Genomic DNA, 55,771 nt, shown 5'->3' on the forward strand with positions numbered 1-55,771 from the left:
TCTTATCGTAGAATCACCCATAAATATGTATATAAAATTATTATATTCATTTATGTAAGTAACTTTATATCAGATATTTATATATTTCTTTTTAGATAGAGATATAATTTTGTTTTTATTTTCACATCGCTATATATCCCCCCATTGAAACTAGAAACAATCGCGTCAACTGCAATCCTGACAGCGCCAGTCCTCAATATATAGCCTCGGTGGCGCAGTAGGCAGCGCGTAAGTCTCATAATCTTAAGGTCGTGAGTTCGAGCCTCACCCGGGGCAGTCAATTTTTTGTTGATTGCAATATTTTTTATTATGATATATTAATTTTTTTACTTACATGTTATTAAATTTTTCTTATTTTTTAATACTATTTATTATTATTTATATATATTATATACTATTCTAATATTATTTATATATATTATATCTTGACATGCTTATTATAATATTATTTTTCCTTATAACTAATATTCTAATGTTAATAATACTAATTTTTTAATATACTAAATTAAAATACTAAAATTTTAATTAAAAAAAAATTATGAAGCGTACATAAAATAGTAAAATTAATTTTGTTGTTTTCTTTTAAAGTATAAATTGGAACAACAACAACAGTGTTCCATTCAAAACTTAAACACACACAAGTTAATCAAAATGCATACAGGTAGCATATCATTTTTTTCAAATACTAACAACTCACTTTTACAAATATCATAACGTTGGCTTCTGATACCAAAAAACAAGAAAGACAAAAAAATATGCAAAACAAATTTTAATCTCAATTTTAGCATTTACTACATCCACGCGCTGCATAAATGCATACATACATATTTACATATGAACATCAATAACGGTACGCTCGTTTCCGGCTAAACGAAAGCTGTTTCAACAAGCTTAGAGATTTGCTTTGATTTGTTATACTACACTCTACTTTTTTGTTTCAAAATATTGAACTTTTCTAAGCATTTTTTTCTTTTGCGCAAACATACACTCGATTTTCATGTGTATGTATGTATGTTTGTGGAAATTTGAACTATGAAATGAATATTTTCGGAAACTATTTTTAACTGCAAACATACAGACATTATTATTTGCATTTGTATCATATTTCCGGCTGATGTAGTTAGTGAACTAAAATCACTTTCAATAAAAATACCGCAGGACAAACTGCATGCAAACACACACATACTTATATATATAGATAGATATATATGCATACTTTCATTCGCATGCCATGACACGTAAAAGATAAAGTCAACATACAATTCATATTTGCTTATTGACTGGCCGGATGTGAGTTAGGGCGGCATGTGTGGGTGTATGAGAAGAGTGTGTGCATGTAGTTGACAACTCTTCCATTTTTAATATAAATAAAGTCAACGTTATACGCTCATTGGTGGCAAGCGAGACACATACGTGCATCACTGCCCAAAATACACGCAATTACATGCTGGCACATACATACATACAGTATTTTTTATATACATACATATATATATGTATATGTGCACTCCAATTTTACACAGTCAAAGCGCACTTCCTGCCTGTCTGCGCAATGCAGATTGAATTTTAATTGAACTTCCCGGATAATCTCAGCTCAGGCGTTGGATCAAAAGCGCACACAAACAGACACATATTGAAATATACAGACATACAGACACATATATATATATATATATATATATTCAATCGCATATAAAGCAAATACCTCTGCAAAACGTGCAATTACAACAAAAATATACAAAAAGTGGCTGATGAAGAAAAAAAAAATTGATTGCACTTGCACCGGCTGTGCAACCGTTCTAAAATACTCGCTTAACAAATATACATACATACATACCCACATCCATACATAAGCGCTCACATTAGCGCACATAAGCTGGCGCTGTACGTGTGCTGCATAGTCGAGTGCATAAATTTGTTCAACTGCCAAACACACACATACACACAGGCACTTGTGCTGGCGGCTGCCAGCTTGAAATTACAGTTGAGTTCGAAGTGCATAGATTTCGCCATAAACGAGCGTCTATTGAAGTGTGTAGTTGAGCGGATTGCCGAGTGCTGCATGTCAGGCGCATACACACATACCCGGCCAGGCAGTGCGTTGGCGTTTTTGAAGTTCATTGCAGTGCAGTCAAAGTACATTTGAATTTCCAATAAGTTCAGTTAGTATCCATTATTTTTTATTAAGAATATATAGTAGTGAGTTCAAAGATATATGTAAATTCCAAATGTTCGATTAAATGTATTTACACAAACCGCGGTATGTTATTCTGTGGGTCTCAAGCAATCCAAGAAGAAATATTTCTCATATTGAACGAACATTTTCAACATTCCTTTTTTGTCTGAAATGTCAGAAACTTACATATTGTTGTTGTTGTTATAGCGGAAATTTATTTCTGAGGACTACAGACCCTAAGTCTCGTCGCAAAAGGCTTCCGAATAATAGGAGTACATCCCGATTCTTCCTTTCTTCTGTTGCTCGTAGGTTTCATTCTCGCTGCTACTAACAGAAGTCTTATTTTCTATTCAAATTACAGAATTTATATAAATCTGGGTGTTGAAGAATAAGGTAACGATTGAGGGAACAGGCCGCTCTCATCCAAACGGAAAAATAATTGAGCACTTTCTTCTATGATAAGAGAGATCCCCGTTAAAATTTTCATAGCCAGTAGCTCTTTAGACACGTTGAACACAACTAATAGCTCCGTCAAAATCGAGAAGTACCTTCGATGCCAACGAGCTTTTAGACAAGGTGATTTCCTCTCATGCATCTTCTCCAATATATTGCTGAAAAAGGTGATATGCGTCACTAATATGAACCGCAGTGGATAATGCTATTGGGATATGAGGATGACATTGACATCATATGCCTTATCAACAGAGCCGTCAGCACAGCTTTTTCCAGCCTAGGAAGAGAAGCGAAAGATGTTGGTGTTGTAGTGCACAAAGGCACGACAAAGTAGTTAGAAGCCACATACAAAGATTCCTCGCGCCTTTGGAACTACGTCACCGTTGGCAGCTATACATTTGAAAAAGTTAAGAAATTTTTTCTAATCTAAACTTGGAAATCAAACGCAGAATAACTCTTAGTGGAGGTGCTACATTGGGATCGGTAGGCAATTAAGTAGCAGATCCCTCTCTCGATTACGTCCTATTATACGGCGCAGAAATTTGTACGATGACAACCCCAGATGAGAAGATACTTGGAGCTTTCGAGAAACTGTTCTATACAAGATTTTTGGAGCTGTACTCGTGAGCGAGGAGTACCGAAGAAGATGAAAACATTGACTATATGAGAACTACAGCAACATGGATATAGTTAAGCGCATAGCAACCCAACGAATGTGCTGGTTAGGCCATGTTGTCCCTATGGAAGAGAATGCTCCAGTGAAAAGTTCCTTCAATTCGGGATTCATGGGTGGACAACGGAAGCAAGGACTGCCATGTATACAATATCAGGACCAGGTACATAGAGATCTGTCTGCACTGGGAATGTACAACTGGCGTGACTTCATAAAGCATAGATACAACTGTCGAAGTTTTGTGTTCTCGTCCTAGACCGACCCACGATTGCAGTACCAAAGAAGAAGTATTTCTTTAGTAGTTTTTTAAATATAGAACAAAGTCAAGGCGAGAGAATAAGGATGATCTAAAATTCAAAAAATTGATGTTTCTTATAGACTGAGGGTCACATAAGTTTCGAGGTAATAATAAATACTGCGTGTTAAATCAGTACTACTCTGGTAGGTTTGTCAACTTACAAAGAATACCACATCCTTTAAAATTATCGAAGTGTAAAGAAGCCTTAACTATATATATATAAAAGTAACTTAACTCACTAAGTAGTGCAATACCATTAAATATTATCGATTTACTCGTATATATATATATATATATATATATATATATATTTAAATACATACTTACAGGCAATCGAATTGCGTATGCATTGAGGCACTTTCTTTTCAACTAATATCCTTTTGAATTTCCATTTCCGGCGCACTTAGTTGGCGCGACTGCTTTGATAAATGCACAGACATCCGTATAACATCTATACTTATCCTAAGGAATATATATACGGGGCATATGCTTGAGTGCCTCCGCCAGGTGGAACTCATCGTAGCATCAGTCACCTTGTCTGCAAATGCTTTTGCATTCCAATTGCATTTCTCACTCAAGCACTAAGCGAAGTGTACTCATCCTTTGGAGTTTCAACAGACCATATGCCGTCTTTTTTTTATTCACATAAAATTATTTTATTAGATTATCGTATGGTTGAATATATGTATCTGCTATTCATAGGCTGAGAAGAGTGATATTCGGTGAAGAGTTATAAAATTTATATTGAATTTGAAGATCAGTTATATCATTATTAAATTTGATTTAAAAAATAGAGAGATAATTAGAATTAAGTAATATTTTATTTATGCGGTTAAGTCTTCGTATGTTAGGTTAGGTTAACTCTAGTGGTTGTCTGTCGAGACACCTAGGCCTTTAGGAAGCCAATCGTGCACCACCGGGACTGGAATTGCCTTACACTAATATGTCCTCTTTGACTAGAAAATGTTATATAACTCGAGAGATTTTATCTAAAAAAAAATCTTCCAAAAATATAAATCTTCCATAGGGTCCAAGAAAAAATTTTGATCGAGTTTCCAAGCTAAAGTTTCCTTAGCTAAAATGTGTGCCAGTTTTTAAGACAACTGCTATTTTCAGTATGAGAATGACGATAGTTTGGTCTCCGATATCGAAATCTCGATATTTTTAAAGAACAAAACGAGAGAACCTCTCAACCTTATACAATAAATTCTGATTACACTCGACTCGAATTTTAAAAATTAATAACAATACACTGAGTTAATTCTTATAGTCCATGAAACCCTGATGTCCTTTACAGTCGATACAAGACTTTCAGTTCTTGATCGATGACGCCCGGAACTCACAAACTCAAACGGGCTCCTTTCTATCCTCCAAATTTTAATTTTATGAATCTTTTTCGCCGTATGAATGCTTTTTCAGAATTTCTTCTGAATATCAAAAACGTGGACTGAAATTATTTCTTCGAATGTGAGCGAGCTCGGACTATATATACGACATATTTCACAATTAACCTCAATAATCGTCAGTATATTTGGTGCAGAATATCTATCACAGCTAATTAAATATGGCTGCAGTGGTTTAAGCGAAACAGTATTGCCACCATGCTATAAATTAATAATATAATAAACTTTCCAACTACCCATATTTTAATATATGTACACACATTTATATATGAATGAGCACAAAATTTACAGCTAAATAAATACATAAATTTAATATCCCACACGAAATCACCCATAAATCTTATTTAATTTCAGTAAATTTCCATTTTTTACTTCCAACATAATTCATATTAATTGCTGCCAATTAAAACTTCACTTCGTATAATTATTCAAACTGCTTGCGTATTCTCTTTTCTTATGCGGCATAGTTTCGGCATAAATTCACTGCATGGAAATGGTGAATGGCATAAAGAATTTCGTACCATAAATCAATAATAAATGATACATTTTACTTACACATTTAGTAATTCGCTTAGAGAATTAGTGAAGACTATTGAATGTAGATTTTACACAAATTCTGCGAGCAACAAATTGTAATTAAATAAAAGGAAGAGATTATGCAATTAAATATGGTAATACTAGTAATGAAATCAAGAAAAAGCTATGTGAGAAAAGAAGAAGAAGAATGAACTTTGACTAATGTAAATAAACGACTTTGCAGAATTCTTAAGGAACAAATATTAAATAGTTTAAAGTTTTTTAGAAACAAATGGGAGAGGATGATATGACATTATATTTGGAAATAGAAACGACGGTTCTTTTGCAAATCACCTTTACATACTTAACTTAACTGAGCTTAACCTAACTTAACTTAACTTGACTTAACTTGACTTAACTTAACTTAACTTTACTTAACTTAACTTAACTTAACTTAACGTAAAAATAATATAATTTTTAGAATTGGAAACTCATCGTTCTTATCTAACCTATTTTTTTCGAAGCTACTTAACGTATTCAACTTAACCTTACTTGGCTTTACTTAGCTTAACTTAACATAACTTAACTTAACATAACATAACTTAACTTGACATAACTTAACTTAACGTAAAAATAATATAATTTTTAGAATTGGTGACTTGTCGTTCTTATCCTATTTTTTTCGTAGCTACTTAACATATTAAACTTAACCTTACTGGACTTAACGTAACATAACATAACTTAAAATAACATAACTTAGCATTAAATAAAAATTGCAAGTTCAAAATTAATTTGACGCTACTTAACTTAAATCAAATTAAATTTGGTCTTAAAGTCTAAAATAATTCAACCTTTTCGGACTTAACCTGACCTAACCTCACTTACTTAATTCAACATAACCCTACATTACCTAACCTAATTTTATCATTCAGCACTTTTAATTTCATTTTACTTCGCTACTTATTTTTAATTAAACTATTTCATCAGCAATTGATTTGCTTTCTTATTGATGAAATACTCGTAGCTGTATTGAATTCCTGCTGCCGACATGTGTTCCGACGGAAACCACTCACTCAGCTTACGCCTTTTGCACTAATTCAATTACGAATGCCATGGAAAATATAATTTTCTAATCCTCATTGGCTTGGCAGTAAACTGTCCATTAACTTAGTTCACAAGCAAACCAGCAGGCAAACAATCTCCGCTCTCCCACCCCTCTATCATTTATCAAAAGTCTGCTTATGCTGGTTGTGACCCAACTGACTGCTGGGTCAACACAACTCAACACTATCCACTAATTTAGTTGTATTTGTATTCGAAAAAGAGAAATACGCTTGGAAAAAGACAACAACAACACCAAAAACACAAACAAAAGCTTTTTACACTTCCGTTAATGGTGGCCATTACTAGTATTGTTACAATTCAGCATACTCTAACAACAACAACTAGTATGGTTAACAACACCCTACACACCATAGCACGAAGCAATTACACTCCCTAACGGTAATCCAATTGTGGCCTCTCATGCGGTTGCGGCGGTAGTAAAGTAAACTATTAGTATTCAATTGCATTATAAGTTGGTATATAGCCCTAGCCGCAGCAATAGCAACTAAAACAACAAAAGTAGTTAGTTTCATTCTACATAGGATATACCTAGATATATACTCACCGGATATATAGATAAACTAACTGAAATGAAAGCAACACTAACAATGAGCAAACATTTAAATTGTCTGCCCGCAAAAGTTTCAAACGGAAATAATTGTAACTCTAACCGCCACCTACTCGTTGCTCATTTCTCTCCGAATACCGCGTGCTCACCAAGCCAACAATTTCATTTCCATTTGTAAAGCAGGGCAATAGTAGTCGTAGCTATAGAATTTAAGAGAGATAAATACTAGCACACAAAATGGGCGGTTCCATAGGTCATAAATAAGATTCTAGCCCTTTTGCCAACGCTTTAAAGTAGCTAATTTAGTGCTTAATTTTCAAATTTAACCAAATGGTTAGGTTAGCGCTTATTCAATAGGCACCGATATATTTCTTGCAACACTCTGGCTTACCTATGTTTCTTTACACGTCGACACAGCAGTCGTGAACTGCTATTTTGGCCTTCTCTATTTATATTGATAAGCCAAAACCTATGAGGAGGTCTTTCCACCAACCCGTATAAATTACAGAGTTCCAAAACGGAAATAGCCATATTACTATATCCCGGAATCAGTTGCGTTTAAGAACTAGAACTGAAGCGTCTTATAATTTTTAAAGTCTGGGAGGTTTAATATAATTTGCCGAGGGTATTCGTCATTAGAAAAACATGTTTTTCCATAATTATAGTCATATAAATCTACAACAAAGATCGAAATGGGCTCATCTTGCATAACCACGCTAGGCTGGAACAACCGGATTCGAACGCATAAGAATAAATTGTTCTATCATTACTCCTTGGATGATCTCCATAAAATAATTCGTCGAAATATGTGGATTAAAGCTCTAAACAACTTTACAATTTAGAGTTTAGAGGGACCTGTATGCACTTCAAAGAGGATAGCTAAATAAATTTGGTTTCTTCCATTATTTTTTTTTTATCCAAACCTATTCATGAGTAGATGGAATTGAACTTTTTTAGGTCCATTTTCATGATATATTAAAGTATTTAGAATTTCTCATATTTAGAATCGGTAAATGACTGATACGTTCCCAGAACATTTCATTCCCCGAAACTATTTAGAGAATACTTAATGATGTTCCAAGTAAAGTATTTGTAATAAAGAGTATATTAGTTACGTTTCATTTCATGTATAAATCTACTATAGAAAAAGTCCAAAACATTATCCAGATTCATCATTAGAACTGTAAAACAAATAGTTTGTACCTAACTCTCTGACACCCACTTTTTGAGCAAACAATTGCATTTAGGTTCCATAAATACTATCAAATCGATTTTCAACTGACAAAAACTATTAAAACTCCACTGAAATTTAAATAAATGCGCAAATACAGGGGCGTAACCAACTATTTCCGTTTACATTAGTTACCTCAGCCACCTGAACGCTATTCAGTAGCCCAATCGAATTTCACTCGTTGCAAGCACTTCATTTGTGAGTGTATATTGCAGTGGTACTTCCCAGGAAGTGCGATGGATATCTAAATAGCTTTTGCTTTAGTGTTTTTTATTCCATGCAAGAGAGAAGCTACTTCAACAATGAAACAATTGGAATGTGGGCTAACTTTGATTGGAGTTGAGTAGCTGTATAGAAATGGAATATAGGTATATATGTTTGTTGTATGTTAATATGTTTAATATATAAAACACTTTAAGATAATCTACTGCTAATCGTTCACTTAAACTTCCTTTTATATAATTTATAGCAGTAAAGGCAATGTAGTAGCTAATGTGTCTTGCGGCACAACTTGCTATAAATATGAAGCAATACCGTTTCGAGTATAGTAGTTTTTGACAGAAAGAGAGCTAACTTATATTATTTACCGAATAAAATAAAGGTAGATAAATATAAGTGAGTGTGAAGAGTATTTTTAATACAACTTTGCTTCCGCCGTTTTCCAATAGATGTCTCTAGGGTCAAGCACTGGTCGATTAAATCGATCTTGGACATTTGTGTCAACATTAACCCAACAAAATATTTGTAGAGATCTGTTTGCATCCAAAACTTATTCTCAACTGAAAATGTCACTTTTGGAACCGAACTCTCGACATTAGCGGGAAATTTTGCTTTTCTTTTTTAATTCCAACAAAAGTGCGGCTGAGGCTAATCGACATTTGTAACATCGACATTTGTAACCGTTTTTATTCAAAACTTAAATTTACAAAGTTGTAAACCTAATAGTTAAAATGATTCTCATATGGCTCCATTACACGCTCGTAGCTGGTTTAAGACTTGTAGAATTTTACAACAGAATTCATCAATTTTGTAAAATGATCATAAAGGTCAAAACCTCTCGTGAAGAAACAGCTCACTAAGTATATTGCAAAGGTTAAATACGGCTCCTCCGAAGTATGGTGTTTGGTGTAAAGTTTGATAGACTTTATGTATATTGGTTTTGTCAGAGGAGGCATTGAATTTGATTTCTTGAAATAGATCATCACTCACAGCATTGGGATTATCGATCGACGAATTGTACGTTTCGAGAGATAAAATAACGATATATTTTGAGGCGGCAACTAAGGGGTTAGGGGTAGTCAGAGACACGAAAATATGAGAATTTTCAGTAATTTTTTGCCATTAAATCGTGTTATTTTACAAAAGCAATAATATGGCATAATTACATAATGTTTTGATTTGAAGTCACGAAAATTTGAAAAAAATTATAATTTCCAAAGCTATAGCTGTTTGTTCTGTTGACCAGGTTCCAAAAAAAGATACTTGCGGTGAGAATCATAAGTTCTTGGGATTCATCTAAAATCAATCGGATGAAAAAAATTAGTTTTATAAATAGATAATCCTGGGCCTTATCGAAGCTTTTTTTTCGAAAATCAACAAAATGGCGGCCTCAGGAAATTGTTTTCTAGATTTTCGAGAAAAAATCAACAGTTAATTGGTCTTAAAAATTTTTGAAAAAAATAAAATAAAAAGCTTCGATCAGGCCCAGGATTGTTAAGTATTTTAAAAGCTGTATGAATTTCATTAAAATCTACTGAACGGTTTTCGAGTTAGAGTTGTCACCAGTTCAAAAAAGATAGTTTTGAGAAAAACACATTTAAAGTTTCACCGGAGGATTATGGAGTGCGCGAGCGATTTTTGTTATTTGTCGAATAACTCGAAAAGTAATTATCGGATAAATTTCAAATTTTCACAAAATATTTTTAAGATGTTACACTCAACGAAAATGCAAAAACGAAAACTTTATTTTTGGAAAATCCTGACTACCCCTAACCCCTTAAGCCCTCTGTAACTTTATTATCATAATGCGCATGGAAAAGCTCAAGTAAACTTTCATATAACTGGAATTTTTCAATTTTCCAAAAGTCCAACTGATTTTTTTATGTTTTTGTTATGTGCACAGTATAGAATGGGGACTATTTTAAAGACGACAACATTAATGTAGATGAATGAACAAATATTTTTCCAAAAAAACTAAAATTCCCGAAATTTTTTGAACATTTAATCATCTCCAAAATTACAAATCCTGTCAACCTGATTAACAATCAAATATAAATTAATAATAGAATAGAGTCACCCAAAGCACTTAAGTGATCATAGAGACAGCTTAAGTAGAGAAGTGTTTTGTGAGTAATAGCGTAGACAGGCGGCAGAGTTAACACCGATTAAGTGCGCTTTTACTCAGTTCCAAATTTGTAGGTGACAGGCGGTATCAAAGCGAGTTATAAACTCCCATAAACAGCTGATTGGCAATAATAATAAGATAGGGAGTGCTTTTATATTTTATGAAAGATTCCTTCCTTCCTTCCTAACTTAAAAAAAATATGCTTTCTTTGTAGATATTGTTATTGTTTATTTTTAAATTTTTTTCTTTTGAACGGTAAAGCTGTTATCTAATTTCTTATTGCCAAAACATGCAATTATCTTCCAATTACATAACATAACTAACAAACGTAATGTGTTGGAATTCAATTAACCTATTTTGCTGTGGCACCGCAATTTACTGCATTAATTTGATTTGTTTGCCACAACTATTTTGGCCACGTCCACGTAACACCTACAAACAGGACAACATACATATACAACTACAAAAACAAAATGTATAAATAAATAAATAGAGAGTGGCAACGGGCCACCCTTAACAACTAAACAAAATGCCAAATATACCGTTGGACAACCCGTATATATCTATATATTTCCACATATTTGTATATGTATGTATGTATGTGGAGCGAAATGACGGGCGCGTAGGCGGGCAAATAGACAGACATCTGTGCAGACAGTTAAATTGGTTGAACGTTTCTCTTTCACTTTGTGGCATGCCACAATTATTTCCGAATGAGTCTGTCTAAATTTCAGTTTGTCTGCATATTTTGCATGGGCAACCTACTAGGTAGTACTAGGTATGGTCAATACCTTTACACTGGCATACATATGTATATATAGAGTCGGGTGTGTGTCTATGTTTTACTTGCCACGCTTTAATAGAGCGATCACTGTGTCAAATGCTGCACGTTTGTTTTGTTTGTTTTGGCATTAGTGTGCGCTTCACACGCCGTTTTGTGTGCTTAGATTTTAATTGAAAAAGTTTGCACATCCTCGGCGCGCATACCACACCCCACCTCCTACGCGCTGCACTAAATAAAGTTGCCATCCACACTCTCATACACCTACACATTCTGGCTTTTCAATTATAAATTTCTATTAATTTATTTTTAGCGAGTTAGAGTATATATGCGTACTACTCATTTAGATACTCGCTGCAATTAATTACGCTTATTGCTGTTGTAGTTGTTGCTGCTATTTATACAGAGTTTTGTTTCTAATTTTAGTTTCCATTATATGGTTTTGATTTTTTTGCTTGCCAAACTTTTTACTAATTTGTCAGTTAGTCGAAAGCTTGGTGACTCATTTCGCATATTTTCGATGTGGAAAAGCATTTAGCTGTCTGCGTATATTTATTTTAAATATCCCCGCCATATCTATTTTAAACTACGCTTTTTCCTATTTATTGCTTCTATTCATTTCGCATTTATTTCGCGCTGCGTGCGTGTTAGTCGGTTAACCGTTATAGCTGAAACCGCAAAATAATAAAAACTATTGCACCACAAATGGAAAATTTACTCCGTCTAATAGTTACCAATAACCGATATTTGTGGCGAATATGTAGTTAAGTGAAAATACAACACTAATCAAACGTACTCGCTGATGATTTTTAATGAAACGGTATTAATGTTAAATTATATTTTTGCGGTTTTCATTTAATTTGTGTACGGAAAAATATTACTGTGTTCAAAAAAATAATAACTTAGTAGTCGAAATGCAAATATTTTATGGCGAAAATTAATTTATATTTATTAATTACAGTCTACGAGGTCCAAATGTTCAAAAAATAACGGTAATTTTAATTTTTTGATAAAAATATTTGTTCATTCGTCTACATTAATGTTGTCGCCTTTAAAATAGTCCTCATTCGATTTTCTGCACTTGCGCTTCTTCCGATCGTCGAAACACTTTTCAAACTCGAATTTTGGATTGACTTTTTGTCTGTCACCAATGTCTCGACGATTCTTTAATATTCTCTTTATTTTTGGAAATAGCAAAAAATCTCGCGGAGTCCTTTCTGGCCAATGTGAAGATTGTGGCATCGTTACGCTTGTTTTTGGACAAATTTTCACGAACAAGCAACGAAGTGTGAGCTTTTAATAAACGAAAATCACCATTCTCATAAAAATAGTCTAACCTTAACGACTGCTACAGTCAAAATAAGCAATGAATAGAGCTGAAAATTTTATCGCAGTTCAGCGGCAGGTAATAAATGCCAAACATAATAAAAAAAAGTTCGGATAATAGGATTTTCCAACCCAGTGAAATTTTAAATTTTATTATACAATTCCCGTTATTTTTTGAACACACCATTTAAGTCTATACAATGTTGATCTATAAGTACTTTCAGTAAAATATTTTCAACTATAAATTGGAGTATTTAAGTTAAAATTACCAACTCTCCAAGCTATAGTTTAGGACTTAAACCAACATATTTAAAGCTTGCCTTCTGCCCTGTATTTACCAACAGGTAACAAACTTTCCGAACTATATTAATCGAACCCATGATTAGCGCTCGAGCGCTGGATATACAGGCAGCGCGTGAGCTCGCCAGAGCTAATTGTTGTCCAGCAAGGTCTTTTTGGGTCGGAGTGGAGCGTAATAGATTCCTCGAACTGCACTCTACCAGCAAGGTGTGTTGAATAAATGCTGTCATATAAGTACACATACGCTGAAACTATGGCTCTGGCTAGACGCTAGTTGCCAAAGATGAAGAGAGGAAGGACAGGTGGAATTATCACTTCCTTCTAGAAGATTAGACTCCCTTTGTGCAACAACGTCCTGGATACTGTAGCAGACTAAACTCCTACCTATCCAGACTAGACCCAGACATTCTCAATAATATGTCCTGCATGCAAAAGTCCCCGCATGACACTATCCACCTCATTGTATGCCCCCTTAAACCTACTCATCTAACACCCCTTTGCCTTTGGTCCGACCCTATCGAAACAGCTCGTTTCCTTGGTCTCTCGTTTGATGAATTCGATCCTCCGGCAGACCTGAGTAACCGTTACAACAACAACAAACATGACATCACTTCCTTCCACAATGCACACCAGAGACTAAATATAAAACTCCTCGGTGGGAACACTTTCCGTATACCTTACTTGCTGGAATTAACATTAGCCGTGTTAAGAATTATGTGAAAGATTCCAAACTGTTTATACAATCGTTAGGGTCCTTTCAGTAGAAGTGTTTCTGGAATCACAAAGCAACAACATTGACAGCTATCTAAGTGAGATTCTCTGCGTGTGCTAAGATCTATCTCCGATCTGACCTTTCTCGTCATACTACGAACACCGTCTCTCTGTAGTCATCGGCAAATGCCGATGCATTTTATTAAGGCTTATCTTAAAGCTGATAACTGTAGGTAACTAAAACTATATCAGTCCTATCTGCAGCTAAGATTGATCTATAAATATTTGCAACTCAAGCTCAAAAAATCCTGAAAATATGGTTTCAAAATGTAGTTCACATTCAATATGAATAACAAGCTTAAGCTCCAACTTCACCTAACGAAGTTACTGATTTATACGCAATCTTTGAGAGACTCTTATACATATGTATAACTAATAAAATATGAATATCGATATTTGATCAATGTTTATTTGTAACGCTTTGATATGAGTAATATATAAATGTAGCAGGGTTGCCAACAAATATTGAAGAAATAGAATTTTAATGAGTATTTTTAAACGAAGGTATAGGCTGAAATCAAAGAAAAGTATATACTAAAAAACAGTATAATAGGAATAAATTTTGTTTCAATAACAAGGCTCGGATAGTAGACGGAAATTTTGATATTTATCAATCTGCTGACGCAGCAGAGATCAGCTGATTTGCGCACTACAACACCCATTTGAGTAATTTATATGAAGCTGTGAGTTGCAGAGCTAGTTAAAAACTAGAAACAAATAGTATATAAATACAACTTGACTACCCTACTACAATTTAACCATAACCAATTACATTAATATGAAAAATTATTAACATTTCAAGTTGTGCTAGAAATTAATTCACAGTTGACATGAATATCTAACAAAATAAAAGTCTCCCACACAAATGAAACCCGCATTACAAGTTTGGCTTAAATCACATTCCCTGCTACTACTTTGCCTAAATATTTGCACAGCAAAATGGGAGAATGCTTATGATTATGTCTGTGATACCCACGGCTGCAGTTATCTGGTGAAATTGGAAGAAATTGTGGATAAGATTCCACATCAATGTAAGTTTTGAATATTATAAAAAAGAAATAATTTATCTAAAATTATATTTTCCTTCTTGGTACCTATATGCGTTGGCAGTATTTTTCGAATGGGAATGGTATGGCTATTATTCCGTATATATGGACGATGATTCGAACAATTTTCAATATGGTCATGAGATATGTGTGGATGTGAACGGTTGCAATGGCACATTAATTTGCGCTCAAGTTAATGAAATGACCATATTGAAGAATAATAAACAGGTGGATCTGATTGTTGCGGGACGTGTGGTTGTAAATAATGTGACCATTTATGCAGATGATAAAATGACATTTCGATTTTCAGGCGTTAAGAAATCTATCATAATGCCAATGAATATGAGGGATTTTTTGGTTGAGTTAGGTTACTGAATATGTGTGTATAAATGAAAATGGAAAAATTTGTGAAAATATAATTATTTTTTACAGCAAAAATACTGAAACGGCAATACGCACTCTTCAATATCAACTGTTTCTTAAAAACACTCAATACTATCTGCAGTTTATTTTTATAAATGTCGTCATATTTGGTTATTTTTAACTACTTGACTCATAGACTACCGTCTTGACCGATAGACGGCAAACAGCTTAATAAACTTAAAACACAACAATTGTTAAAGCACCAGATCATTACCAAAAATTAACTCAAAGAACAACATAGAAACTGAACTAAGAGCTCATACATTTACGGCTTTGAAATATCTCGCACAAAATGTACAACGAAATGCGTGTCAATATCAGTCCTCGATAGTATAGTGGTCAGTATCCCCGCCTGTCACGCGGGAGACCGGGGTTCAATTCCCCGTCGGGGAGTCAATGTAAAGTTATTAAATTTTTTTAAATCTATTTTACTTTAATATCTATTTTCTTGATACTTAAATATTAAAAAAGTGCATGGAAATAAAAAACTTTTTCCCCCAACTGCACTCACTTATCTCTTGAATTATAGATAACATGTTTACAAATATATAAAAAAAGTTCACTACATGTTGTAATACTCCCCGACGGGGAATTGAACCCCGGTCTCCCGCGTGACAGGCGGGGATACTGACCACTATACTATCGAGGACTGATATTGAAGTGGGAATGAAATAGAAAAATATATTTTTACGTATTGGATTGATTTTAAAATTATTGAAATATGCGTTATCTTTTTCTTAAGGTTTAATTGCTGGCTGTATAGGTTATACTACGAGATAACATTTATATTTTTGATCGAAATGTTATATTATTGGACTCTACAGCTAATTCATACATTACTATAAATATATTCAGAGTTATATTACCAATACAGCTACTGCCTTTTTTTAAAATTCATATTGAATACTGTAGCCTGTTGCACCTTGAATTGAGGTCGCGAAGAAGTCATAGTGTTTTTATATGCAAGAGTTTTTGAAAATGTTGGTAAAACTTAGAAATGTGTAGGATGCTTCAAAATTCTTTAAAAAAAAAATTAAAATTTTGAAAATTGTTATTAAGACTTCTCTCTTAACTAGGGGATATTAAAAAATAAGTCACGTACTACTCGGATCTTCCGAAAAATCTATGAAGCCTTTGTAGAACTAAGATAATGAAACTTTCATGTACTTCTTATCATATACTTATTGTAGAATTGAATCCTAATAGTATAATATAGAAGACATAGAATTATGCATGTATGTATGTGATTGGCGTTCAACCGTTTAGCCGGTTATAGCCGAATCGATGAGAGCGCGCCACTCCTCTCTTTCCTTCGCAGTTCGGCGCCAGTTGGAGATTTCAAGTGTAACCAGGTCGCTCTCCACCTGATCCCTCCAACGGAGTGGAGGCCTTCCCCTTCCTCGGCTTTCTCCGGCGGGTACTGCATCGAACACTTTCAGAGCTGGAGTGTTTTCGTCCATTCGGACAACATGACCTAGCCAGCGTAGCCGCTGTCTTTTTATTCGCTGAACTATGTCAATGTCGTCGTATAACTCGTACAGCTCATCGTTCCATCGTCTGCGGTATTCGCCGTTGCCAATGTTCTGAGGACCAAAAATCTTGCGCAAAATTTTCCTCTCGAAAACTCCTAGTCGCGTCTCATCTGATGTTGACATCGTCCAAGCTTCTGCAGCATAAAGCAGGACGGGAATGATAAGCGACTTGTAGAGTTTGATTTTGGTTCGTCGAGAGAGAACTTTGCTGTTCAATTGCTTCCGATGATATCAATATCATCGGCGTACGCCAGGAGCTGTACACTCTTGTAGAAGATTGTACCTTCTCTATTTAGCTCTGCAGCTCTTATAATTTTTTTCAGCATCAAGTTAAAGAAGTCGCACGATAGTGAGTCACCTTGTCTGAAACCTCATTTGGTATCGAACGGCTCGGAGAGGTCCTTCCCAATCATGACGGAGCTTTTGGCGTTGCTCAACGTCAACTTACACCGCCGTATTAGTTTTGCCGGGATACCAAATTCAGATCAAAACTGTTTCTTCACAAGGTCAACGACTTTAAATCCATCGATATTGCAGTTAATTTCACATTTTATTTTACTATATTTGGCGGTAGAGCTTTCTCTATTAATAGTTATGAGGAATTAGAAAATGAGCTAAATATAGCTTAAACTAATTAATAATGCAAGTATGAAGGAAAGTCAAAATAAATATTTACAAAAACTTTGAAATTTGCTTAAAGCTCTGTAAATTAACAAAACACTAAACTAAGATTATTTAGAAGTTAGCTACAGTTATATAAATATTGATTTAACCAAAGATACTAGAATTCCTATTTACAATGCGTTTATTTGGCAAAGCTTTTAAGAAAATTACAAAGCATGCATATCGGTGATTTCCGGCTTCGGAGCTTTATATTTTCCCCACACAAATATTTAGTAAGTGTGCGCACAATTAGCACAATTTTTTCTAATTCTGTGTATATACAAAATGTAAAAGTACACATCAAGTGACACAATTGACACGTTGACAACAGGTGTCGTGTGATAGATGAAAGCTTCGCTAGCGACAAGTGTTGAGACAAGCACGAATTCATGTTTATGAGTGTGTTAAACGGAAAATGTAGGCTAAATAAATCTTCGAAACTACAGCAACACACATTCTATTTGTATAAGCTCCTGCCACTCTTTCGGCTTCACAAGTTTTACCCACATACGTAAGCGTGACAACGAGAAGCTTGTTAAAATAACTCGATAAATGTTTGGCAACTTTGTTGCTACTGTTAATAGTTTATTCAACGTATAATAGTTATACTTTATTGTTTTTGTTGTTGTCCGTTGACTGGCGTGAAATCGTGCGTAACGTTGCCACAAAGTACGCACGCGCCTTAGAATTTAGTTTAAAGGTATTGCTAACTAATTGAGTTATCATGCTCCATTGCAAAGCATAGATTTAGTAGCGATACTCAAAAGAATAATTTAATGGAGAAAGTGCACGCATTTTGGGAAAAATATTTTGTTTACAACAAAGTATAATATAGATTACAATCAATCACGTGATTTGATGAGAGAAATTTGTGTTTCTGCTTTAGATTATATAAGATCAAGTTATTATAAAAAGATTTATATGATTTAGACATTTAGACATTAAACATGCGAAAAGGTCTTTGGAGATCATTAGCCTTTAGGAAATATCGAGCTTTTGTTAAAGAGCTTTTGAGCTTTGAGAACACTAGTCAAAAAGATCGAGAATCAATAATTAACTTTTAGATATCGCCACGGTTGCTTAGTTCATAACACAACACCGAATGATATTTACGTTACTCTCTGAGGCTTTTTAGGGAGATGCTATGTATATGTTCTTCAGAGCTTTCGATATTCCTAACAGCTGCTTCCGTATTTAATTTATCTTAGAAAATGGTAGTTAGAAATGTCACATAATATTTTTATACTCTCGCAACAAAGTTGCTAAGAGAGTATTATAGTTTTGTTCACATAACAGTTGTTTGTAACACCCAAAACTAAAGGAGTTAGATATAGGGTATACCAAAGTGATCACGGGCGACGAGGCGAGTCAAAATCCGAATGTCTGTCTGTCCGTCCGTCCGTCCGTCTGCGCAAGCTGTAACTTGAGTAAAAATTAAGATATATTGATGAAACTTGGCACACTAGTTTCTTGGCACCATAGGAAGGTTGCTTTCGAAGATGGTCAAAATCGGACCACTGCCACGCCCACAAAATGACGAAGGGGCATATTCGTATGTAATTTTTTTGGGGAAGTGGGCGTGGCCCCGCCCCCAAGTAGGCTTTTTGTACATATCTCGCAAACCAATAAAGCTATATAAACCAAACTTTCTACAGTCGTTTCTTTTAGCCACTTCTTAATACAGTCCAAAAATTAAAAAAATCGGATAATAACCACGCCCATCTCCCATACAAAGGTTAGGTTGAAAATTACTAAAAGTGAATTAACTCACTAACGAAATACGTCAGAAACACTAAATTTTACAGAATAAATACCAGAAAGAAGCTGCACTCAGATTTTTTTACAAAATTGAAAATGGGCGTGGCATCGCCGACTTATGGGTCAAAAGCCATATCTCTGGAACTACTCGACAGATTTCAATGAAACTTGGTATCTAATATTTTGACACCCTGATGACACGTGTGGAAAATGGATGAAATCGGTTCACAACTACGACAACTTCCCAGATAACTAAATTTTGAATTCCATCGGATTCCTTCACATTATAAGATATACATAAGGAACCAATGAAGATAGCGAAATGAAAGTTTACACAAATACTGTATATGATCCGTGGCATCCGTCGAAATCGGACTATAACTTTTCAATCCCCCGGATATAGATTATGAAGAACTCAGTGCTTTATGGTAATTCTTCACCGAAAATATCGGTAAATCTCTCAGAAATCTTAATTTAATTCAGAGGAAATCTTTTTCTTCTAATAGTGTGTCTGTGTATCAGAAATGGTTAAAATCGGTTCATAACTTCCCCTGGCTCCCATATACGCAATAATAGGTTTTTAAAAATTCGATAGTGAAATCGGTTCAGGAATTAACTCAGCCCTCATATACTATATATGATGATTTTCGTTATTCTATTGGACTTTATGCTGACTATATGGGTCAAATTGTTATCTTAATAAAAATATAGCATAAATTGCGAGAGTATAAAATGTTCGGTTGCACCCGAACTTAGCCTTTCCTTACTTGTTTTTATTATATCAGTACAAGATCCTCAACGGTTTAGTTATTTAACAAGAAGAAATCTCTGTGATATCTGGAGGATAAATTATACTTCCGTAGCTCTGATGACTTTCCAAGTTTGGAAATAAAAATAAGTCACACGGAGACTAATTCGATTAAATTTGTCCAGTTTTTCTATCAATTTTCTGATTGACACTCACACATTATAATCAGTAATAATGAAATAAAATCACCAATTATAATTTATAATTTTATCACATCAATTCGGCACTCTATTTAGTTTAAAATTAATTTTATTTTATTTTTGCAAAAAGGTCAATTGCGAACACCACTTGTCTGCAATAATTGCAGAAGAGGTCAATACTCTAACATTGCGCTTTTGCACTTAAAATATTTACAAAATGTATAATTAAATGATTGGTAAAGTGCACTTAAAGTTTTAATTATAATTGCAAATGTGGATGTTAGACATGTAATTGCATTTTTAAATAAGCTGAATTGTGAATATTTACACTCACATATTATACTCAACTGATGGTCAGTTATGAAGTGCGAAATAATTGCTCACAAAACAAACAAAACTAATCTAAAATTAACATTTATTGTATGTATAAATAACTATTATATAGCGGCACATAAAAGTGTATTTAAATATAAAGGCTCACTGCCAAAGTATATATAATGATAAAATTTTCACTAATCTGAGGTATGTGAGGGTGCATCATTCCACTACAGAGGACACTACTATCGAAAGATAAATTTACTATTGTGTAGTACATTCTTATTTTTTGGGATTTTTGGAGGGTTCAGTCCCATTCGCCCCAAAACCCACTACCACTGACGATAGCTGACAAAAGTTCACGATCTCTACTGCCAGTGGACTTCTCAAAAGACTGCATGTGTGATTACTATTTAAACAATTCGAAGATGTCGTTTCTTGATGATCTATTAAGTATTGATCCCCTGGCATATACCACAGATCAAGGAACAGTCAAAACAATGGACTTCATTCGGTAAACCTGCGAAGGCGAAAACTGTCCAATCCGTTGGAAAAATGATGACCACCATTAACGGAATTCTGGAATTCTCAAAGTGTAATCTATATCGACTATCTGGAGAATAAGTATAAACGGTTAAAGGGCTCTACTATGCCGAATTATTCGACCGTTTCTACAGAAAAAATCAAACATTTGGCACCGAATAAAAAAACATACCACTTCCAAACATTAAAAAGTCATTCGCAGAATCAAAATTTTAGTTAAATGGAAGACCTACAGATATTCCTCAACAGCAAAGAACTACTACTTTGCTTCCGCCGTTTTCCAATAGATGTCTCTAGGGTCAAGCACTGGTCGATTAAATCGTTTTCATATCGATCTTGGACATTTGTGTCAACATTAACCCAACAAAATATTTGTAGAGATCTGTTTGCATCCCAAACTTATTCTCAACTGAAAATGTCACTTTTTGAGTCGAATTCTCGACATTTGCGGGAAATTTTGCTTTTCTTTTTTAATTCCAAGAAAAGTGCGGCTGAGGCTCATTGACATTTGTAACCGTTTTTATACAAAAAAAAAACTAAAATTTACAAAAAAATCCGTCGGAAGCAAAGTTGTAGACCAATATATCTATATATTTCCACGTAAATTTCATATAGTATTGGGGAAAATGTACATACATATATAAACAATACTATTTTGGTCGCGTTCCAGACTACAACAAAGCAACATTTTTGTATGAAGCCATAACAATTTACAATGTTTCTATTATTTATGCCAAAAATCATACATGAATATTCATAATTTATTGCCATGCCAATTTTTGTCTATGCAATTTTATTTAATTGTTTATTTATACAATGCAAATCATCCAGCACTGCTGAAAGTTCACAACGAATTCATATGCCGTAAATATTTGATACAAAGCCAAACTCTGTATGGATAATATATACATAAATATGTGTAAGTGCTTGAGGATTAGGTACATAGGGGTTATACAAATGAGATGCAACATTGTATTTTATGAAAATCTCGTACGAAATTTCAATTTGTTTTAACATACGAAATTTGTAGCGAATCAAAATTGCGGAAACTAGAATTCGCTCGCAAGCTTTTAAGCCAATATATTATACTATATAAGCACCCAGTAATCACATTAGGTCAACTATTTATGCATAAAATTTAAAATTAAATTAAATATTTGATAGTTGATTTAATTCAATAATAACTATAAAGCTTTTGAAAGCTGCGGAAGCTTGCACTGCTGAAGCTTTCATGTTCAAACTGTAAACAGTTTCTAATACAACTTGCTTTCATTAAGTTATGCTCTCTTAATTATTATTTTTTTTTTTCATTTAAAGAGAGTAATAGTGGGAGGTAGCTAACAACCTATAAACTTTCATTCAAATGATTTTCTATAGTTTTTTTTATTTTTTATATTTTTTATTATTATTTATATTTTATATTATTTTTTTAATAAAATCATTCAAGTAATGGTTTTTATCACAAACATTGATAAGAAGACAAATCTTAAAAGAGTCGCGAATAATATTGGATAACTTCCTGACCTATATCTATGTATATCCTTTTTTGTAGAATTCCAACAATTTTTTCTTAAACAAATAAAATGCTTCTAACAACAAGCTGTTGATTTTGGAAGCCAGTTCAAATGCTTTAATATATACGAGGGTAGTATAAAGGTTTTTAGAAATGTTAAAACTATACTATTATTATAAAATGGAAAGATTTGTATGTATGTTTGTATTGAATAAACTCGAAAACTACTGTGCCGATTTCAAAAATTATTTCACCATTGGAAAGCTACATTCACCCCGAGTAACTAGACTATATTTATTGCTAGAATCTCAACTTTCTGGAAATAGTTCCCAGCTGAGGGTATTAAAAAGACTCCGTTATGGAGAATGAAAATGAAAATCGTCTTACAAGTCATTCTCTTCGCATCGCAATCGCGGGCCAGAGAGTCGAGTAATGAGTGCACGCAGCTGCTTGATGAACAAAATTTCAAAACCTGCCAAGTACGCGCTTGGGAGTCGATTGCAGAGCGTGTGCAGCGGCTGGAAGAACAAAATATTAGGAATATACAAACTCTCACTCTTTAAAGTGTTCAGGGTGAAGAGTGGAGTTCAAATCCGAATGTCTGTCTGTCCGTCCGTCTGTGCAAGCTGTAACTTGAGTAAAAATTAAGATATCTTGATGAAACTTTGCACACTTATTTCTTGGCACCATAGGTAGGTTGCTTTCGAAAATGAGCAAAATCGGACCACTGCCACGCCCACAAAATGGCGAAAACCGAAAACACGTAAAGTGCCATAACTAAGCCATAAATAAAGCTATGGAAATAAAATTTGGTACGAAGGATCGCACTATGAAGGGGCATATCCAGATGTAATTTTTTTTGGGGAAGTGGAAATGGCCCCGCCCCCAAATAGGTTTTTTGTACATATCTCGCAAACCAATAGAGCTATATAAACCAAACTTTCTGCAGTCGTTTTTAGCTATTTCTTAATACAGTCTAAAAATTAAAGAAATCGGATAATAACCACGCCCACCTCCCATACAAAGGTTAGATTGAAAATTTCTAAGATTACTAAAAGTGGGTTAACTCACTAACGAAAAACGGCAGAAACACTAAATTTCACATAAGAAATCGCAGATGGAAGCTGCACTCAGATTTTTTTACAAAATGGAAAATGGGCGTGTCGTCGCCCACTTATGAGTCAAAAACCATATCTCAGGAACTACTCGACCGATTTTAATGAAACTTGGTTTGTAATAGTTTCCTTACATCTCAACGATATGTTGTGAAAATAGGCCAAATCGGTTCTTAAAATCGCCGAAATCGGACCATAAGTTTATAAGGCCCCATATATCGAACACGAGGACCTCGTTGCTTCTAACCTAATATTATGGTTTCCAACTATCAATGGACTTTATACAATATATATGACGAATTGTGTATTATATATTATAAATAAAGTTAAATAAATAAATTGCAAGAGTATAAAATGTTCGGTTACACCCGAACTTAGCCCTTCCTTACTTGTTAATAATAAAAATTGTCTTCAAAATGTATTATCTAACTGTGAAATATTTAGTAACAAATGCTAATTTCAAAAACTTTTTGGCTGACCCTAGTACAAAAGTTTGAACAATGTTTTTTTAGTGAGATCGTTACATATTTATTTACTTTCATGAATAACGGTTGTTGATTTTGATTTTAATATCACGTTCGATGTAGAAAATTTATACGAGAACATAGTATGTAAGTAAATGTATCAGTATCATTCGGTATGAAAATGAATGTAGGCGCTAATTTGATAGGTCTATAATAGGCGAAAGTAAGGGAATAAGAATTGATGCCAAATAATGAAACGATTGAGGCAGTAATTGTTTGTTTGGGTATGTGAGCGGTTAAGAATTTACTTTTTTTGTGAATAGAAGCGGATGAAGTGTACATATTTACACACATATTTGAATTAAGTACTAAATCCCTGTTCAGTTATACTAACGATGATTCGTGTGTGAATAGTTAGTGAGTAAAAGTAAAGGCACCCGCGCACATTCAAATAATATTTGCTTTAGTCTGGATATTTGTACAAATAAATTTCCTGACCTACATTTGCATTGAATAAATTACTTCGGAGTTCCAGTATTTTCTTGCGCAGAAATTTTTAAAATGATTTAAGCAAGTCCCATCCAATCTCAACTATAAAACAAGTAGAAACACGTGTTGCGCTTGTATTTCGAAGCATATGAGTATATGGACTGACAGTCTAATGAACAACAAATTAACATTTGCCAACAAATATGAAAACCAACAAATTCAATTAAGAACGGCTGTACAAGACTAAAGCTAGCATAAGATGTAGAACCGCATATGGTTCTACAAAGTTGTAAACAATGTAAAAGATTCGCCTACAAAGCGCTAACAAGCAATTACTTATAGTTTGCATACACTTGCGACTACTTCATAGATCTTGTATGTAAATAGAACATTAACATAAATTCTAATGCAATAAGCGTCTTGGAGCACGTGCAAATTAACACCGTAATCTAATTTGTACTGAGGTTGCAAGGAAAGTGCGCATTCGTTAAACGACTCCATTTTTCCATTTAACCTATGTTAATTGTTCTTTGAATGGGCTTATCTTCGCAGAATGGCATTTGAAGAGCGATAGCAACAGTATTAATTACAGCATATTTTATGAGAGAATATGGTTTTACTCTGGGTTCTCGGAATATAATGGTTCTCAACTTTGCTACTCTATAACTTTTAATGGATTACGCCACCCTGAACGCATGAAAATCTGATGATTTCTTAGGAATATTTTTGACAAAACTATTTAAGGTAGATCTTCTTTACATTTGTTGCTAATTTAATACATTAAGATAGCTCATTAGCTTTATAATTATTTAAAAAAAAAATTTAATTGAAATTGGCAGAGATATAAGCATTGACGTGGATCAATTTTTTCAGAGCACTACTTCAAGGTGTACATGATTGGCATATAAATTTTTATCCGAAACAAGTAAAACAATAAATTTCTCAAAATACTCGATAAAATGTAGACTTTGAAATTAAGCGAAACAAATTCAATTTCTTTTAACGTTAGGGTGGCGTAAGAGGTCCTCATTACATTTTCCAAACATAAACATATGTATGATTTCAGTTCGCAAATTTCCGATCCATGCATATCTAATTAACACAGTTCGTTCTACTATATTTGATCTGCAACTGGATTTATTAAGCGTTGTAATCAGTTTCGAGATGAAACCTTGAAATGTATGAGATCAACGGCGACAAGGATAAAGGTAAGCGCATAAAAATATAACGAATGCTATGGTTCGGCCATAATGTATGTACGGAAAATTATGCTCCAGTGATAAGCTCCTTAGATTTGATATCCATGGGTGGGTAACGGAAGCAAGGGCGCCCAGGTATCCAATGACCGAAGTACTTAAGAAAAAGAAGAAGAAGCTTTCGACCAGTTTATAGATCTCATGAGGTATGCCGTCGAGGAACGGCCGCTTTTTAATATTAGTCCAAAGATGATACTGAAACGAAATTAAGCATTACCTAGTTGAAAAACGGCAGTTCTGTCCCAGAGGAGACTGTAGATAAGGTGTTTGATGTTCGATTAGAAGGTGCCTACCGCATATTCTTTATGCATATGGGCTTCCTTAAGCCATGTCACGAAGCGTGTATCCACCGACCTGCCTCTGCTGTAAGCACCCTAAGAATTTACTCCTGATTTCGTCTTTTCGATCATCAACCGGGTTCAAATTCTAAACTTGGTTAGTCAAGTTAAAATTAATTTCGCCAGTAGTTAGTTTGAAAAAAAAAACATAAAATTTCTGTTCTTTAGCGTCTGACGGAGCGTCATTGTATAACATACCTGACGCAAGATATTGGAATATTTAACTATGATATAAAAGAAAAATATGTTTTTTATACCCAAGTACTACAATTTGTCGACTTTAAAGCTGCTTTCGACAGCACGAAAAGGAGCTGCCTTTATGCCGCGATGTCTGAATTTGGTATACCCGCAAAACTAATACGACTGTGTAAGCTGACGTTGAGCAACACCAAAAGATCCGTCAGGATCGGGAAGGACCTCTCCGAGCCGTTCGATACCAAACGAGGTTTCAGACAAGGTGACTCGCTATCGTGTGACTTCTTTAACCTGATGCTGGAAAAAATAGTTCGAGCCGCAGAGCTAAACAGAGAAGGTACAATTTTTTATAAGAGTGTACAGCTACTGGCGTACGCCGATGATATCGATATCATTGGAAACAACACCCGAGCCGTATGTTCTGCTTTTTCCCGCCTGGATAGGGAAGCGAAGCGAATGGGTCTGGTGGTGAACGAGTACAAGACGAAATATCTCCTGTCATCAAACAAACAGTCAGCACATTCGCGTCTTGGCTCCCACAACACTGTTGACAATCATAACTTTGAAGTTGTAGATAATTTCGTATACCTCGGCACCAGCATCAACACCAATAACAATGTCAGCCTTGAAATCCAACGCAGAATCACTCTTGCCAACAGGTGCTACTATGGACTGAGTAGGCAATTGAAAAGTAAAGTCCTCTCTCGACGAACAAAAACCAAACTCTACAAGTCCCTCATCATTCCCGTCTTACTTTATGGTGCAGAAGCGTGGACGGTGTCAACATTCGATGAGACGGCACTAGGAGTTTTCGAGAGAAAGGTTTTGCGGAAGATTTATGGTCCCTTAAACATTGGCAACGGCGAATACCGCAGAAAATGGAATGATGAGCTGTATGTGTTGTTCGACGACATAGACATAGTCCAGCGAATAAAAAGACAGCGGCTACGCTGGCTAGGTCATGTTGTTCGAATGGACGAATGGGCCCAAGCTCTGAAAGTATCCGATGCAGTACCCGCTGGTGGATGCTGAGGAAGAGGGAGACCTCCACTCCGATGGAAGGACGAGGTGGAGAAGGACCTGTCTTCACTTGGTATTACCAATTGGCGCCAAACTGCCAAAAGGAGAGATATGTGGTGCGCTGTTGTGGACTCGGCTATAACCGCGTAAGCGTTGTCTAGGCCAGTTAAGAAGAAGAAGACTCCAATTAAAATAAAATAGTGACGAAGGATATGCCCAGTGTCCACATGTCTATATGTGCCTAATTAGCGTTACTCAAGATGAGTGATATATGTTGTTCGATTTTGCAGTAAATGACAAGGTACACCATAGAGCACTTTCACTATTGCAATTCGAATGATATAAGAATTCTTTCCGTTTCTACTTTATTATATTCTATTAAAAGCTATTAAGAATGCATACTTTTTCCACTTAAGAGCTCTAATTTCATTTTTCAACAGAACACATAACACCATTTAATAAATACAAAAATTACGCAGGATTATTAACCTTTCAACAACAGATTTATTGTAGAAATCTAATCAGAAAATTTACAGTTAACCAAGACTAACTACTACAACCACATTCCTTTGAAAAAATCACGAATTCTGTTAAACAGAAATGCACACGCAAACCGAAAGACCTGAGTACAAATTTACACAGTTCTTATTTACCGAAAGAAAAAAACATATATTTAGTATATATATTAACTAGGCAAGAACATGCCACGAAATGAAAGTAACACCTCACAAACACGTTAGCATGGCTATAGCACAAATATCGGCTGGAGCTTTATTTTTATAGACAACACACATACATATACACTTATGTCGATGTATACGTGTCAATGCACAAATACACACACAGGCGCAATATTTATAAGAATGCAAGACCATTTTGGAGCAAATGAAAGCGCAAAACGTAGTAGCTAATAAATAATAAGAAGTAGATCAGTTAAATGATGAAAATTAGTAGGCCAACCAACCAACTGGGACTGCTGTTTACCCCCCAACACAGCAGTGGTGATAAAATATGAAGAATTCATTGGTGCGCTTTCAGTCTAGTTTTAGTAATTCAAACGGTCGCTCAACATTGGTGTGGCGGAAAATTTATTCTAAAAACGATAACGAGTGTTAAGAAAACTAAAAAAAAGTTTAATATTAATAAAATTAAATTTTACAAAAAATAACGATTATTACACGGGAAACGCGTGCGCATGCGCATTTGTGCATTTCCGTTAAAAACAAAAATATTGAGCTTTGTGTAGAAAATGTTAGCAGTAACGAGAATTTGTGCATGAAAAAGTTATTTATCAACGAAAAATCGCGTAATTTTAAATATTAAATTACATACATAATAAAAATGTATCAGTGCCACAGACATTCCACGAAAATATTGATCGTGCTTCTAGGCTTCGTCTGCCTTAGTCAACAACTCGCGCATCCACAAGGATATTCTCAAGTGCTGCACAGCGGCAGTGATAGCCCGCACAATGAAGGACCAAAAATCTTTAAAGCGCTTAACATGGATTTGATTTATCCAAGAACGTAGGTTTTTTAGTTGGAAGAGAGTGATTATAGATTTAGCATGTGAAGAGATGTGATGTAATCTAAAACTACAATAACTGAAGCCACTTAGAATTATTGAAAATACAAACTATTTTTGAGGTTATGTTGGACACACTTACTTAAATTTTACGTTAGACCCAAGGTTTCGAAGATCAATTTCATATATTTGGAGATCTCAACTCTATCAGGCTATACTAAAAGGCTAAGAACATATTAGCTCTTCAGTTCCTAGGCTCAATTGCATTAAGGGGTTATATACAGTTAGACGGCCGAAAAAAAGTGAATTTTCCAGAATTTTTTCTGAGAAAACTTTTTAATTTATTGATCCAAAAATTTATACACATATTATGGTATCTTTTAACTGTATTTTAAGCCTTAGTACTAGTAAAAATATTTATTTGAAAAAGAGCTACAGCTCATCTCCAGGAGCTCCTCTCAAAAAAGACGTTTTGCGGTGACCACTATATCTCGGAACTGAATCATCCGAAATTAAAAAACCAAACAGATTTCCTTAAAATAATGTTAAATCTAGTAATTAATCGAAGGAATAAGCAAAATAAAATTTTTTGACAAAATGGCGGTTTCTCAAAAAAAAAATCGATTCTTCACTTCGGCCTTAAATTGTTTATAAAAAAAAAATATTTATCGGAGAGAAAAAATCTTCGATTAATTAATAAAAAATATATTTAAGAAGGTCGTGTTAAAATTTGAGACAAATCGGTCTAGCCGTTTTCGAGTAATGTTGGTCACCGACTTTGAAAACACCATTTTGAGAAAAACGCGTTTAGAGTTTGGACCTTGTACTTCCAAGCACTCTGAAACGCCTTTTCAAATTTTTCATTTGCTTGTAACTTTGAAAATATTCACCGGAACGATATGAAATTTTCTGTGTGTATTCTTAAATATATGTACATTAAGGAAATGAAAAAAAATCGATTTTTTGAAAATTCTAACTGTATATAACCCCTTAAATCATGAGTTAGCGCAATTAAAATTAAAAATATATATTTATTTACGGACTTGATGACGTAGTCAGGGATCTCGGATTTACCTACTTGTTGAACACGATTCTAAAATTTATAAAATATCATTAAGATTTCTGAGATCCATGAAAATCCTTGAAGCAAAACACGGTTTTTCTGGCTGTTCGAGCTCGGGCTGACGAACCCGGTAGACAATACTAAGATTCAGCTCTCTTCACACCCATGATAATCGTTTAGAGTTCTACAGCTCTGGATTGTAAACTGGAGTTTATTAGTTTACACTTTTCACTCATTATGATCTCTCCATATTAATCGTACTTCCATTTTCGTTTTTCATACGCAGTTTCAATTCAAGTGAAAATGTAATTTCGACTACCGAAACACAAGTCAAACCAAATGAACCACCCTATGGAGATGAAACTCACGTGTACGCAGCCGAGCAGCCAATTTTATACGTAACGCCACCAACAGGCCTGAAAGATGATGGTAGCAATATTGAAATTAATTCACCGCATACGGAGGCCGCAACTTTAGCAACACCAACCAACCATAATCCAGTGTTCACCGCTGATAATGAGCAACAGCAATCAGATGCTTATGACATGCCTGCGGCTTCAACGCTGCCGGAGCCATTGCCTGCTTTACAAGAGTATGCTTCGACTGGACGCGCTGTCGATTACAATCGGCCAACATATAATTTTAATCAGCTTATCACGCCTTTAATCAAAAGCCCACCATTACCAGCGCCAACGGTACGTGGACAGCCGGCCACATCCAATATTGGTAAAATAGTCTACCCCCAGGCGTTTAACCAACGTAGGCCACCAAACCAAGCGGAAATTAATAAACTCAGTGGTAAAGGTAAGTGAATTGCAGGGCTATAGTATATCGTAGTAGAGGGGGAGAGTATTATGAATGATAGGGCGTAGGGACTTTTCATTTTTATGACACGTGCATGAAGTCCTGCTCGTATAAGATCAACTTATAGAAAATATATGTATTTCTTCTGTGATATTAATCAACATTATGCGATTACTTGCTTGTATTAGACACCTGATAGACACTCTGGTATCAGCTGACTACTGAACTCATATACCTAGACATGCTATCTCTGGTACTGTGTTCAGTGTGCTCAACGGCTCTACACAATCTCGACTCTATCGCCTACTTTGCTACACTAGGTATAAGTGTGAAACCTTCGTGTAAGGCACGGTAACAAACAAATGAGGAGATTAACCGAAACAGAAGGGTCTTTAGTATAGCCAGGGCAGTATATATAGGTTAAGAGTCAGATGAAGTCTACGTTAGTGGCTGTCAACGATGGTCTGCCTTAAAATGTATCGTATTTAAAGGTTGACTGAATCCGGTGCATAGTCTTTCCATTGACAGTCACTGCAGCCAAACTATAGGGTCATATAAATGACTTTCTTCACTCTCAAGTAGAATGTACTGATCAATTGTCAAACTTCTCGGAAATTTGAAGTTTAGTCATCAGAATTCGAAATGAGTTCGGCCAATTCGCTTTTAAGTTAGTAGACTAGTAGACTTCCGGAGTTCTGATCTTCGGTATTATTTATATATAAAATTATTATTTGCAAAAAAAAAACAATTCCACATTTCTATCTTATACAATTTACGCCCTTCAGCCCAATTTAGTGATCGCTTCACGCCCGGTGAAGCAGTCGCTGCAGGACAATTCGCTAAGCATCATCATAAACATAATCACGCGAATTCCAATTCTGGCAGCAACAAAGTGGCAGCCGCTTCTCAGATTGTGCAACAAACATACAAACCGCCGGAAAATATCTACACATTCCCACCAAACATTGGTTCGCATTACTCGTCACCATACCAAGATCCCAAAGCGGCTTTACCCTCAAGCAATGTAAATAGTTATGCTGCCGCGCCATCCGGTCCGGTACAACCGAATACCATTACCGCGGCTAGTAGCAATGATAACGGTTATAAATACCCGGGTCCCACGAACCCCAGCTATCTACCGCCAGTAGGTAAAGATGCCGATGGTGCAAAAATGCCCGCAACAAGCGATGATAGCCCCAGCGACACAGACACTGATGATACCATCGGTGTGCTACCGGCCAGCGCCATGGGTGATGACGATAAAAACGCCGCTATAGCTGACAATAATGCTGGTGGAGATGATATGGGTGCAATGGCAGATGGTAGGTTCGGTATTACGAATGTACAGTTAATGTATTAATGTATACTCTTTAAAGACAATGATCATGACCAGGAACATCCACCACCGGTTGATGATACAGAGTACCCGACACCACCACCTGGTTGGGTGGAACAACAACCCGATACAGCACCCATTCATGCATTCCCACATGATCATTCCTATCACGATCATTCTTATGGTTTTCACGATCATTTTCCCTCATATCCACAATACTTTCCACATTATCCTGAAATCATTTATGACGATCATCATCATCATCACGATCATCCACCGCCCACATTACCACCAGTTACTACAGAAATGCCACCACCCGAACCGCCACCGGAGCCACGTGTCAAGAAATACAGTTACTTTTATATTGGACGCAAATTGTGGTACATACCGCTCTACTTCACCGTCTGGTTCAGTTTTTACGTACTCTGGCTTATACTCAAATCGATTGCGCGGCATAAGGTAGTTAAATATATTCAATTTTTTTTGGAATTTTTTACTAATATAAAACATTTTTAGGTTAATTTACCAAATCATTATGTCAGCAAGCGTAGCTTACCCGATTTTGTGGCGTCTGAGACACAAGCAAAGGAGTATATAAATGATCTAACCGTATCGGTGCTGGAGAAGATTGAAAAATTCCAAAGGAATTATTTAACATGACCGAAAATTGATAATTTGAAATGACCACTGAATAGAAAACGCTGTACATTTGTTGAATAAATATTATAAAATTCTTTATATCTGAATTTTTAATCTAGAAGCGTACGACGCTTGAAGCATTTACTCAATTAGCTATAAATCTGTCGGATCGAACCAAAGGGAAATAGGTGTTAGCTGTTGGGGTAAATTGGAGATGCAATGGGGAGGTTAGTGCCATGCGAAGACTCTTTACATACGGGAAATATATCGGAGTCCAGTCGGGAAGTGCAGGAGTTACGCGAGGGTCACTCTAGTTTCGCGAGGCAACTAGAGCTCACTGCCTGCAATGAGTGTTTATTTGACTCCAAGACCGCGATTCACGGGAAAGGGTCAAGGAAGGTGTTAATAGCTCCTATGTGAGTGTTCTGCGTGATCTAGAATCAAGAGATTATACTTTTTCCAAATTTTTTTATTTTTGAAATTAAAATGTTTATTGCAGTGATTTAACAGACTACATTTATGTACTTAATCAGCTTAAAAAAAAATTGTAATAAATTATTATTACTGCTGTAACATTAAAAATAATTTTTAAATTTCATTAATTTTATATACATATGTATCTACATATGTTAATTTATTATAATATTAAAAAATAATTATTATTTTTCATTTTAACATTTTTAAAATGCTACATATATTTCAAAAGTTAATTTTCAACATTATAGGAAGAATTTACACATAGTTGTGTAGCATTCACCTACCACATCTCTTTCGTTAATTTGTGTTGTATTTGTAATCAATAATTCATTCTTATATTTCAGCAATTATTTCATATACAACCATTTCATTATCATCCTCTTCCTCATCATCGTCATCGTCATCACGCAGCAAATCTTCATTCAATTCAATAAACTCTGAGTCGTCGTCACCCTCTAAATGTATTGTAGAAACCGCCTTCGAATGTGTTTCTGTGTCTTCCTCGTGCATTTCAAGTGTAGCATTGGATTGTGTGCCATTCGTGTGCTTCGTGGTTTCGTCACGTTTTGCGCGCTCCTCAGCTGCGATTAACAATTGTCGCATATGCAACGGTAAACCGCCCTGATGACGCTGCACACGACGCGGATTGCCAACAACATTGGTGCTGGAAAACGAAATTATAAAAAAAAAAAATATTTAAAAATATTTAAAAACATTTATTTGTTTTATTTCTGCCAATACAACTCACCTCGAACGCAGCTCCTCCAATTTCGGCACTGTTACAGCTTCGGCTTTCTTACCCATTGCCTCTTCTTCGGCCAACTCTAGTGCATGCATTTTCTTTTTGTGCGAACGACAATTGGAGCCATTCGAAAAGGTTTTCTCACAGAAATTACACTTGTATGGCCGCATGCCGGTGTGTAGGATTAAGTGATTTTTCAATGCTTTAGTGCGTTTAAATGCGGCAGGACAGAAATCACACTTGTAACGTTTGGCATCCGAATGCACGAGCATGTGCATTTTTAATGTACGTCGCGTGTTCAACTTAAGGCCGCACTCTGTGCAGATGTAGGAGGAGTCATTGTGTGTCTCCAAATGTACCTGAATAAAATTAAAAAAAAAATGGTTTAAATACATACAAACATTATTTAATATAAAAATAACTACCTTTAATCGTGCTTTATTCTTGAAAGCTCGCTGGCACACTTCGCATTCGAATGGTGTATCATTGGTATGCACTAGCTTATGCTCGGCTAATGCCGCTAATGTTTTTAATGAACGCCCACATTCGTCGCAAATATACGGTTTCTTGTTTTCATGTATTCCCTGCACATGTTGCCGCATAACAGACACTTTGGTGAATTTACGTTCACAATATGGACACGGTATATCGAGTTTGTCCTCCAGTGCGAGATGTGTGCGCGCATGTATTTGTAACTGACGTTCTGTTGGATAGATTTTATTGCAGGTTTCACATTTGAAATCGGGTATATCTGGTTCCTGGTTATGTTTTTCCATAATGTGTTTACGATATGATGTAGGATTTTTGTACTTCTTCTGACATATGCTACACTCATATTTGTATGATGTTTGTGAATTATCATTTGCATCATCATCGGACTCGGCTTCGTCTGGTGCATGTTCTGTACTTGTTTGATATTTAGGTTGTCGTCCTCGTCTTTTCTTTCGCACACGACTACTTGAATCAATTTTATTCACTTGAGCTGACTTCTCACCACCAACATATTCGTCTGTATCATCATTTTGTTCTATATCTTCTTCTTCTTCTTCTAAGTTATAATTTTCACAATCTTCTTCAGCGTTTTCACTTTTCAATTTGTCTTCATGTTCCTCCTTTTTTGTATCTTGTAACTGTTCATTTTCATCTTCCTCCTCATCATCATCTCCTCTTAATTGACGTAGTAGCTCAGCATCATCAAGCTCTTCTTCTGTTGTCATATTTTCGATTATAAAATGTTCTTCTGTATCTTCTTCAGATTCGCCTACTAGTGCACCAAACGTTAACATATTGTCTCCCTCATTATCTTCCACTTCATCATGTTCAACATCTTGTCGCTTTCTTTTAATTCCACGCTTAACAAGTTCAAAGGAGAAATTTTCACCAGCTTTGCGTTTTTTATTTTCTTGTAACTCAAATTCTTCTGTATCTTCTTTATTATCTTCACCATCCAATTCCCAATCACCAACATCACTGGTTGGTTTCTCACTGTTGGTTTTCTTGTTTTCAATGACTCGTTCAGACTTTATTATATGATCCCATTCCATATCCAATAAACCGTATTGTAGTCTAACTTCACTCAGATTCATTGTACTAGTAGGGTCAGAATTTTGTAATGCGCAGAACATAGCCTGTACTTTATTAACGCGTTCCGTAAACTGCGTCAATGAAGTCACTAATGTGTGACATTCAAGGCATACATAATTCGATAATCCGTCGTTTGGTCTTATCTAAAATTATAAAAAGAAATATAAGTTGACATATGTATGTACATGAACAATTTGTAACATTTAGACAGCTTACATTAACCCAGAAAAATTTGCCAATTGTTGTAGCTAAACTACTATCCACTAATTTTCCGGGCTCATTGATTTCTGGAAAGACACACAAATGACTGTCATCATCTTCTTTAGCACATAATCGACACCAATGTTTCCAAGCCATGTCATTAGTTGGTGAACTGGACTCAGTACGCGCCTCTGCTACTATTGCCTTTTGTGGTATTTTAGAGGCAAGCATTGTTCACTATTTCTCCAGCTTTCTATTTTTTAACTCAATGTATCGTTATTTGTAACAAATATGAAAGTAATAATCACAATCACTCATTAAATTAAGCAGAAATGTTGATAGAATTTTTTATCTTGAAAAATCCAAGCTGCGTAATGTCAAATGCATAAATACAGGGTTGCTTTCTACAACAGTCTGAAACGAAATAAGATGGAACACAGTGCATAACTGTTGACTCAGACAAGCTAAAAGAATAATTTCTAACATTAAACAATATGTAGATGTTTATTACAAATATGTGAAAATGAAATTCTTATTTATTTTAAAATTGTTAATTATTAATAAAATTGATTTATTAGTACTAAATAATATTAAATATTATTGAACTCGCACAGTGTGAACCATATTTATATGACCTGTTCCGTTTTCAGTACAGTTCCTTAATAACTAAACGGTACGTTGTGGTAGAGATTTGTTATAAGTTGACAATGGTAAACAATATGAGGGATTCATTAGCTTTAATTGAATAATTAAGCTTTGAAAGAATTTTTAGCATGTCGAAAGTAAAAAATATGGATTTTGATTGGAATATTTGGTGTCGTTTCTGTGCGAAAGCCGATGTAAATAATATCAACATATTTGCTGCTCAGACCACAAAGTGCAACAAAATGAATTTGATTCCTGCAATAAGTAAATTTTTTAATATTCAGGTATATAATTTGTATTAAACAAAATTTCAAATTTGAAATAACTTTCATCTCCAAATAGTTCAACCAGCCAGAAAAGATGCCAGAGGTTATTTGTTCTGAATGTCTTTTAGTGCTAACATCTTTGGTCACATTTGCTGCTCGTGTATGTAAGGTACAAGAAATGTTTAAAGAAATACTAAAATCTGAAGAAGGCACAACGATAGACATCAACTCCTTATATAAAAAATATGAAATAGAACAAGATTCATCCTCATTCTTAAACATGCAAACAACACCATTTTCAGTCGATTTAGTTGATGAGCTACCTACAGATGATTTAGAAAGTGAACTTAATCGAAATGTGAATTGTAAAGATCCGTTTGATGAAGACTCCGAATGGGAATGGAGTGGATCAACAGATAGCACAACAACCTTTGAAAGTGATATTCCAGTTACGAAAAATAGGACACAAACGGAAAATTTGAGTAATGAAAATATGCCTGAAAATGCTTTGAATTCTGTTGTGAAGCAAAGTCGTAATGAATATAAGTACCTTTGTAAACATTGTCCAAAACGCTTTCAACAATTCAACAGCTTTAGGTTGCATGTGAAGAAAAAACATGGGCACATACTCCCATTAGAGGAGTTTTCATGTCCTAACTGTGATTTAGTATTTCAAAAGAAGCGTTTAATGGCCCAACACATCAAATCTGTACATGCTGATAAGACGGCTTTTATATGTGAGGAGTGCGGAGAAATTATGGGCAGTAAATCCACATTACGCGACCATATGTACACACACACAAATTATGCGCCTTTCGAATGTAAAGATTGTGGTAAATGTTTTAAGCAGAAGACCCGTCTAAAGGTAAGGCGATTACGCAAATTATGAAATAATTACTTATCATATCATTTGTAGATACACATGGATATACATGGAGAAAAGCATATTTGTGTTGAGTGTGGCTTGCAATTGAGCTCTCGCGCTACACTATATAGTCATTCACTTGTTCATTCCGATGTAACGCCACATAAGTGTGACTATTGTGGACGTGCCTTTAAGCGTTCAAAAACATTGAAAAATCATCTTATTCTCCATACTGGACTAAAACCATATTCATGTGATTTTTGTGATAAGACCTTTTCAAATGGTACTAGTTGTCGAACACACAAAAAACGTGTACATCCTGATGAATTTGCTGCTCAGGAGGCTTCTGGAGAAAAACCGAACAAAGTTAAAAATATACCCAAGTTGGCTGTCTTAAAAGCGGTGTAAGTATATTTATACATTATCTGCACATTACAGAATATTAATAAATAAATCCTTAGTACCCGAACAGCCAAGAACCTTACACCTGTAGCGCCGAAACAGAGCGGGAATTTTTCTCTTGGCAAAAAACACAGATTAGAGCAAAAACATATAGATACCAATGAAGAAGTTACTGCAAAGAAGAATACGGCACTATAACAAAAATAACAATCAATAAAATTAATTGTAAAATAAACTATAAATTGATTATATTAAAATAAGTTTTAAAATAAAAATACATACATATTAGCATGCATATGAGTTTTATAATAAATAAATAGTATTATGCTCATTAATTTTGTCTTTTGTCTTGCTTTAGACCGGCATAAAACTGTAATTCAATCGAAGATCTACTATAAATATGTATAAGTGTCACATAAATTATATTTTTCAACTGTTCAAAAAACATTTAATTACAGAAATTGGATATTGAAATCGCAAAAATAACTTAGATAAATTCATCGACATTACTGAAATCGATTATAATTTCACATTCCCTTTTGTTTTGCACAAATAGTGAATTTCTATGTGAATAAGCTGCTGACGTATTTTGTAAACAATGGATAAAAAGAATAATAAGGATAAACCTCCACTTGAGTCCATTTTTATTCCTGCATATCCTATTATCAAAGCACCATTCTTAAAAACTCAACAACAAATTTTTGTAGCTAGTTTACCTGTAATATGTGAGCCCGACATAGTGATTAAAACAGAAGATGACCAACAGGATGATGATTGCGAAGTTAAAGAAACAAAAAGCGAGAAGCGGACTGTGGAAACGCCGCCACCGCCAAGGAGTACAACATTCTTTGATCATGACGATACAAGTAGCAGCAGCGATGACTACGGTGCGGACGATAACGACTTTTTTGAAGATGCGAAGTATAGAAGCAAAACAAAAAGCACCGAAAAAGGAAGTATTAGTGAAAATAAATCGTTAAAGGATGCCGACGGAACTGAATATAAAGTTACCTGTAAAATGTGCACAATGGGATTTCAACGTATAAGCAACTACAAAACACACATGAAAAAGAAACATAAAATTGATTTAAATGAGTCTGAAGACGGTACAAGGAGAAAAGTGAAGAAACGTTTATCGACTGCGGAAAGACGTTTACTGGAACCCAAGATAAAATGCAGTATCTGTTCAATGGGTTTTCAACGTAGTAGCAACTACACAAGTCACATGAAGAAAATACATAAAATAGTTGGCGATGCAACGCCGTTTAGTTGTCCAAATTGTCCGCGTAAATACGAATTTGAGTACGAGTTGAAACGTCACATGAAAAAATACATACCATTGGATGAGAGACTCATATTCCCATGTCCGCAATGTGATAGAAAATTCCAAACAAAAGTTCATGTGACACGACACATCCAATTTGTTCACGACAATTCCCGTCCATTTATATGTGAGGAATGTGGCGAGGCTGTCCACACTAGAACCATCTTGCGTGAACATATGCTCACACATACAGACTATTCACCGTATGAATGCAAAGTATGCGGCAAGAGCTTTAAACAAAAGCAAAGACTAAAGGTATTTGAAAACATGTAAACCGGTCAAAGTATAGTTAATAAAAAATTTATTTTCATTTATAGCGACACATGGATATTCATGGAGAAAAGCACATTTGCACAGTATGTGGCAAAGAATTGAGTTCTCGTTGTACACTTAATAAACATTTACTGGTGCACACAGAAGATAAAGCGCATAAATGTGAATTTTGTGGGCGTGCATTCAAACTTATTAAAACTTTAAAAGTGCATTTAAATATTCACACTGGTGAAAAGAGATATGAATGCAATTTTTGCGATAAAGTGTTCTCGGCACCTTCGACGCGTCGTCAACACAAAAAGAAAAAACATCCTGAGAAGCTACTTGAACTAGAGATGTTAAAGGCAAAATCACATATTAAAAACGATGAGACCAGTGGGGATAACTCGTTGTGAGTGAAAACAAATATTCCAATAAATATGTTTATGTTTTTATTTCATTAATTTTTATTTCTATGTGCAGAGCGAGTAATCCAAACGATAAAGGCAATAACGAAGCAATGGATTACTCGTCAAGCATGAATCAGCCAACAACTAGCGCCGCTATGTTTTTTAAAAATACCGCAATACCGAAAGGTAAGTTTTATAATATCTGTAAGCATGAAGGTTATAACTATTGTGTTCCTGTTTTAATATTATTTGTTTTTCCTTAGATTATCCTCTGCCGGACTTCAGAATGTTGGATTTTGTTGGTAGAATGATGATGGAGTAACAAAAATGTATCGAATAAAGATCGAAATCGAAAAATTAATGTCGAAAAAGCTTTAATATTCATTATATGCTGTCAGTCAGCTTATGGGCAGCCTTCGAAGGTCTCTGGAATACATATATTCATTGTAACATAATTACATACTTATATGAAAAACTTTGTTTTAAATTATTCTAAATAAATGTAGTTACCATTTTAGAAAATTATGTACATATATGACCAAAGTACTTATTTTCGAGAGTCAGATAATTCCAATTCGTCTAATAAGAAAAATAGTCGAAAATCAGAATCCAACGAAAACGATTTTATTATAATTAGAATTTCTTTATGAACAACAAATTATTTATTGTGTGGTCTCCAAGTCGATAGTGAACGTAAACTCAATTTTATCGATATAGATATATCGACATTACTTTGGCATCTCAAAAAGGTTAACAAAACATTTGTTACAAATTACAGAAAAGCACTAATTTACTAGTGTGTATACATCATTAATATTCATAAGTAAAGAACATTATTTTAAGTGCAAATAAACGACATTGTGGCGGAATAATAAAGTTCATTAAATATCTATTTTTAATATTGACATACTTCAGAAAAAGTGGGAAGCCATATATGTGTTGTATATTTGAGGTAATCTCTAACAGCAACGGAAGGAAAATTAAACTTACAAAAAATGTCGGATATTGAATTGAATCAAAAATATCCCTTGGTACTTGAGGAAACCAATCCTTTTATTGAGGAATGGAAACGTTGGTGTCGGCTCTGTGCAAAGGCTGATGTACAATGTATTAATGTTTTATCAGGACACTGTGTGCAATCCACACTCGCAAGTGATAATTACAATTCTTTAAACATACTTGCCGCTATAGAAGAATTTTTTCACGTACAAGTAAGTTGGTGTTAATATAAAAGAGATATTTAATAAACATAAACACATTATCCATATTTTTAGATTAAAGAAGATGAGAAGCTCTCACCTTTTGTATGTGCTGAGTGTTACGAGGTGGTAACATCTTTTGTTAAATTTAATGCTAACATCAAAAAGGTCCAGCAATTGTACGATGAGCTTTTGCATAGCGATGATAAAACCAAACTCAATATATCAGCTTTATATGATAAGTATGGTCTATTCAGGGATGAAACTATTTCGACACAAACCAGTACCAAACTACCAGTGGAAGAAATTTTCATTGCTGATTCACCAGTGCCGAAGTGTTCTAATTTTTCGATACAAATAAAAAATGAAAGATCAGATGAATTCCCAGCAGAAGTATTCATTAAAGAATTTGACAAAAAAGAAGAATTTCAAGATCCATTTGGTGAAGAGGAAGTACTTACTGGTATGCAAAACAATTCTCCACTAAATGAAGATGAAAATAATAGCAGAAGTGAAGACTTGAATGTGCCAATGGATACCGAAGATTCAGATGAAGACGTAGAAGAAGAAGAAGAAGTTTGTACAAACAATAGAATTAATAATGACAGTGTGGAATCGGAAGATTCTACCGAAATATCCAAAGAAACTGAATATACTTGTAGTATTTGTTTAATGCGTTTTCATCGTAGAAGTAACTATTCGGTACATGTAAAGAAAAAGCATGATAAAATTGTATGCACGCATTGCCCAAGCTTATTTGATAGTAAACCAATTTTAAAGCAGCACATGAAAGATCATCGACAATTATTCCCCTGCCCGCACTGCGATCGAAAGTTCGTAACAAAAGAATATGTATCTCAACACATAAAATTTATACATGATGATGAACGTCCATTCATTTGCGAGACGTGCGGTGATGCCGTGCGCACGAAAGGACAACTTAAAGAACACATGTTGACACACACAGACTATTCTCCCTTTGAATGCAAAGAATGTGGCAAATGTTTCAAGCAAAAGCAACGTTTAAAGGTATTTATAACACAAAAGCCCCAATAAAACTATACATTATAAAATATTTGATATCCTTTCAGCGCCATATGCAGATACACGGAGACAAGCATATCTGTACGGAATGCGGCAAGCAACTGAGCACGCGCGCTACACTAAATAGTCACCTACTAGTGCATTCCGACAAGATGCCACACAAATGTGATTATTGTGGACGGCTTTTCAAACGTGCTAAAACGCTTAAAAATCATTTAATTGCACATACTGGCCTTAGACCGTATTCTTGTGACTTTTGTGACAAAACCTTTTCAACTGGACCGAGCTGTCGTTTTCACAAGAAAACTATGCATCCAGTTGAATTGGCTGCACAAGAGGCGGCAGGCGTGAAAACATATACGAAGAATATACCAAATTTAGATGTTTTAAAGGCCGTGTAAGTGTATTAAAAAATCTTTTCAGAAATTATGATGAAGTACCTAATTACGTTTAATATTTTCAGTTCGCGCACTGCGGAGAATCTTACTCCTCTAGCATCCAAACAAAACGGTTATGCTACATTTGATAGGAAAAAAGAGCCGCCAAAAGCGGATATTGAAACAAAATCGAACGAAGCAATTATGGCAGTTGATGCATAAGAACTTAGAAAAACCAGTGGCATAGAATTGATTTTGAATTAACAATGATGGTTCGAAGAAAAACTATGCATACATGTGTGTGTTTGTAAAAAATATTTATTGTGTTTGAAAAACATTAATATTATTTGATGTATATTTAATATATACAACTAAACAAAAATATATAAACATACATATATGTATATAGATACCTATGCACTTTACTCAAAATGCAATAAATTTAATAAAATACAATTAACATTTTATTAAATCACAAATAGTCTGTGTTTATAATTTTACTTTATATTTACATGTCAGTGCTTGAGTATGCGATGCATTTATTTTCAATGATTATTAATTAATTTATACTAAAGAAAATTTGAATGGCTTCAACAGAAAATTCCCTTTAATAACATAAAAATTACTTTCTTTAATGAAATAAAGAAAATATAAAAAATATTTAATCAGGAATAAGACGTATGCATATCGATAGATAATCATTTTCTCAATGTATCGAGCTTATCGAGTATATCCATGTTCCATTTCTAATTTCATGCAACAATAAAATTAATGTGAAACATTTTAGTTTACCGCTGCTTTAAATTGCTAATTTTCCCATTTACATGTTTGTAACCTTTTATGCAAATGGGCAAAATTTGTGAAACACCTTTTGAAGTTAATATTTGTAGTACAAAATAGGATTAATTGTCGTCCGCCTGTACACGCAAGAACTAAGAATGGCAGATTTTTATAAAAATAATAGTGACCATATTGGCATCATGTCAGAAGACACATTTGCCGATGAATGGAAAAGTTGGTGCCGCCTTTGTGCCCGTGCTGACGCCGAATATATTAATATCATATCCACACAATGGAAAATGCCTATGCCAGCAATTAGTGCATGCAACAGCAGTAGTATTGCTACTGTTATAGAAGAACTCTTTCATGTGCAAGTAAATAACAAATGTTTTATACACAAAAACAATGCTTTACAATTTTACCTACTACTTTTCAGATACAAGAGGATGAGAAGTTGTCGAAAGTAGTTTGTGCAGAATGTTATCAATTAGTTACTTCATGGATAAAATTTAGGGAACGCGTGAAAAGAGTTCAAGAAATGTACAGTGATCTACAAAATCACCATTACTTACACAAGTTGAGTTCAAAATTGTTGTATGAAAAATACAATATAATTGAAAATGAACCATTTTTGACATCAAACACCAACAAACTGCCTGTTGAAGAAATTTTCGTTGCTGATTTACCAATCACAAATATACCAGAGTTAACAGAAATTGAAGTAAAAAGTGAGAAAAAGTCTGATGAAGTTCCGGCTGAAATGCTGTTAACCGACTTTGAAAAGAGCGATGAATTTGTTGATCCAATAGGTGATGTGGATGCCGGTATGGATAATCTTGATACTCCTATGACTGAAGAAGATGATGGCAGCAGTGATAGTGAACAAAGTGAAAGCAAATTTGAGTGTTTAAATAATGATTCAGAAAACGTTGAAAAAAGAACAGAGAAAATCTTAAAAAATCATAACCAAGACTTTGAATATAATTACACTTGCAAAAAGTGCACACAAGGTTTTCAACGTCTTAAAAACTACATCACTCATATGAAAAAGAAATATGGCGAAATTAATTGCCCTCAATGCACCGGATCATTTAAAAATGCAATTAAACTAAGGCTGCATATGAAAATTCATCCAAAAGCGTTTCCATGTACACTTTGTGATAAAAAGTTTGAAACAAAAACCCGACTAGCAAAGCATATAAGTTGTGCACATGAAGATGAACAACCGTTGATTTGTGAAGTATGCGGTGTTACTTTGCGCTCGAGAAAGCAACTCAGAGAACATATGCTCCAACACACAGACTACTCACCGTTTGAATGTAAAGTTTGTGGCACATCTTTTAAAATAAAAAGTCGACTGAAGGTAAGACACCATAGAATGCTTAAACAAATTTTATTCATTAATTTTTTTATTTTCTTTTTAGCGGCACATGCAAATACATGGAGACAAATATATTTGTCCTGAATGTGGTAAACAATTGAGTACGCGTGCTACACTCAAAAGCCACTTGCTTGTTCATTCCGATCAGATGTCACACAAGTGTGATTATTGTGGACGACTCTTTAAGCGAGCCAATACGCTGAAGAACCATTTGATTGCGCATACCGACCTTAGACCGTACGCCTGCGATTTTTGTGATAAAAGATTCTCAACAGGGCCAAGTTGTAGATTTCATAAAAAGACAATGCATCCGAAGGAGTTGGCTGAACTGGAGGCATCCGGAGCTAAAGCATATACCAAAAATATACCAACTTTAAATGTACTAAAGGCAGTGTAAGTTATGCAAGCAAGGCATTAGATTATTGATTAAAAATTCTATATTATATTTTGTTGTTAAAGATCGCGAACGGGCGAGAATTTCAAGCCGCTGGCATCGAAACAAAATGGTTGCGTGCATTTCGACAAGGACATACAGGCTAAAACTGTAGTTGCGAGTTCAACTACGACTACAAATGCTACAAACGTACAGGATTAAAAAATATAAATTTTTAATTCTAGTTGAAAAAGAGTACGACGAAAATTTAGTTGTAAAATCTACATATTTTTTATGTTTGCATACATAGTTTGCACTTCAATGAAGTGCTGGTATGGTATCAGATATTAATTAGTTGTAAGTTTAAATAATTTATATATAATTGTTTTTCGACGTATAGAAGTTCTGTGTTATTTTTTTTAACATTTGGGGTACTTTAGATTAGTAATGTAAACTACAAGCTTTATTTAATAAACTTTTCAAAAATAAAATAAAAAATATGATCTCTTTGTTAAAAATTAAACTTATTTGTTGCTTAATATCCTTCACTGGATTCAACAATTAGTATTTTTAACATAATTTTCAACTGTTTACAGTTTCCACCACACTATGGTGGAATCAAATGGTGAATATAATTTGTTAAAAAATATCGATAAATTATTCACATACCTGAAGTTTGGAGATTCATGAAAACGAAAAGTGATAAGTAAACAAACAATAAATTTAAAACATAAACAAATTCTTTCGTGATGTCGGGTGTCCTTTTAACTAAAACTGAACAGTTCTCCAATTCTACCGAACATATTTATGTAGATAAATGGAAAACTTGGTGCCGGCTCTGTGCTAATGATGATGTGGACGGCATTAATATTATTTCAGGGCAGAGCTCACAAGGCCTGAATATAAATAGTGATATCAATGATATTGACATAGTTCATACAGTAGGGGAATTGTTTCATATCCATGTAAGAGTATTGTTTACTATTCCAATGAATTTTGTTAAAATTTGCTATTTTTTAGATACAAGAAGATGAAAAACTTTCACAAATAATTTGCCTAGAGTGCTGCAAATTTGTAAAAAGTATAATTAAATTCAGCGAACGCGTAAACAGGGTCCAACAGTTGTATGCTGAGCTGCATAGTTGCACAGATAAAATAACGCTCGATTTAAGTATGTTGTTAGATAAATATGGTATTTATAAAGATGAATCACTTATAACGCAACAACAAAGCGAACTGCCAGTTGAGGAAATTTTTGTTGCCGACTTGCCAGTTACGACCGAAGTCGACACTAATTTAAAGAATCAGTGTAAAACAGTGCAAGTAAAAGGAGACACGACTGTTCCAATTGGCTGGCAGAAAAATGAATTCAATGATCCAATAGGCGATGTGGACGAAAATTTAGATCAAATGTCATGTACTTCATCTGTGTCCGAAGGCAACAGCTGTAGTGAAGATAATTGCTTTGATAATGATACAGAATCATCAGATTGCAATATAAAACAAACCAAAACAACAGTTGAAGTAACTGAGGAGAACGCAAAGGATATAGATCACTTGTGTAGCGTGTGCTCGCAAAGTTTTCAACGTCGATGCAACTATTCTACACACATGAAGAGAAAACATGGTATAATCGTTTGTCCACAATGCCCGAGTTCATACAAAACAGCGTCTCTTCTTAAGAAACATATGGCAGATCACCAAAAGTTATTTAGTTGTCCACAATGTGATGAAAAATTCGAAAGGAAGGGGACTCTTGGTAATCATATAAGAAATGAGCATAAATTTAGTAGCCCATTTGTCTGTGAAGCATGTGGCGAAGCACTACGTACAAAAAAACAACTGAAACAGCATATGTTGACACATACCGACTACACACCATTTGTGTGTAAGGAATGTGGCAAGAGTTTCAAAGAGAAATACAGACTAAAGGTAAGTTAAAATTAAAAAAAATATAACATAACTGATTTAATAATTTACAAAATTACAGCGACACTTGGAAATCCATGGTGATAAACTCATCTGCACTGAATGTGGAAAACAGCTAAGTTGCCGTGCAACCTTCAATAGTCACATGTTAGTACATTCCGATAAGATGCCACACAAATGCGACTACTGTGGTCGTGCATTTAAGCGTGCCAAGACACTAAAATATCATTTAATAGCACACACAGGACTCAGACCGTATTCTTGCGACTTTTGTGACAAAACATTTTCAACCGGCTCAAGTTGTCGTTTTCACAAAAAGACTATGCACCCAGTTGAATTGGCGGCCTTAGAAGCGTCTGGCGCAAAGGCCTATACAAAAAATGTGCCAAATTTGGATGCATTACGAGCTGTGTAAGTAAAAAATAATAATCGTACTTAGTCGTATATTAAATTTTTGAATTAAATTCTTTTAGTGCGCGTACAGGCCAAAATTTTATACCGTTGACATCCAAACAAAATGGTTATGGAAACTTAAAAAATATATAAGCGTTGGTTACCGAAGATTTTATGGTTAGAAATAAGACTACACAATATGATATTAATCTAATATAAATATATACCTATGTGTACAATATTGTAAGGAAACGAAATATACATATATATACATTAAATATTTTAATATAATTTCGTATTTCAATGTGTTGAGATTTCTCGTTTGGAAAAAGCTGAAACCATTACTAAATCAAAACAATCGAGTTTTTCCGACATCGACAATGTTCAACTGGTTAAATTAACAATGTTTAAATCAATTATTATTAGATCAGAAAAATTAAAATAAAATATTTTTAATACCAATTGGAAAATTTCCGCTTCCGGCAAATAGTTATTTCTCAGCCATAGCTGTACAGCTTTTGACAGAATTTATCGATAACATACACAAACCATTTTATTGTAAACAATATATTCGACTGATCATTACAAATTAAAGAATTATTTTACAGTTTATACACATATTAAATTGAAACAAAAATTGGAAGAAGTAGTTTTCTACAAAAACATAAATTCTTTAGCACGCATTCATCGACTAATAATTCGTATGATATCGACAAACAGCTTACATCTCAAACAAAGGAGTTATAAACAATTGCAACCAATATTCTGTGTGCATACATAATTGCAATAATAAACAAATAGTGGGTGCAAAACTGAAGTAAAAAATACAATTGCCGCTAAGTGTATCATATTTGAAAGAGTTACACACAATGTTCTATTAATTTCAACTCAAAGCTACGCTAGACGTACATGTTTCATAAAAATGTCTGATACAAACTTGGGTAAAACAGAATCCTGTACGAATTATAATTTAATTGCTGAATGGAAATGTTGGTGTCGTCTATGTGCTAAACCCAACGCGCAATATATCAATGCTTTAACTGGGCAATGTGTGCCATCCTATTGTAATGTTTACAATTCAATCAATATAGTCGCCGTTTTAGCCGAGTTTTTTCAACTACACGTAAGCCACTGACTTTAAGAATTTTAAGTTATATATTTAAATTTACTTCTTATTTTATAGATTAAAGAAGACGAGAAACTTTCACCGCTAATTTGCACAGAGTGTTATAATGTTGTGAAATCATACGTTGATTTTAGTGCAAATATTAGAAAAGTTCAAGAATTATACGATGACCTGCTACATAGCGATAATGAAATGAGAATAGACTTTTCTGCGCTGTATGAGAAACATGGCTTACTTAGCAAAGAAACATTTGCTTCACAAATCAGCACTGAACTACCGGTAGAAGAAGTTTTTATTGCAGATTCTCATGCTGCAAGCACTTCACATACATCCAAATTTCCAATAAAAAATGAAAAGTTAACAGAAGCATTATCGCCTGAGGCGCTTATAAAAGAATTTGAAAAAGAAGAAGAAATGCAAGATCCTATTGCCGAAGAAAAATTGGTTTCCGGTATGGAAGGTAGTATAAAAACATCGAAAAATAACAAATGCACAGACAACGATGACTTTGACATGCAAACGGATTCGTGGATGATGCTTGAGGAGGATAATCGACTGAATAACGAGAATATTGAATCGGATGATTCTGAAGAAATCGCAAAGGAGTGTAAATACACTTGCAATATTTGTTCACAAGGTTTCCAACGTAGTGGTAATTATGCTGCACATATGATAAAGAAACATGAAAAAATAATATGCCCACATTGCCCTGGCTCATTCGATAGTGAAACAAATTTAAAGCGTCATATGAAAGAACATCGTGAGTTATATCCGTGTAAACAATGCGATCGCAAATTTCAGCGGAAAGAATACGTAGCGCAACATGTTAAATGTGTACACAACGGTGAGCGCCCATTTATTTGCGAAGCATGCGGCGATGCTTTACGGTCAAAAGGACAACTTAAAGAACACATGTTAACGCACACCGACTACTCACCATTCGAATGTAAGGAGTGCGGAAAGTGTTTCAAACAGAAGCAGCGTTTAAAGGTAAACGAGAATATTATATCTTATCTTATTGGTCAAACTTAAAGCATTTATTTCAAATTCACAGAGGCACATGCAAATACATGGCGACAAACTCATTTGCAACGAGTGTGGCAAACAACTGAGTTGCCGCGCCACATACAATAGTCATATGCTAGTGCATTCCGATAAAATGCAACACAAATGTGACTATTGTGGCCGCGCTTTTAAGCGTGCTAAAACGCTGAAAAACCATTTAATACTACACAGTGGACTGAAACCATATTCTTGCGAATTTTGTGATAGAACTTTCACTAATGGCTCAAATCGACGTACACACATGAAGCGGACACACCCAAATGAATTGGCCGAGCTGGAAGCATCAGGCGAAAAAATGTACACCAAAAATATACCAGAATTGGCCGTGCTGAAATCTGTGTAAAATAACAATATTTTAGTGTTAAATATTATATTATAAAATATTTAAATAACTTTTTCTTTTACAGCATACGGAGGGACGAGAACCTCATACCTGTTGTCTCAAAACAAAGTGGGAATTTTGCTTTCGGCAAAAAGCCAAAAGCCAAGCCTGTAAATACTGCGGACCAACGAACCAAGAATTGAAAAATTAAATAATAATTACATATTAGTAATATTGTATGTATAAATTAGGTAAAAATGGTGTATAAAAAAGAAAACAAACATAACGAAATCAAAATACGGCTATTTAATTGAATTAGTTACCGATTTGAAGTGTATGTAACCCTTATAAATTGCTATGAACGGATTGTGTACATACATACATATTAGCATACTCATATTTACATAATTTGTTTATTATTTAGTTGCTTGTGTGCTATATAGTAATTTGTTGTTTGTTAATTCTGCTTAAAAAATTTTATTGTTGTATTTTATTATCTCCTATAAAGTGAAATTATCGACTACAAATAAATCGACTCTTATCATTTTAATCTATCGACAGATAACTACGGACGCTCAATTTGTATCTTCCCTATCACCTGAGAAAACATCTGTTCTTATTTGGTAATTTTTCACTCGCATTTTTATAAACATACGCATTACAAGCAGTTTAGTGATATTTTGTTTAACATTTATAGTGCATGGAAAGATGAATGTTGTGGACGAATTGGAAACGGAGGAAAAGCTCAACACCAATATTGATAAATTTACTTCTTGGCAGCTTTGGTGTCGCTTATGTGCAAAGCAAGATGTTCAAAATATTAGTGTTTTATTCAAAGATGAACATATGGTTACGTCTGCAGGCAACGGAGAACAAAATGAATTTGGTCTTAATCTTGCTATTGCTAAATACTTTTGTGTGCAAGTAAGCTTTTAATTGTATTTCTTGCTAAAATTGTAATTGTTGTAATATCTAACCGTTTGCTTACAGATAAAATTGAATGATGAGCTGCCGGACCGGTTGTGTACTGAGTGTTTTTCTTTAGTAACGTCTTTAGTAAACTTCAATGAGCGCGTAATAAAGGTGCAGGAAATGTACGAAGCGTTTCGCACACTTAGTGGTGTGTCAGAAATGGATTACCAAACAATACGTTTAAAGTTTGGTGTGCCAATTGATGATCGTCCGCATGAGTTCATATGCCGTACACTAGACGAGGTACACTTACATGAAGAAAAGCCAAAAATAAATGAGTTTGATGAGAAAAGCTTTATGGAAGAAGATGCGATAGATATTTTACCAAAAGTGTGTAACAATGTCATCGAAATAAAGGAAGAAAATTCAATTGAGTTAACACCACCGGCCGATGAAGATGCATACGACTTTGAAAATGGCGACATTTGTGATGAAGACCCCTTTGGCAGTGAAAGCGAAATGAAAAGCGATGAAAGTTCTAGTTCTAGTGAGAGTTCAGTTAATAACTCACCAAAAACACATAAAAAAGTAAGCAATGAGAACGCCAAAGTTGCGTCTAAAATTAATTATTTCAAGAAGTCATCAGTGCAAGAAAATATTTATGCGAAGCAAGCAGAAGAAGTTGGTGATGGCGAGTGTAAAGAAATACACACTTGCAAGGAGTGCGCACAGACATTTAAGAGAATCTCTAATTATCGCACACATATGGAACGGAAACATGGCGAAATTGCAGACGTGCCTAAATTCATATGCACCGATTGTACATTTACATGCAACACACAAGCCCAACTAAATCATCATGCCGTTAAACATTTGCCACTAACGAAACGACGCATTGTGCCCTGTCCGCATTGTGACCACAAATTCCCAACTAAGACTTATGTGGCACAGCACATAAAGTATGTGCATATGAATGAACGTTCCTTTATTTGCGAGGAATGCGGCGAAGCTGTGCGCTCGAAGGGACAACTCAAACAACATATGCTCACACATACAGATTATGCGCCATTCGAGTGTGAAGTGTGTAAGAAAGGCTTTAAAAATCAAGTGCGACTGAAAGTAAGCAACCGTAAATTATTTCAACATAAATGTATACTCATTTAAATAAAATTTGATTATTTACAGAAACATATGGAAACTCATAATCCGAACAAGCACATTTGTGCCGAATGCGGTTTACAATTAAACTCGAGAGCTACTCTAAACCGTCATTTGTTGGTGCATTCCGATGTCATGCAACATAAGTGTGATTTCTGTGGACGCGCATTTAAACGTGCAAAGGCACTAAAGAATCACCTTATACTGCATACCGGACTAAAACCCTATTCATGTGACTTTTGTGATAGAACATTTGCTAATGGCTCAAATTGTCGTACGCACAAGAGAAAAGCACATCCTGAGGAATTAGCGGCTTTGGAGGCTTCTGGCGAGAAGACATATACAAAAAATATACCCAAATTGGCTGTACTGAAGTCTGTGTGAGTAGCATTTATTTAAACAACGCAATATAAATTAAATATAAAACTAAATTTATTCATTTACAAACTCTAGCACCAGAGCAGCTGATAATCTTGCGCCCGTTGTTTCCAAACAAAGTGGTAACTTTGCATTCGGCAAGAAACCCAAACTGCCACCAGACGGTGTGGGTACTGTCAGTCGAAAACAAGCTAAAACACTTAAACAATCCACAACAACTCCCGCGATAACTGAAACTGCCGCGCTTAGTAACAACGCCAGTCCAGCAATACATTCCGACACGCAGACAAATCAAACAAATCAGCGTATTGAAGAGGACGCACTCGGTCGCAGTATACCCACAATTGATAATATATATAATCACCTAATGAAACAAACGGCCATCAATAGTGGTTATGATCTAAGCTCCACCGCCATAATGAATCCTATGCATACGGAACTTAAACGCCCACACAGCGTAGAATCAGCGCCGGCTAACAACAGTTGTGTCGCCATTGATATAACAAATGTCATGGCGCAGCAGCAAACGCCGCTTAATCAGCAAATATTAATGCCCGCACAAAATGCTGCAGTGCAAAATTTTTGTACGGAATTTATAAAACAACATAAAATCGGTGTAAAGCAGCAGCACACAACCGCGCCACAACAACAACATGAGGAAATCTCCATACACAGTCCAGCAAGTCATATTTCACAACACACCGAAGAGCTCTCCACCCCTTCAACAAATGCAGCTGAAACAAACAATTTTTATAATCATCTGAGACAACATACACCAGATAGTTATATCTAGATGACATTTTATGGCAGTGGATGTCTTTTTTTCAACTCTTAATGATTGTGAGTGCATATTTTGAGGTTATATGTGTGTGTAGGTCGGTTTGTGCCTCGTATGTGTGAATGTGTGGTTTACGGTAGCTATGGAGTATATGGTAGCTAAAGAGTATATGGTAGCTATAGATAAAGGGTAGCTATAGAATAGTGTTAGTGCAATTATAAGTAATTATGTGAATTTTTTTTAACGTTACACCAATCACAAGGTGTACACCATGATCCTTGCCAGTGAAAATTAATGCTATCACCATTGCAAACCAAAATTATACAAATTATTTCAAATAAAAATATCCAAACTATATTTATTTGATATAAAAATAAAAAAACTATTTACATATTTTTTTAATCTATAATTTTTTTTATTTTTTTTTTCATTAAAAAATTCTTATTTTTTATTGTTTTTTTAATTAATTTGGTTTTAATTTTTTGTTTTATTTTTTTTTAAATATTTTTTTTCATATAATTTTTTTTTAATATTATTTTTTAATATTATTTTTTTTCATATAATTTTTTTTTTAATATTATTTTTATTATTATTATTTTTTTTAATATTATTTTTTTTCATATAATTTTTTTTTAATATTATTTTTATTATTATTATTTTTTTTAATATTATTATTTTTTTTAATATTATTTTTTTTATTATTCTTTTTTTAATATTACTTTTTTTTCAACTATAACTTTTTTTAACACCAAAACAATAAAAAATATGATGTAAATTGTTAAAAATTTGTACTATTTTTTTTTCATCAATTGTTACTAATTTTAATTATGTCGATTTGTCTTTGGTAATGTCTAAGCATGCATGGAAGTTTTATGAATATTATATATTCACTACTTGTGAAATGTTACGAAAAAAGCTATCTTCATCAGTCTCCTAGTTTTCATTTAAAAATCTTTGCAATAACGATGACACATAACTTTCTAATAATACTATAGTTGTTAATATTTATTTTTTATATATTTAAGCGAAAAAAACTAATAAGTAGAATAAACAATTTTTTCTTAATATTAAGAAATTGTATATAACACAAAATAAAAAGCCAAACGTTTTAAATAAATGTTGGAGAAAAATAAATTTTTAAGATGCATTATTATTATTAATTTTTATTTTCTTGTTTTGTTATTAAATATTTTCTCATTTTTTTCCTTTATAACGTTGAGCAGAAAATAAACGTAAAAAGACAAACTATAGATGTACTGCATAACGGTATCTAGTAAAAACGAAATTAAGAGGTTAGAGTAAGTCAGAATTTTCAAAAAAAAAAAAAAAAATTTCGTTAAGTGTAATGTCTTAAAAATATTTTCTGAAAATTTGAAATTCATCCGATAATTGCTTTTCGAGTTATTTGACAAATAGCAAAGAGCGCTCGGACACTCCAAAACGCTCGGGTGAAAGTTTAAAAGCGTTTTTCTCAAAACATTGTTTTTGAACTGGTGACCACTGTAACTCGAAAACCGCTCTGTAGATTTTAATGAAATTTATACAGCTTTTAGAATACATAATAATCCTGGGCCTGATCGAAGCTTTTTTTTAAAAATTTCGATTTTTTAAGACCTGATTGATTTGATTGATTGATTTTTTTTCCAAAAATCTAGATAAAAAATTCCTGAGGCCGCCATTTTGTTAATTTTTGAAAAGAAACAAAAAAGCTTCGATAAGGACCAGGATTATCTATTTATAAAACTATTTTTTCTTATCCGATTGATTTGAGATGAATCAAGAACTCATAATAGTCACCACAAGCACCTTTTTTTTTTGGAACTGGGTCACCACAAACTGCTATAACTTTGGAAATTGTAATTTTTTTTTTTTAAATTTATCTATTGAATATTGAGCAGCAACAATAGTAATAACCTTTTAGTTCTTTAGATTGTGTTACGAATAATATTTCAAAAATTTTCAATCATAAAAAATCCTTCCTTCCACATAAAAAATATTTAAAGACGCATTCAACTAGTTTTTCCATAACTATGTATCTGTTTATTTGAAATCGCATGCATTATTTTTATGCAGATTTTATATTTTTATAAATTTGAATTGCTAATTATGTTTTTACCTATGCTTGCAACTTTATTGCGCAATATTTTCGATACATTTCGGATTTACTCTGTTTATATGTGTACTTGTATGTATTTGGAATTGCTTTTTTGTAGATTTTCTTTACATTTAAGACTCTGCATGTTTAATAATAAGTGAATTATTTCATTAATTTGGTTCAGTATTATATTTTACAATTTCGTTTCGATTTATTTTCATTATCTCATTTTAATTAATAATTCCGTTTGATTTATCATACAATTACAAGAATTATCTCGTATACGGTTGTGCTTAACTGAACTACTTAAGGTAAAAAATGCTTATGTACTTAAACTATAACAAAATATTTTTTAAAAAGGTAAA

The 55,771-nt window shown here is 34.2% G+C and overlaps 8 protein-coding genes and 3 non-coding genes across 13 annotated transcripts; 9 read left to right on the forward strand and 2 right to left on the reverse strand.

Annotated features, from left to right (window-relative positions):
- The first annotated feature begins 203 nt into the window (after positions 1 to 203).
- Positions 204 to 276, forward strand: Trnam-cau (transfer RNA methionine (anticodon CAU)). Its single transcript has one exon. It is a non-coding gene; the product is annotated as a tRNA-Met (tRNA).
- Positions 277 to 14,740: 14,464 nt separating this feature from the next.
- On the forward strand, positions 14,741 to 15,882 carry LOC105217595 (uncharacterized). Its single transcript, XM_011192666.3, has 2 exons — positions 14,741 to 14,975; positions 15,055 to 15,882. The coding sequence occupies exons 1-2, from the start codon at positions 14,810 to 14,812 to the stop codon at positions 15,363 to 15,365; spliced, it is 477 nt and encodes a 158-aa protein (XP_011190968.1). The 5' UTR covers positions 14,741 to 14,809; the 3' UTR covers positions 15,366 to 15,882.
- Trnad-guc (transfer RNA aspartic acid (anticodon GUC)) lies at positions 15,735 to 15,806 on the forward strand. The gene has a single exon. It is a non-coding gene; the product is annotated as a tRNA-Asp (tRNA).
- A 108-nt stretch (positions 15,883 to 15,990) lies between the features above and the next one.
- Trnad-guc (transfer RNA aspartic acid (anticodon GUC)) lies at positions 15,991 to 16,062 on the reverse strand. Its single transcript has one exon. It is a non-coding gene; the product is annotated as a tRNA-Asp (tRNA).
- Positions 16,063 to 28,552: 12,490 nt separating this feature from the next.
- LOC105217631 (uncharacterized) lies at positions 28,553 to 33,027 on the forward strand. The gene is made up of 5 exons (XM_011192720.3): positions 28,553 to 29,088; positions 30,436 to 30,953; positions 31,739 to 32,275; positions 32,330 to 32,748; positions 32,806 to 33,027. Exons 1-5 carry the CDS (start codon positions 28,904 to 28,906, stop codon positions 32,947 to 32,949), a joined length of 1,803 nt encoding a protein of 600 aa, XP_011191022.2. The 5' UTR covers positions 28,553 to 28,903; the 3' UTR covers positions 32,950 to 33,027.
- A 476-nt stretch (positions 33,028 to 33,503) lies between these two features.
- LOC105217596 (zinc finger protein 892) lies at positions 33,504 to 36,338 on the reverse strand. Its single transcript, XM_011192667.3, has 4 exons — positions 35,948 to 36,338; positions 34,573 to 35,874; positions 34,154 to 34,506; positions 33,504 to 34,069 (listed from the first exon to the last, which is right to left on the reverse strand). Exons 1-4 carry the CDS (start codon positions 36,161 to 36,163, stop codon positions 33,739 to 33,741), a joined length of 2,202 nt encoding a protein of 733 aa, XP_011190969.2. The 5' UTR covers positions 36,164 to 36,338; the 3' UTR covers positions 33,504 to 33,738.
- Positions 36,339 to 36,513: 175 nt separating this feature from the next.
- On the forward strand, positions 36,514 to 38,405 carry LOC105217597 (zinc finger protein 675). 2 transcript variants are annotated; one of them, XM_054226379.1, is made up of 5 exons: positions 36,514 to 36,642; positions 36,705 to 36,861; positions 36,920 to 37,708; positions 37,760 to 38,112; positions 38,170 to 38,405. In XM_054226379.1, exons 2-5 carry the CDS (start codon positions 36,706 to 36,708, stop codon positions 38,306 to 38,308), a joined length of 1,437 nt encoding a protein of 478 aa, XP_054082354.1. In that variant the 5' UTR covers positions 36,514 to 36,642; position 36,705; the 3' UTR covers positions 38,309 to 38,405. The 2 variants fall into 2 exon arrangements, with proteins under 2 accessions (XP_054082354.1, XP_011190970.2); XM_011192668.3 differs by having other exon boundaries at positions 36,599 to 36,861.
- Positions 38,406 to 38,584: 179 nt separating this feature from the next.
- Positions 38,585 to 40,629, forward strand: LOC105217598 (zinc finger protein OZF). Of its 2 annotated transcripts, none has more exons than XM_054226377.1 (4): positions 38,585 to 39,689; positions 39,752 to 40,095; positions 40,170 to 40,282; positions 40,360 to 40,629. In XM_054226377.1, exons 1-4 carry the CDS (start codon positions 38,709 to 38,711, stop codon positions 40,416 to 40,418), a joined length of 1,497 nt encoding a protein of 498 aa, XP_054082352.1. In that variant the 5' UTR covers positions 38,585 to 38,708; the 3' UTR covers positions 40,419 to 40,629. The 2 variants fall into 2 exon arrangements, with proteins under 2 accessions (XP_054082352.1, XP_011190971.2); XM_011192669.3 differs by having other exon boundaries at positions 38,594 to 39,689; positions 39,752 to 40,098.
- A 225-nt stretch (positions 40,630 to 40,854) lies between these two features.
- LOC105217602 (zinc finger protein 624) lies at positions 40,855 to 45,771 on the forward strand. Its single transcript, XM_011192673.3, has 8 exons — positions 40,855 to 41,307; positions 41,371 to 42,324; positions 42,387 to 42,736; positions 42,803 to 42,926; positions 43,607 to 43,870; positions 43,933 to 44,859; positions 44,921 to 45,270; positions 45,337 to 45,771. The coding sequence occupies exons 1-8, from the start codon at positions 41,092 to 41,094 to the stop codon at positions 45,470 to 45,472; spliced, it is 3,321 nt and encodes a 1,106-aa protein (XP_011190975.2). The 5' UTR covers positions 40,855 to 41,091; the 3' UTR covers positions 45,473 to 45,771.
- Positions 45,772 to 45,904: 133 nt separating this feature from the next.
- LOC105217601 (zinc finger protein 91) lies at positions 45,905 to 50,601 on the forward strand. The gene is made up of 8 exons (XM_011192672.3): positions 45,905 to 46,215; positions 46,271 to 47,182; positions 47,241 to 47,590; positions 47,653 to 47,713; positions 48,366 to 48,695; positions 48,756 to 49,688; positions 49,753 to 50,102; positions 50,171 to 50,601. Exons 1-8 carry the CDS (start codon positions 46,000 to 46,002, stop codon positions 50,286 to 50,288), a joined length of 3,270 nt encoding a protein of 1,089 aa, XP_011190974.2. The 5' UTR covers positions 45,905 to 45,999; the 3' UTR covers positions 50,289 to 50,601.
- Positions 50,271 to 53,650, forward strand: LOC105217604 (zinc finger protein 69). Its single transcript, XM_011192676.3, has 6 exons — positions 50,271 to 50,336; positions 50,647 to 50,708; positions 50,783 to 51,009; positions 51,076 to 52,116; positions 52,183 to 52,535; positions 52,609 to 53,650. Exons 3-6 carry the CDS (start codon positions 50,794 to 50,796, stop codon positions 53,324 to 53,326), a joined length of 2,328 nt encoding a protein of 775 aa, XP_011190978.2. The 5' UTR covers positions 50,271 to 50,336; positions 50,647 to 50,708; positions 50,783 to 50,793; the 3' UTR covers positions 53,327 to 53,650.
- The last annotated feature ends 2,121 nt before the right edge of the window (positions 53,651 to 55,771 follow it).

The sequence above is a fragment of the Zeugodacus cucurbitae genome, chromosome 3 (assembly GCF_028554725.1).
Source record: "Zeugodacus cucurbitae isolate PBARC_wt_2022May chromosome 3, idZeuCucr1.2, whole genome shotgun sequence".
In the NCBI taxonomy this organism is placed as follows: domain Eukaryota; kingdom Metazoa; phylum Arthropoda; class Insecta; order Diptera; family Tephritidae; genus Zeugodacus; species Zeugodacus cucurbitae.

Bases quoted from the DNA above. Each gene is read 5' to 3' on its own strand.
- LOC105217595 (XM_011192666.3), top strand. From the start codon at position 14,810: ATGAAACCCGCATTACAAGTTTGGCTTAAATCACATTCCCTGCTACTA. The intron at 14,976-15,054 runs GTAAGTTTTGAA...ATGCGTTGGCAG, and splicing joins GGATAAGATTCCACATCAAT to TATTTTTCGAATGGGAATGG.
- LOC105217631 (XM_011192720.3), top strand. From the start codon at position 28,904: ATGTATCAGTGCCACAGACATTCCACGAAAATATTGATCGTGCTTCTA. The intron at 29,089-30,435 runs GTAGGTTTTTTA...TTTCATACGCAG, and splicing joins GATTTGATTTATCCAAGAAC to TTTCAATTCAAGTGAAAATG. The intron at 32,749-32,805 runs GTAGTTAAATAT...AAACATTTTTAG, and splicing joins AATCGATTGCGCGGCATAAG to GTTAATTTACCAAATCATTA.
- LOC105217596 (XM_011192667.3), bottom strand. From the start codon at position 36,163: ATGCTTGCCTCTAAAATACCACAAAAGGCAATAGTAGCAGAGGCGCGT. The intron at 35,875-35,947 runs GTAAGCTGTCTA...TTATAATTTTAG, and splicing joins GCAAATTTTTCTGGGTTAAT to ATAAGACCAAACGACGGATT. The intron at 34,507-34,572 runs GTAGTTATTTTT...AATTTTATTCAG, and splicing joins AGAATAAAGCACGATTAAAG to GTACATTTGGAGACACACAA.
- LOC105217597 (XM_054226379.1), top strand. From the start codon at position 36,706: ATGTCGAAAGTAAAAAATATGGATTTTGATTGGAATATTTGGTGTCGT. The intron at 37,709-37,759 runs GTAAGGCGATTA...TATCATTTGTAG, and splicing joins AGCAGAAGACCCGTCTAAAG to ATACACATGGATATACATGG. The intron at 38,113-38,169 runs GTAAGTATATTT...ATAAATCCTTAG, and splicing joins TTGGCTGTCTTAAAAGCGGT to TACCCGAACAGCCAAGAACC.
- LOC105217598 (XM_011192669.3), top strand. From the start codon at position 38,709: ATGGATAAAAAGAATAATAAGGATAAACCTCCACTTGAGTCCATTTTT. The intron at 39,690-39,751 runs GTATTTGAAAAC...TTTCATTTATAG, and splicing joins AACAAAAGCAAAGACTAAAG to CGACACATGGATATTCATGG. The intron at 40,283-40,359 runs GTAAGTTTTATA...GTTTTTCCTTAG, and splicing joins AAATACCGCAATACCGAAAG to ATTATCCTCTGCCGGACTTC.
- LOC105217602 (XM_011192673.3), top strand. From the start codon at position 41,092: ATGTCGGATATTGAATTGAATCAAAAATATCCCTTGGTACTTGAGGAA. The intron at 42,325-42,386 runs GTATTTATAACA...ATATCCTTTCAG, and splicing joins AGCAAAAGCAACGTTTAAAG to CGCCATATGCAGATACACGG. The intron at 45,271-45,336 runs GTAAGTTATGCA...TTGTTGTTAAAG, and splicing joins TTAAATGTACTAAAGGCAGT to ATCGCGAACGGGCGAGAATT.
- LOC105217601 (XM_011192672.3), top strand. From the start codon at position 46,000: ATGTCGGGTGTCCTTTTAACTAAAACTGAACAGTTCTCCAATTCTACC. The intron at 46,216-46,270 runs GTAAGAGTATTG...GCTATTTTTTAG, and splicing joins GGGAATTGTTTCATATCCAT to ATACAAGAAGATGAAAAACT. The intron at 49,689-49,752 runs GTAAACGAGAAT...TCAAATTCACAG, and splicing joins AACAGAAGCAGCGTTTAAAG to AGGCACATGCAAATACATGG.
- LOC105217604 (XM_011192676.3), top strand. From the start codon at position 50,794: ATGAATGTTGTGGACGAATTGGAAACGGAGGAAAAGCTCAACACCAAT. The intron at 52,117-52,182 runs GTAAGCAACCGT...GATTATTTACAG, and splicing joins AAAATCAAGTGCGACTGAAA to AAACATATGGAAACTCATAA. The intron at 52,536-52,608 runs GTGAGTAGCATT...TACAAACTCTAG, and splicing joins TTGGCTGTACTGAAGTCTGT to CACCAGAGCAGCTGATAATC.